The 72,089-nt window shown below is 45.5% G+C and overlaps 1 protein-coding gene across 1 annotated transcript; it reads left to right on the forward strand.

Annotated features, from left to right (window-relative positions):
* Nucleotides 1-3,585: 3,585 nt before the first annotated feature.
* On the forward strand, nucleotides 3,586-56,031 carry GPRIN3 (GPRIN family member 3). Its single transcript, XM_035112473.3, has 2 exons — nucleotides 3,586-4,248; nucleotides 41,021-56,031. Exon 2 carries the CDS (start codon nucleotides 41,129-41,131, stop codon nucleotides 43,457-43,459), a length of 2,331 nt encoding a protein of 776 aa, XP_034968364.3. The 5' UTR covers nucleotides 3,586-4,248; nucleotides 41,021-41,128; the 3' UTR covers nucleotides 43,460-56,031.
* Nucleotides 56,032-72,089: the final 16,058 nt, after the last annotated feature.

Here is a 72,089-nt window from a genome sequence, read left to right on the forward strand (position 1 = left end):
CCAAACCCATATGTGTATACCAATAATAATAATAATAATAGTAATAATAATAATAATAATAAATATTTATTATTACTTTATGTGTAGAGGAGTGTAACAATTTCCAGGATAGAAATGACCAGTGAGTGGGGCTGCTCTCCACCTGTCATCCCCCCCAACCAACCCATCTTTCCAGCTGTTTCACTGCAGCCTGACTTATTTCTGGAATTGGGAGTCAAGGGGATGTGGGCAAAATAGCCAGGCAGGAGGGGTTGTGGGGGGAATGGGAAGAGTCATGGGGAGAGCTGTAGACTCCATCCCATCTGCTGCTTCTCCCCTGAAAATATATCTCACACCCATTGCCCTGCATTTATGGCCCTCGACAAACCCAGTGGCTGGGAACTTGTGTTAACAGATATATATCTACACCCTAAGCCCCGCCGAATCCAGGGCCAAACTAGATGTGGCATGCAGGCATTTGAATCTTTCTTCTAACATATTTGTTTACAAAACTAGAAGGCTCTCTGGAAGGCTTAACCCTTTCCCCTCCACCCATTGTTGTTGACTTGCTTGTGCTCAAAATTGCCACTCCTTGTTGGTTTTCCACCTACGGGAGGAAAGATATGCATGTCTGTATCTCTGCTATAAAGGCAGCTGCTGGGTGATTTTTAGAGGGGAAAGGATTAAACAAACCCTCATACCTCTTCTACTTTGCACCTTAGTGGCACTTTTGAGTTTTGGTTTAGAGTGCAAGTATGCACAAATAGGAGGAACTTTTCTTTTCTTTTCTTTTTTGCGCAGAAAGGCCTTGCAGAGAAAACCATTTTTGGTTGTTAGTAAGTTTCTGAATAAACCTAGGGTAATTATTGCCTTGGATATATCTCTTTGTCAAATTCATCTCTGTTAGCCAAATCCTAGAACAGATCCTACTACATAAACCGAAGCTGGTGTTTATAGATGCTGCTGAGATATAAATAGACTTCTGATGGCAGGCTGTGTAATAGGTTTTCCATTTTCATAATTTGGAGACAGCCAAAGAGCTTGTTAGTGGGGTGGGGTGAGATGGAGAAACTCTGAAGCATACATAGAAGCAACTCAAGGTTATGTCTAAGAAGCTGGAAACAAGTCTCTTACAACAAATATTTCACACACTGCAGATTTTTCTATCCGAAAGTAAATCCTGCAAGTTCACCCCACCCTGAACCAAATTAGGGAAGCGACTCAGATTGGATGTGATTTGTTAAGATTGCGAACATAAACTCACCAGCTGCAGCTGAACTAACACACGCCTTGGTAACCTCTAGATTAGATTAGCTGTTTTTGAAGAGACCTTTGCTGTTCACTACCAGCCTCCACCAGCCCAAAGGTCTCCCGCACCCTCAAACGACTTTCCCTTTGTTCCGTACTGCCTCCCAGAACCCCTGTGTAACGCCACTTCTCATTCTTCTATCAAATACCTCCTTAAAATCCACCTTGCCCATGAAGACTTTGGCTCAACCCTCGAGTTCCCACGCCCTCCTGCAACTCAGCCTATAATTAAGCCTAATGCACTTAAATTAATCCTGAGCAATTAAATATTCCTCCCCTGCTTATCCCTGCCTCCCCTTCCCTCCCTCTGCTGTTTCCTCTGTGTCAAATTTTAGATTGCAACCTCCCCGGCGCAAAGACCAGTCTTGTTGACCTGTGCTCTGCAAGATGCCATCGCACACCGATGACACCACAAGCAGAGGCCTGCTTGGAAATTGCCACTGGTCCAGAATTTAGTGACTGGTACCAGCTGGGGAAATGAGACCAATTGTGAAGGAGCTACGCTAAGTTACTGGTGACTTTGTGGGCTCAGCTCAAAGTTCTGCTGTTGCCCTTTTGATCCCTGTAGCATCTGGGTGCAGGGTGCTTGAAGGGAAAGCCTGTTAAAATGTGCTCCCTGCCCCCCCCTCCTCCTCCTCCTCCTCCTCCTCCTCCTCCTCCTCCTCCTCCTTCTTCTTCTTCTTCTTCTTCTTCTTCTTCTTCTTCTTCTTCTTCTTCTTCTGCCTTGTTCTCTCACCATGGGAATCTCAAGCTTGGTGAATAGATGCAGTGCTTGGGTGTGTTCTGCACATGCAATGGAATGAGGTGGCAGAGCAGACTGTACCACTTGAGATTGTAGGTCGTGATGGGTGGCTACCACATTTTAAAAACTTTCCCACAGATGAAGCTTAGTTCCAGAAGCCAACAGGTGGAGGCCATAGAGCAGGGGTCCCCAAACTACGGCCCCCGGGCCGGATGCGGCCCAATTGGCCTCCCAATCCGGCCCGCGACGACCCCCGCTGCCCGCTGCCGCCGCCCGCTCTTGCGGCGCACGGCGCAGTGACGAAATTCAAAATCGGCAAAAAATCGCCGAAAATCCTTTGTGCGCATGCGTATGGGCCTCTCCCGACCCAGAAGAGGTCATTTCCGATGCACTTCCGGGTCGGGGGAGGCCCATACGCATGCGCACAAGCGATTTTCGGCGATTTTTTTCCGACCGTGTGCGTGTGCGCATGCGCACGGGCGTGCACTCCCCCGCCCTCCGGCCCGAAGCCCGGTAAGTCTGGGGACCCCTGCCATAGAGGAAGGCTCTACCCTGCCCTTGTTCCATGGTCTGACAGTTCTCTACTTGCAAAGAGGAATATTCCCTTTACCACACAGGTGGCTGAAGGGCGACCTTCTTGCAATGGCACAACACCAGATATGCAAGAGGTGTAGGGATGTTGCAGATTTCTGTCAGAAATGGAAACAGGAGTGGAAATTGCCACAATTCACACATTCGCCCAAGGTCAAAAACAGAAATCGCACAAGCAAATTCAAATGGTCATAGCTAGTGTTTCTAGGCCGTTCTTCCACATACCCTTTTGCTTGTTATTCATTATTATCAATAGTGAGTTATTACAAGTTTATCTGTGGTGAAGCACCATGTATATTGATAGCGTCACCTAAATCGTGTTAAGTGTCTATCATTTATGATTTCACATTTGTCTTCACAGAAAGCTGGTCTACTCCACTACAGGACACACCAGCATTTCATCAGTAGAATGCTTGTCTGTTAATCAATATTATAGGAGCCAGCTCCTAGGGGCCATGATCCACACCCCTTCAATAAAATATTTGAGGGGACCACCCCCCACCCCAAGTTGATGGCATTGCCATTCAAATGGTGTGGGTACACTGCATCAGGTGATTTGATTGTGCAGGGCAGTGCTTAACACCCCCCCCCCCCAATATTATATTCAAGCTGGCACCCCTGATCACAGAACAGAGAGACTTCAGCCTTCTGCAATATTTAACACCAAAAAAGAACAGGCCATTAACACCAGGTTTCCTGTCCGCTGGAAACTGCTTGCATTGAGCCATCTACTCTGAACTGGGCGCACTGGCTCTGGGTATGTAGCAAGGTGTGAGTGGGGCGGATAACACTCTGCACATGGGCAGGAGCACTCTCCAAAATGGGAACGAAGAGAAGGGCGAGGCTGGATGGCACTTGGCGGTGAGGAACGAAAACCTGGCCCCAGACGGGCGGAAACTTCAGCTGCTGTGTCCTCCTCTCTCCTGCAGCAGGAAGCTCTTGAGAAATGCGTCGGGCGGAGAGGCAACCCGGGCGAGAGGCTTTGGTCTCGCCGGCGCAGGCGGCCTTCCTGCTCCGCCTCCCGGGGCTGCTCTGAATGCCCCGATTCCTGGCCGGCGCAGCCAGCAACGCGAGCTTGTGACGCGCGGGCACGCGGCTCCCTCTCAGCTCGTCACATCGCGGGCCACCTTGGAGGAGCGGCTGCTCCGAAGGCGGTTGCGGGCGGGCACAACCTCTGCGGGAGCCGCCGGCAGCGGAAGCAGCCGCCTCCCCGTCCGCCCGGCCAAGGCTAGAAACGCCCCCCAGGAGGCACCTGCGCCGCCCTCGGCAACAGCGCCAAATGCGCGCCGGGAGGAGCCGGAGCCGGAGCCATCCAAGCAGCCGCGGCGTTCCCGGCTTTGCCTCCGCTTTCGACTTGTGGCTCCGTCTCCCCACGGTGGGTTTTCCCTCAAAATCCGAGCCTTCGTAGACGAGACTTTCCGGGTTTCGCCCGCGGGGAGATCCATCCTGGCCGCTTGGGCGCCTAGATCCCGACCTGGAGGGCTCTTTCTGTCTGCGTTTTTACGCGCCAGGCTGCGAGCGGGGAAAGGTGCTTGGTTGCTGCTCCGATGAGGAATTTCTCTGCAAGGTCATCTCTCCTGGCTGCCGGTGCTGCGGCGGCCGCTGCTGCTTCCTCCTGGCTGCGGAAGGTAAGCGGAGGCTCGGGGAGTTGCGCTTGCGTTGGGGCAAGGCAGGTTGCTGGCGACGGCCGGTGAGGATTCTGATAGAAATCCTGGCGCGTCTCAAATATTTGTTTACTGTATTACTCCTAGGCGCGCGCGTAGCTGGGGAGTAATTCGTTCTTCCAAGGAAACGTGCCGAAAATGCATGGCCGCGGCCAAAAGCACAGCGGAATTGACATAGGGTTAGGATCGCGCTGCGCCTAATGGAAGAAATGGCATCCAAACCCCTTCCTCGCCAGTCTTGTTTTCATCGTTTCTCTCCCCTTCTAAATATGCAAATAGTATTATTATGGAAGTCCCGGCTTTGATAGGAAGAAACTACTTACTAATATTAGGTGAAATTTGCAGATAAGTTCAGTTGCCCTGGCCGTGGTTGCATTCATTTCAGGCACATTCAACCCTAATATCTTCTTTGCAGATATGTAGTTTTACTGGCCCTTGTAGGGAGAGAGCAAGAAAAAAAAGTTGCATGCGTGTTTTTGGTATGGTGGTGATGGGCAAATACATTTACAGTATTTTAAAAGGAGGTCAGTCCCCTCCTTCAAGTGATCGCCAGTTTGCATGAACCAAAAATTAAATCAGGTCAATGGCCAACTCAAATTATGATGATATTATTAGTTACATCCCATAAAGGCTTTGATGCCTTTAGGATTTCTATTCTCCCCTAGAAAGGAATTGGAAGAGACATCCAATGAGAAGTGCCTTGGGGAAGAGGGAACAAACGATGGGGACTGGATTGAAGCCCAGATGCGTGACATGTGTACTAACTGTTTACGAGCTGCTTTGATGGCTGGATAATTTATTATGAAAATAAAGCACTTGAGGGAACTTTTCCCAGACGCAAGGTCAGGGTGAGAGGCCCTGGTGCTTTCAAGAGGCCAGCTGCTTCCTAGGCTACTTTTGCACAAATGATCATTCCAGGCGACGACGTAAGGATCTCAATCCTTTTTAACTACGATTCTGATCTTGCCAGAAGTCAAGGTAAATTGAGGCCTGCACCAACCCAGGTGTTCTCCAGAGCACATAAACCACTGTTCTGCTTTGCCTGTTTAGAAGTGTGTGTGCAAGAGTCTGTAAGCACAAAACAGGGGAGAGATTCTAACTCATACAGGGGTAGCTGATATCGCCTTGTGTTCAGCTTTACCTTGGAAATACATTTAGTCTCAAGAACAGCAATCGTCTTCCATATACACCCTTTGTAAAATTGGCACTAAAAACCACCACTTTCTAGAGCAAACCTTAGCAATTGCACCACCATAGCAATTTTGATTTAGGAGACCGGAAGAAAAGGGACACCCTCATTTGTCGTTGCTCAGAATGAATGGAGGAGAGGGTTCAGGGAGGGTGCAAAGTTTTGCTTCTTTACCTTTGAACAAACACTGAGTTTCTTCTTCCTGTTTCCAAGTTGTGGCTTGTTGGTAACAAAAGCTGAACAACAGACTAGGCAATATACACGTGTCTCAAGAAGGCATTTTAACTCTTGGTTTATTGACTTAATTATATTTCATTTGACGGAGGGCTTTTACAAGAAAAGGTGGGGAGGAGAATTGCCAACAAACAGATAGATGTAAGTCAGATGTATTAATTTTTTATAATAATAAAAATGGGTTCACAATATGCCTACTACAGAGGTTTTTTGCCGACAAATGGTTAAAAATATCTGGACAGAGTCCAGAAAAATATCTGGACAGAGTCCAGAACAAACTGGCACGCAGTTTGTTGAGATGAATGGGAGCTGCAGAAGAATGTGTGAAGCAGAACTTCCCTCTGGATCCTGCCCTCTATCACACTGCTGCAGTGTGTTCGGATTGTGCAGGTTGCCCCCTCCCGACTCAATCCAGTAGATAGAAGAGTCATTGCCATAGCAACACCACTGTCACAGCACCAAAATACTTCCTCAGTGCAGGTGATGGGGAAAACAAGACAACAACAGAACACAAGCCTTGTGGCATCTTTCGTTAATTCACACGTACGGTTTGGGTGGCTCCTGCTGCTCCTGCTGCCACTGATTGTTGTGGGGGGGAGCGTTGCAGATAGAGAGTGGGGTATCTATATTTGTGCCAAAAAATTGCATCCACCGCATTTTCTGTTTCCCCTGCCAGCCTGCATGTATCCTGGTACACTTTCCCCCACCCCTCCATTTTTCATTCATTGATTTTCAGATGGTTCTGCAATGCTTAGCCATGACTGTCAGTCCCCTTAGCATTGGCCAGGCTGGCTGGGGCTGATGGGAGCTGTAGTCCAGAGACAGCTGGATGGAAGCCATGTTGGCTCCCCCTGAAAGCCCATAGGAATGTGGCTGGGTCGTAGGGAGAAGGCCTAAGCAGGGTGTGAGGGTACAGGACTAGCCTGTGTGAGGTGGCTGCCTTATCGTGCTCACTGTCCCAACAGGGTTGCCAGGAGAACAGACAGGTATTCTTCTGGTGCTTTTGCTGAAGGAAAGGTGAGCACAGGAAGATATACAACACAGTGGTACCTCGGTTTACGAACTTGATCCATTCCTGAAGTCCGTTCTTAAACCGAGGCACACTTTCCCTAATGAGGCCTTTATCCCTTTATCGGGTAGTGATAAAGCGGGATATCAAATCCAAACTCTTCTTCTTCTTGCCCGGCTTTGGGAAGGAGATTGGAGGGCTCCAGAACCCTGCCAGAGCATCGTGGCTTCTTCCCAAAGCCCAGCACTATATTACCAAGGTTTGCCCCTGCCGGGGTCTTCTTTATGCAAAGCAAGTGCTCTGCCAATGAGTGGTTTTTCTATCCCAAGGAAGCCCTGCTATTAGACATAGTGAGCCAGCTGTCTCAGGCAGCAGATGCAGAGGGACAGGTAAGGGACGCAGCTGTATGCGCTCTGTGCTCCCCAGAGCTATCCTGGTGACCTTGGGTGCCATAGAGAACACCATTGTATCTCCAGCGTTGAACCAAACATCAGCTGCCAGTCTGGTTTGCTTCTGTACATGGAGTAGAAGAAGAAGAGAAGAGTTTCAATTTGATATCCCACTTTATCAGTACCCAAAGGAGTCTCAAAGTGGCTAACATTCTCTTTTCCCTTCCTCCCCCACAACAAACACTCTGTGAGGTGAGTGGGCCTGAGAGACTTCAGAGGAGTGTGACTAGCCGAAGGTCACCCAGCAGCTGCATGTGGAGGAGCAGAGACGCGAACCCGGTTCCCCAGATTACGAGTCTACTGCTCTTAACACCACACTGGCAAAGGTCACCTGATTCTGTAAGAATGCTGAAGGGTGTTGGGAGGAGAGAGCAGGGTTCAAACCCCTACTGGGCCTAAAACCCGCTAGGTGACTTCGGCCGATAACTCAATTTCACCTTAACCCTCAATTTCACAGGGAAAAATGGGTGTTAGGGAGAAGGGTTCTAGCCTATTTGTCAATGGAATTTGAGTCACTTCTCCAATTACAACAAAGTGATTTGCGTTCAATGAAAAGCCCAGCCTTTCTTTTGATCTCTTCTTTTGCATGTGTACAGATCCTTCTTCATCCATTTCAGGAAGCATTTGAGCATGTGAAATAATACCAGGGACGGGGGGGGGGGGATTTGTATGTTTTGGTTTCGCTCTGTGTTTTGCATTTTTTCCAATCCTAGGTCATTCCCCACATTTCCAATCAATCTGCACATTAAAGGCCTCATGAAAATTCACCAGCGAATGTCTCCAAACACGTTTCCCCTCATGTAATGCTTTTTTTTTTTGCATGTAATTTTCACGAATATGTGCATTCTAATGCACATTTCACCCTACTATGTGCATTTCTATACATGTTACTCAACTGGAGAACCGCACTGCAACATTCCGGGAAGTGAGAATATTGATGCATGGCTGTATTTCGGTTGGTTTGATGTTTCAGAAGGTGCAAACATGGTATGTTTGCCTTTAAACTTGAACTGGAACAATTTTCCTCCCCATCCTTACATAAACGCACCAGACCTGAACTGATACAATCCAGTTTGCATAGGCTTTCCCAAATTTGGGCCTTCAGCTGTTGTTAGAATACAACTCCCATCATCCCTCATTAGCAGTGGTTAGGGATTATGGGAGTTGTAGTCCAAAAACAGCTGGATACCCAAGTTTGGGAAACTCTGGTATAGAGATGGATTGTTAGTGATTTATACTTGTTTTTTAATCGTTTAGTCGTGTCCGACTCTTCGTGACCCCATGGACCATAGCACGCCAGGCACTCCTGTCTTCCACTGCCTCCCGCAGTTTGGTCAAATTCATGTTCGTAGCTCCGAGAACACTGTCCAACTATCTCGTCCTCTGTCGTCCCCTTCTCCTAGTGCCCTCAATCTTTCCCAATCTTTTCCAGGGAGTCTTCTCATCTCATGAGGTGGCCAAAGTATTTGGAGCCTCAGCTTAACGATCTGTCCTTCCAGAGAGCACTCGGGGCTGATTTCCTTCAGAATGGATAGGTTTGATCTTCTTGCAGTCCATGGGACTCTCAAGAGTCTCCTCCAGCACCATAATCCAAAAGCATCAATTCTTCGGCGATCAGCCTTCTTTATGGTCCAGCTCTCACTTCCATACATCACTACTGGGAAAACCATAGCTTTAACTATACGGACCTTTGTAGGCAAGGTGATGTCTCTGATTTATACAGATGTTCTCAATTGTCCCATCTAGATGATGGGCCCATGCCAAATTGAGGGGGTTGTGCAGAGTACAGACACATTCCTATTGTCCTAGAATAGGAGCAGGGAAGATGGGAGTTGTTATCCAACAACATTTGGAAGGCTACAGATTCCCCAGTGCTGTCCTGGAACATTGTTGCATGTTGGAGCAGAGGCATGCTGCCCCAGAAGGTCCTCAGACAAGGACTAATTCTCCAGGACTGAATTGGCACCTGAGCTGAGCGGATCCTTGCAGATTTTGGCATGCAGTGGGTCCATCTGGAGACCCTGGCCACACGCTTTGCCTGCTTGCAATGCAACTTGCTCTCAGCAGCTCTCTCTAAGTGAGGCTGAATTGCCAGATGGCTGACCAGAGGAAGTGCAGCCACTTTACTGGGTCCTGAGTCTTGCCCAGATTTGCTGAGTCTATGTTGTGAAGGAACGCTGGTTTTGTGGTTGCATTAATTGGCTTGAAACTGGGTGGGAATCTGTTACCAGAGCAGCGACTGGTGGCTGATGGCTAAAGAGCAAATAAACACAAGAGGATTGGGAAAGAAATGATGAGCCATAGCTCACATTTAGACAGAAATGTAGACAACAAGTTGCAATAGTAACACAAGGCAGATGAAAGGGAAAGTTGCCATGACACTGTTGGGTTGTATTAATCATTTTGATGAATGATTTGTGGTGTTTTCTGATGTTTTGAATTACTATGATTTTATTGAATTGCATGAATCGTTTTGATGAATAAAGCATATTGTCATTTGCTTTATTTATGTGCTATTGTGTTTGATAGCAAAGCGATTGCAGTGGACGCAGGTGGCGCTGTGGTCTAAATCAATGAGCCTCTTGGGCTTGCTGATCAGAAGGTCAACAGCTTGAATCCCCAAGATGGGGTGAGCTCCCATTGCTCGGTCCCAGCTCCTGCCAACCTAGCAGTTCGAAAGCACGCCAGTGCAAATAGATAAATAGGTACCGCTGCGGCGGGAAGGTAAATGGTGTTTCCATGCGCTCTGGTTTCTGTCACGGTGTCCCATTGCATCAGAAGTGGTTTAGTCCTGCTGGCCACATGACCCAAAAAGCTGTCTGTGGACAAACGCCAGCTCCCTTGGCCTGAAAGCGAGATGAGCATCACAACCCCATAGTCGCCTTTGACAGGACTTAACCATCCAGGGGTCCTTTACTTTTACCTTTACCTTACCTTTGTTGTTTTTTAATGCTGTTGTGATTATTGTGAGCCGCTTTGAGCTTGGCATTTGTTGTTGGAGAAGCAGAATACAAGTATTAAATAAAATCAAAAGTTGGTCTGTACACATAGCAAAGTCACCAATTCCCTCTTTGCACCAGAGAATGAGATGTGGGAGGTGGAGAACATGTTCAGATATTTTCCAGGTCCCCTGCATGTTGTCACTTCTTTCTCTTCAAACTCCCCTCAAACATAGAAAGCTGTCTTATACCAAGTTAGAGAGTTAGATCACGGATCCATCTAGCTCAGTATTGTGTACACTGACTGGCAGCAGCTCTCCAGGGTTTCAAGTAGGGATCTGATGCTAAGGATAGGACCTGGGACCTTCTGCGTGCAGGACAGCTGCCTCTGTCTCTGAGCTCCCCTTTCAATGATGCCTTTGACATTCCCCTTAACCCCCCCCCCCCATGTTGCCCTGCTGTAAATAACTAACAGTACAATTCACTGCATGTTTACTCAGAAATAAAGTCCCGTTGAGCCCAGTGGGTTTTACTCATAGAGAAGTGGGTATCTGGTTGCCGTCTAACCCTAAGCATGTGTACCTGAAATAATGCAGATTCTTTCCCTGTTTACCACTGAATTCACCTCCCTCCTCTTCTCCCCCCCTTGCAGTGAATAATATAGATTGTAAGTTCCTTGAGGCAGGGACCTGTCCTCTTGTACTTTGTAAAGCATCGCGCCCGTTGATTATACTCTAGAAATTATAATAATAGCTTAGTAATGGTAATTAATTGGCAACTAGAACTTGGACAAATCATGAGCTTCCTAGGCAGATGTCCAGCTTTGACTTGAAGGCCAGTTGACACAGTAGATGTTTCAGGCGTACTCTTAAATATTTGGAGCACTAATGAAACAAACACAGATCTGTCTTCTCCAGAAGAATCTGAATAATTTCATTTTAAGATTGTTTCTTTATTTTTATTATTATTATTATTTTCCTCCCTGCTTTCTCAATAACAGCCAAACATCAACACATTTTGGAATACTGCAGCTTCCTGGAACGGTCTGTGCTTTCTCCGCAGTGTTCCTTGACTTTTATTTTATTTTTAAAATCCTGAGCTGGCAAGAGGCCTCCCAGCCTGCAGAAGTGAGGTGATTATCATTATCATTATTATTAAATTTCTAAACCGGCCTTCCTCCAAGGGTCACAGGGCAGCTTACAATACAAAAGCACAAGAACACATAAGGTAGTAAGAAGGTTGAGCTGCCATAGGTCTGCAGCTCCAGAGTTTTTAAAGATTCCTAGCAAAGGGGGGCGCCACCCCATTCCCCTACATTTTTGAACCATTGTCTAATTAGCCCCGGTTAAAAATGTACCGACTTGGAACATCGCTGCAGCAATTTTCCCCTATTTGATCTTGTTATGCCTTTGTCTGCCAGATAGGAACAGGCCTTTCCTACAGGGCATTTTCTCCCTGCGCACGTACTTCTAAGACCATGATTAAATTGCTTCTGGTTCTGAACCTTCTCTTTGAATCCATCAAGGAGGCAGCCAGTGGGAAATCTGGGGACACGCTATATTATGACACCCCACCGGTTGTCATTTTGAAAGTTCTGTCCCCAAGACAAAGGGCAGAGCAAAGGAAGGGACCTTTCCCTTTTCTTCTTCACAATGGAAGTCCCAACCAGCCAGTTGGTCTCTCTCAGAAATATATCCAATAAACCTCCCGCCCCGTCCCACAAACACATGACATCACTCATCCTGTGTGCACTTACATGAGAGTAAGCCCCATTGAACTCAACACGACATACTTTTGAGTTACAATGGATGACACAAATCTGTTTTCAGCCTGTGTCTATTTTGGTTCTGCTCATTCAATCAGTCTTTGCCGCATCAATCTGCAATCTTGTCTTAAATGCATGCGCGCGCACAAACCACATTTTTGCATGCCTTTTGCCCTAAAACAATGCATTTCAATATGCATTTTTGGTTGAGCCACAAACCGCATTGCAATGTGTGGAGAAGCGTGGACTCTTAAAGATAAGTGCTTATTGATCCAGAACATGCAAATAAGGTCTGTTCCCTGAAAAATGCAGACATTTCTCTTTTCTTACTAGGCACGCATAGGATTGTGTGCAGGTTTATCACTCGGTGACTGTAACTTTAATGATCTCCAGACATGAATAGGCTGTCAATGAGGTAATTCTCTTCCATGGAGGACTCTCACAGCGTTTTAAACACAGTGGTGTTTTTTTGTTTTGTTTTTTGTGAAGTGGGTTTGCGCAACCAGCTGCCCCAAACCAAGGGATGCGTGTACATGTGTGAACCAGCCTTAAGTGTGGCATATCTAAGAGCCAGGGTGTTATAGGTATTTTGTGAAGAAGAACCCAGTACTTCCATAGAAAGCTGGGATGGAATCCTCCTCTGCTTCTCTCCACTGTTGCCTGCTGAGCAGGAGACCAGAGCTCCTGCTTCACATGCAGATGGAATTGGGTTCAATCCCTGGCACCTGCAGTTAAAAAGGTTATGGTGGCAGGTGATGGGTAAGGCTCTCTGCCTGACTCCCTGGAGAGCCACTGCCAATCAGGGCAGACAGCACTGGGCTAGACGTGGATGAATCTTCTCACTTGGCATATGACAGCTTCCCTGTGAAAACCTTTTCCTATCCATGAAGTCAGAGAAAGAATAATACTGTGTTTTTAACGACTGTGTTGCAGGAACAAATTCAAACAGATCCAGCTGTTTCTGCTGCTGTGACAGAACCTGCTCCTGTTGAGCTTTTTGTTAGGCAGCCTATTATACGCATGAGCAGGCTATGTCTACTCTATATATTCCCAATTAGGTATTTCTAAGCTATTGTAGCACCTTCAGAATGGTACATTTCAGTTCCTTGTAAGAACATAACAATTCATAAAAACTGAGTCGTGGAATTGGAAGGGATCCTCTGATTCATCTAGTCCACCCCTCTGCCCAAGGCATCCCTGACTGATTTAGTTTCTGTTCTATGGTGATTTGCTGGAAGAATGCTGCGGCCGTACTGTGTTCTGCTTATTATTATTGTGTGTTGTGTTATTGTGACATCGACTATGTTTTTTGCTGGCTTTAACAGACATCGCAAGCAGTGGCGTAGTGTGGGTTGCCAGAGCCAAGGGTGAAGGAGGGGTTAAATAACTGGAGTACGCATGCGCATTCAACTGCCTAACGGTGTCCGCATCATCCATTGCCTGGGGAGGTCACTTCCTGGTTCACATGGGGAATCTGTTTCAATGGAGCCTAGTGTATTGAGGTAGCACCGGGTACTGAAATTTTGCACCCTTAACAATTTTGCGCCTGGGGCAACCACTGCTATGCCACTGGGTGCAAGCCGCCTTGGGAAAACACAGTTATTTTGAAAGGCAGCTAACAATTTTTACTAAGTAAAATGTCCGTGCAGTCTCTGCTTAAACATCTCCAGTGAAGGAGAGCTCACCATCTTCCAAGCCGCTGTTCAAAGCTCATACTGTGAGGACGTTCCTCCTAATGTTTTGTGATAGTGTCCACCTGCTGCTTCCTCCGTTCCAGAGCAGATGAAAGCTTTGGCCTCTGGTGCCAATGCTCGAGTTGGCCTTGGATAAGCTCATGCTTCCTTTTCATAACAAGAGCTTACCTGCACAGTTTGAGTGTTAAATTAGGCAATACGTTGATGTTTATCTACCCAACCAGATAAGGCTGCTATGAAACTGGAAGCTCTTTCAATGTACTGTAGTTGGAACCCTAAAACACTTGATGCCCTCCGTATCTTGTTGGACCACGGCTCCCTTTAACGCTGACCATTGGTCATGCTGGCTAGGGCTGAGGGGAATTAGAGTTCAAAGCATCAGGTTGGCAGGAAGTTGAAGTAGGCTGCTTTAGACAATAAATATACACACAGATGGTATTTACAAGATAGCTAGATCCCTCCTATATTTGTAATGTAGATTGGCAGAAATGCCTTTATCCACCAGATAGCTCTACCACAGCAGGTGCAGATTCTGCTATAGCCTTGGCCACTTTCAGACATCAGGTTAATCAGGGCTGGTCCAAGACATTTATTTGCCCGAGTCAAAACACAAGATATCACAGACTGGTTGGAATATTAGATAAATTGGAGTTCTTGTTGTTATACACACCAATAAGAGTCAGACTAAGAACTCAGGCCAACAATACCATTCAATAATGAGAATAAGGGGACGCAGGTGGCGCTGTGGGTTAAACCCCAGAGCCTAGGCGCTTGCCAATCAGAAGGTCGGCGATTCGAATCCCCCCCGACGGGGTGAGCTCCCGTTGATCAGTCCCAGCTCCTGCCAACCTAGCAGTTCAAAAGCACGTCAAAGTGCAAGTAGATAAATAGGTACCGCTCCAAGCAGGAAGGTAAACGGCGTTTCCGTGTGCTGCTTTGGTTCGCCAGAGGCGGCTTTGTCATGCTGGCCATATGACCTGGAAGTTGTATGCCGGCTCCCTTGGCCAATAATGTGAGATGAGTGCCGCAACCCCAGAGTCGGTCACAACTGGACCTAATGGTCAGGGGTCCTTTTACCTTTAATGAGAATAATCCCTATTAACAATCCAATTGTGAACATAGAAAACAAAATTACATGCAACCATACAATTTCTGTAATAAACTTAATGTTTACATAATATTCGCAAACTGAAAATTTCTCAGTTCAATAGTATCTAATTGAATAATTCAGGTTCCAGTTCCATTAAAGAGAATTTTGACGCAAATGATCAATACGGCGTTTGGTGTAGAAGTCTTTTAAAGTCAGATAGAGACCACAATCCGAAGTCAGAATATATCGATACCGCGTTTGATGTAAAAACCTTCTAAAGTAAGATAGCGTCTACAATAATCCGAAGTCAGAAGGCAGGACAGGGCCCTGTTTTGGTGTCTTTAATCTTCATCAGCTAAGTTTAAGGAGGTCAACATCCTTTTTCTGACTCTGGATTATTGTGGTCTCTATCTGACTTTAAAAGACTTCTACACCAAACGCCGTATTGATAATTTGCGTCAAAAGACACTTTAATGGGACTGGAACCTGAATTATTCAATTAGATACTATTGAACTGAGAAAATTTCAGTTTGCGAATATTGTTTAAACATTAAGCTTATTACAGAAATTGTATGGTTGCGTGTAATTTTGTTTTCTATGTTCACAATTGGCTTGTTAACAGACTGGTTGGATGCAGAGGAATGGTGAGAGGAATCAGCTGGGGAAGAAGGCTCAGAGCCCAGGGGATTTGGTGGTGGGACAATGATGTGTGGTAAGAGGGAGAAGACTGGGAGGAGGTGTCAGAAGCTGAAAACAGGGCTTCGTGAGCGGGGAGAGTCTGTCACAGAGAGAAGTCCAGAATCAGAAACTGAAGCAGGAGGTAGAGATGAGTCAGGCTGATGAAGAGGCATGGGTATCTTCTCCTGCTGTGGCAAACTTCCATCCCTCGCTGGTCTCCCAGAACCAGGAGAGGCATGAAGAGGGTGGAGAAGTTAGCTTCACACAGGCACAGTCTCATATTGCTTGGGGAAACCCCTGGAGAAGAGGGGACTTAGGCAGCTGTGGGGAAGTGGGGACCTTCAGTCTCAGCAACTGCTTCATGGGGGCAAAACCTATGAAGAATTGCTGTGCTCATTGACACTCCTGTGTTAGATCATCTTCTTGCTAATAAACGTGAACTCCAGCTTGCTCGGTGTGATTTACTGCCGTCTTGCTCCTGTCACAAGGTAATGGGATGGCCCCTTCCAAAGCCAGCAAGATTCTAGTTGACATCATCACAGGTGATGGGGAGCATCCTTCACCAAACTTGAGTGCTAGCTTAGGGAACATGGGGCACTCCATACTACTCACACAACTCTTTCTGCTCCAAGTCCCTCATCAGCTGCTGCCTGAAGCAGCTGCCTCATTCTGCCTGATGATAAGGCTGGCCCTGCAGTAAACCATAGCTAATGGTTTGATGTGCTTAAGCCAACTTGCCTGCTTTGCTTCTTTCCACTCACACTGGGGAGAAACAAACCATGGCCCTCAGATTAACATTACTTTTGAAGCAGGGACTGTGATTTGTTTTGTTCCAAACAATCCACAATGATAAGCCAAGGTTTTCTTGGCTTATTGGTAGCTGTTTGTTTAGAGCGGAAGAAACCATGACTCCTGGTTTGGATGTAACACTGATCCAAGGATTGTGGCTTATTTTCCCCCCAGCACAAGCTCAGATGCAACAAATCATTATCTATGGCAGGGGTCAGCAAACTTTTTCAGCAGGGGGCCGGTCCACTGTCCCTCAGACCTTGTGGGGGGCCGGACTATATTTTGAAAAAACAACAACGAATGAATTCCTATGCCCCACAAATAACCCAGAGATGCATTTTAAATAAAAGGACACATTCTACTCATGTAAAAACATGCTGATTCCCGGGCCGGATTTAGAAGGCAATTGGGCCACATCCGGCCCCCGGGCCTTAGTTTGGGGACCCCTGATCTATGGTGATGTCTGAATGTTGCAAAGAAAGAGAAACATATTTAACCAAAATAAATAATACTTTGTGGCAAGTGAACTTACGTCTGTTTTAACAAAATTGCCTTGTGGAAAATGCTTTATGTAGATCATTTCCTGGTGAAACTTATCCATTGGGTGAAATCATGTGTGTGTGTGTGTGTGTGTGTGTGTGTGTGTAAACTGGTTTGTGGACTTTGAACTCTGCAGCTATTTTGCTGAAACAAAGACCTGTGATAACTGGGATTCTAATCACGGATATTTAGTTACTTATTAAATCTGCAAAACTCTTGCATCAAAGTGAGTAACTTGGTTTACTGCAGGGTGTGAGTGTGAGGTGAGCAGTTTTTAAAGTTAATTTAAAGTTCATTTATCTATATTAAAACGGAGAAGTCCACAGCAAATAATATTTATACCAATAGTCAGTACCATCAAAAACAAAAGCGGATCGCTACAACAGAATACAGGAAGCATCAATAAAACATTTAAACTGATGAAACCTAAAAATAGTAGGGCTGAAACAAATCTACATTGCAGAAAGTGACTTTTTTTTCCAGACAGCAATGGAACACTTGCTAAGTAGGAGGAGATACTGTAATCTCATGGAGCAGAGAGTTCCACATTCCTGAGTGCCACAGCAGAAAAGGCCCTGTCCACCATGTTTACCCACCGTTCAGGGTTGCTGGGAGCTGTAGTCCAACAATATCAGCAGGTAAAACCACATTGCTTACTTTCTGAGATAGGGAGGGAGTCCATTATTTAGGTACTCCGGTCCTAAAACCATTTAGGGTTTTAAAGGCAAAAGCTGTAGAGGGAATATCATCCCTACCATCTCAGATACATTAAGTTGGTAAGATGCCCTAATACCTTGCTGTGGTCTTCAAATCTGAAAGTTCATTGTCTATAGAAACAGTTGCTAGGGTTTTGCACAGTACTGTGTTTATACAGTATAGATGATTTGGACTAAACAGAAGGGCAATCTTCTTCTTTTCCCCTTTCCAAGTATATGGATTCAAAAATAATGTGCATCATTTTTTGTGACTTGCTAATAAAGGGGTTGCTAAAAATGATGGATAGGGCACCAGTTCTCAAACTCTGTGCAGAAGCTGCTCATACATGGAGAAATCATACAGCATTACAGTTGTAAGGTATGTTCAGTATTTCCTCATGTTCATCACCCCTCCAAGGAGGCAGGTACCAGTAGTTCTTTTGTGACAAACACTCCTAATGCCAGGGCACAACTAAATGTTACAGACCTGATACAAAAAGCTATATTTATCAGATTCAGTAGCTTTCTTTTCCTAACCTATCTAGAAGACTTCCTACCTACTGGAAGACACATACATATTCTCTGTGTTGTACTATTCTGTGCGCATAAGATTGCAGTCTTCTTTCCTCTTTGTTTATTTTTTTTTTTAAGCAATTGACTTTTTTTCCCCTAGCTGATCTTTCCCATTTCCCCTCTTCACTTAGGTTCCCCAACATCAGATGCACAACAGATTGGTTTCTGTTAAGTGACATTAAAAATTAAAATAACTGAAAAGCATGCCCTGCCACCTTTGTCTATGGTTAAAAAAAAGAAGTGTCTTTGATTGGCATTCAGAATATTCATTAGCATATCAGCTGCTTTTTGACACAAGTAAGAAAAGAACCCACATATTTATATATCATCATTGTCAACTGATCGTCCTGGTATATACATCTTCTAAGGCACATTACAGAGCCTCACCTTTAGGGATGTACTAGGTCAGGCATCCCTAAACAGCGGCCCTCCAGATGTTTTGGCCTACAACTCCCATGATCCCTAGTTAACAGGACCAGTGGTCGGGGAAGATGGGAATTGTAGTCCAAAACATCTGGAGGGCCGAAGTTTGGGGATGCCTGTACTAGGTGGTTACACTGTGTATGTGTGTGTGTGTCTTTATATTCGATTTTAAAAGACTAATACAGTAGTACCTCGGGTTACGAACACGTTCCGTCCCGAAAAGGTCGCAAACCGAGCGCCGCTTCTGCGCATGCGCGGGACGCGCACGCACTGAAAACACTTCCGGGTTTACGGAGTTCGTAACCCGAAGTGTTCGCAACCCGAGCGGGTCGTAAACCGAGGTACGACTGTAGAGGAACATTTTTTTTTATTTGTAAAAGTAGTTATATACCACCATTTATATACTGCAATATCAGGGGTGGTATACAGCAGTGAAACATAAAATGTCATTTAAGAAAGTACAAAGCAATCATTAAAATAACTGGTTGGTCTGAAGTGTTTTAAGCAGCTGCGTTAAAAAGTCAGCAAGTCTTCCAAGAGATTCCTGAGAGTCAAAGATGCCTTCTGAATCTCTGCTGGAAGAGTGCTCCACAGCCTGGGACCAGCGACACCAAATGCCCAACATCTAGTAGAGGCTAGTCAGGTGCCATGGCACAAGGGACAACTAACAGTGCTCCTCTGAATGATCTCAGTGAACAGGGTTCAGGCAGTCCTTACCACTGGACCTAGAAGAAAACGAAGGGGTTGAAGCATACGATTGCACTGGAAGTCTGATACTTTATGACCATGTGAAGCCGTTCTATACTGAGTTAGGCTATTGGCCCATTTCACCTAGTATTCATTCAGCTTATACTTCTCACTGGGTAGCTCAGTCAGTTGAGCACGAGACTCTCAAACTCAGGGTTGTGGGTTCAAGCCCCACATTGGGCAAAAGATTCCTGCATTGCAGGATTAGGGTGGCCCTCTTGGCCCCTTCCAACTCTACAATTCTGTGATTCTATTTGAAGCTTTTTTGAAAGCAGTGATACCCAGTTATGTGTGTGTTGTTGTTTATATTAACATGGAAGTTTACAAAGAATGAGGGCCCTTTCCTCAAGAGGAAGAGGAGGGTGATGAAGTTGGGGTACATGGGAAGGAATAGACTACAGCTAGAGTGCCATGTGGGACATGGGTGGTGCTGTGGTCTAAACCACAGAGCCTAGGGCTTGCCGATCAGAAGGTCAGTGGTTCGAATCCCAGCGATGGGGTGAGCTTGCGTTGCTCGGTCCCAGCTCCTGCTAACCTAGCAGTTCAAAAGCACGTCAAAGTGCAAGTAGATAAATAGGTACCGCTCCAAGCGGGAAGGTAAATGGCATTTCCGTGTGCTGCTCTAGTTCGCCAGAAGTGGCTTAGTCATGCTGGCCACATGATCCAGAAGCTGTACGCCGGCTCCCTCGGCCAGTAAAGCGAGATGAGTGCCGCAACCCCAGAGTCGTCCACGACTGGACCCAACAGTCAGGGGTACCTTTACCTTTTAGAGCGCCATGTATTTAGACTTGGTAATCCCAGGAAGGGGAACCTCTGGACCTCAGATGTTACTAGACTGCAACTCTTTCATCCCTGACCATTGGCTGAGACTGATGGGATTTGATAGTCCAAAAACATCTGCAGAGCCACAAGTCCCCCTTCATTGGTAGAGCCATTGCTATCAATATAGTTGTGTTGCAGATGTGTTTCACTCGAATCTTGTGGCGGTTTATTTGCCAGATTGCGACTGTATATAATAATGAGGGAGTCAGTTAGCTCCATCTAGCATGAGAACCCCTCTGCTCTCAACCTTTGAACCTGCATGTGATAAGAGGAAGCAATGTAACTCCTGGGAGGTTTTTGATTGTTTTCCCTTCTTGAAGCAGGCTGGGTTGGGAAACATGTGGCGAGGCCAGCAATATCACCTGATTCTCTCCTCTTTGATTCTCCTCAGGCTTGCTGCGCCCTCAAGTTTCACACAGAGCTCTCCTTAAGGCCCTGCCTCTTGCTACTGCTCCTCCTGGCCTGTCAGCTGCTTACAGTCTCGTCCCCCCCTCGTGTGTGGATTTTTGGCGCAGAATGCGGCCCTCCAGGCCTCTCTAGCTGGCCCTCAGGACCAGTGTTAGAAATTCAGGTCCGTAAGCTAGGCTCCAAGCTAGGCTTAAACCAAGGTTACAGTCGCCAAAATGGAATGTCTAGTTGCCATTTTGGAGTCAGATAGCTTTAAAGTCTTGTTTTTTCAAAAGATGGACTGACTGTGATTGATTCTCAGTTAAACATCTGGCTAGTTCAGATGACTACCTTGAGCTAGGTTAAGAACTTTGAGAGCTCAAAGAAGAAAAGTCACTTGATCTAGGGACAGTCCACATATATTTTTGCCTGTTCCTACCTCTTTTTCATAATGGTGACACATTGTGTCACCTTAACGTAATGGTCAACTTGTGAGTAGGGTGGGGTGAGTAAAGACAAGCGACAACAATTAGCTATAACATTGTTCCCTGCTCCTGCTCCGGCTGCACAGAAAAAGCATTTTGGTTCCAGAAATTCATTCCGATTGTGCAGATAAAACATAGCAGATAGAATTCTACAGGGTGGGGTCTTTGCATGTGACAACAGTCCAGATCCAACGATCCCCAGATGGTGGAGACATCAGGCACTATCCTGGTGCCACAGCTTCTTCACTCAGTCACAAGTTTCGAACACAGCCCAGGACTCATCCTAGGACTCATCCCCTTACCCAAAGCACACCCCTCACAGACTCTGCTCCACACCCTCCTCAGGTGCTCTTGCCTGGCTGGAATGTGCCTTTCAACTGTGTTAATGGTCACTGCTTGCCTGCCTGGAGGATGGAGAGGTGTGTGTTTGTACAGTCATACCTTGGTTCTTGAATGCCTTGGTGCTTGTATGTTTTGGCTCCCGAACGCCGAAAACCCGGAAGTAAGTGTTCCAGTTTTCGAACATTTTTCGGAAATCGAACATCCACTGCGGCTTCTGCTTGAGTGCAGGAAGCTCCTGCAGCCAATCGGAAGCCACGCCTTGGTCATTGAACATTTCGGAAGTCGAACGGACTTCTGGAATGGATTACGTTCAAGAACCAAGGTATGACTGTATATATAAACCTCTAACTTTTGCACGGCCGAAAGCCTACTGTACAAATTTTCATCAGTTCATTTTTGCCTCTGGCCAAGATCGCCCTCGGCATGCAGATCCTTGAAGGTTTCCCACAAGGGAATGTGGCCTTCTGTGCCTTCCCCCAAAAAATTACTTTTGGTTTTCTTTCTTTCTTAAAGAAAATGCTTTAAGATACTCAGGGCTTATTTTCAGTTGTGAGAACCGTAAAGTGGAACTTCCTGGTATATATCTCCCCACTGTCTCCCAGAGTCAATATGGGAATCTCACAGGGCCATTGTAATGGATAATTGAATTGGTAATTATTTGCAGCTGAATGGAGAATTGAAGTCTGAAGTATTTCTTGACCACATTTATTTTTAAGTGGGTTGCACCTAATGGATTCATGGTGTGGAACTAATTCTTAAATTTTGTTATTTTTTGTGTCATCTTGTTGCCGGCTGGTACAAATCCTGAAAAGGGTATACAAATTCAAGTTGATTCTTCCCCAGCATCTGCATTTGACTTCTTTCTGGTAAGGTCAGCCAGTGAGGTAGAAACGTCTGAGATCACGCACCAGCAGTTCTCCATCCATCATATTCTAGAAGCTGGACGAACTCAGTGCTGGCAGAAAACAAATTTTCCAATCCATAGACCCTGAAGTCCTTGCTGCTGATGTCTTCCCTTGTTGTACTTTTAACAGAATATTCATGGGAGAAAGTGAATTTGTGTTTTCCATGGAGACAACGAAGAATGACGTGTGCATATAGTTTGGTCACTGGTAGGGAAATTGAATGTTTTTAAAGCATCAGCCCTTCCTAGCTAGGGGCAGGGAAGAGACTGATGGTTTTTCATAATGGTATTTTCCTCGTAGGACATCAGGCATGCACAAATTGTGAGCCACTAAAGCTGAAAGGTTATGGCCAGGTGTTTTTCAGCCCAAAGGAATGCCAACAGCTCATTGATGCCCTGCTTGGCCACCATATAGGCTGTACTTGGGGTGGTGACCTGCTTTAGAATCTCCTTTACTGTTCAGGTGTATTATTATACTTACTAGCTGGTCCTGCCATGCATTGCTGTGGGTTATTTGTGTGTTTAACCCCCACCCTGTGCCGATCCATGACATATCCCTGTGATTCCTCCATTCCTCCCTTCACCCCCCCGGCTTATCCCTGTGATTCCCCCCTCATCCCCCTCCCTCATCCCTGTGAATCCCCCAACTCTGTCCTGATCCATGACCTATTATGCCCCCTCTTTCCCCCACCCCAGCTTATCCCTGTGATTTCCCCCCTCTCCTCCCCCTAACCCCCCCCCACTTACCCCCTTACCCTTGTGATTTCCCTCCTCTCCTCCATCCAAACCCCCCCCCCTGGGTTATCCCTGTGACCCGTTCATTTTGCACACAATCATTCCCCCAATGCGCGTGTTCTGTAAAATTTTGCCCTGTCCCAACCCTGACTCCCCTTCCCACGTGCATTCTACCCAAAGTAACGGCCCTGTAAAAGGCCCATATTCAGTTGATTCTATGCTGCGGCCTATTCGGCCCCCTCCATCCCCCACCCAGGCAGGCCCCTAAATCCACTCATCCTAGTCTGCAAAGCTGAGGCAAGATACTGTGGAGAGGGCAGGTTTCATCCCTGTGTCTCCCCCCACCCTGTTCTGACCCATTACCTATCCCTGCCCCCTATTCAGCCCCCCCCCACCTCCCTCAGGCAGGCCCCTACCTCCACTTGGCAATGTTGGGCCTTGTTGCTGCAAAAGGCCTGTTTTCAGTTGGTTGCTGTGGCACGGCTTTCGAGGCAGCAGTGGGCATCTGCCTTTCTATTGGATGCTGCTAGAGTCTTCAGGGCTTCTGCTGGTAACGTCTAATTTTGGTGCCACCTTTTTGTGTTTAATCATTATTTTAGGTATGAAAGGTTTGCTTTTCTGGGAAAAAATTATGCCAGATCCCTCACTGGTGGGCATGGAACGTTGTGGCCAAATTTGATCCCTGCGCACGCAATGCCTACATTTTTATATACAGTATATAGATTAAGAACATATATGTGCCACTTCGGAGAAGGCTGTTCCATAACGGGTGCCACAACCAAAAAGCCCCTCTCTCCCAGGCTCCCTGTCTTTGTTTAATTTGCATGTCTCAGGGGTGAGGAATTGGAACTGACAGTGGCCCTGATCCCTAATTTCTATCCCCTGTTGTGCGGCCAGATGGGATGGGGTGGGAATGGCTAGAAGCGGAGCAGGAACATTTTGTGTCGCAACTGCACACTTAAAATAACCCTGCCAGAGGTGGGGTGGGGTGGGGGTTGTTCCAGCAAGGACTTGGGAGAGGGACCCTGCACATTGTTATCAGGCGGCACAGAAAGGAAGCCGCCTGAGTCTCCACTCTGCCCCCCTGGGAGCAAAGTTTCCATGGTAGCCAAGTACATGAGTGCAAAGTAGCAGGGGTGGTCCAATCGGAAGTGGAGAGAGAGTTGGAGGGTTGGACTTGGGCAGGGGCGGAGGAAGGGTCTGCCCGGCTGGTCTGCCCGGGGTGTCACCATTGGGGGGGTGGCAAAATGCTGGCCGGCACTCACTGCAGGGCCTGCAGCGCGCCTGTGCCACGCGTCTCCTGGGAGAGTGCCCGCCGCCTGTAGGACGGCCAAGTGGGAGGAGGCAGGCAAACTCCTTGGAGGCCCCACAGAGCACCCTGCCCTGGCTAGCCCCACCTCCGTGGCTGGCTGGCCCCGCTCCTGGGCACAGGGCACGTGCGCCGCCCCAGGCACCCAATCGGCTTGCTCTGCCACTGGACTCGGGTCTATTTGCTAAGGACGGCCCATCACACACACCCTCATAGGAGTGCACACTTGCAAGCACAGTCTTCTCACTTGTGATGAAAACCATTTGATTACCAGTTTCACGCCATATATATAGTGGGGCTGGAGAGGCATGTTGAGTATTGGTGCAACGTCTTGGCTTCTTCCTAGTCCTTTATCTTACAGCTTTGTCAAAGGCTTATGAATTGTGCATCCTGTACTATGGGCTAATGTTTAGACTGTGCACTGAATTGTTGAATAAATCTTTGGGGTTTCTTTGAAATTCTGTGTCCAAGAGCCAGGACACTCCCCTTTGAGTGAACAGTGAGAATCACCTGTCAATCACTTGACACCTATTTAGGCCCACTGCCCGAAGGTTTCCAATTGCTGGTGTATGACTTCAGCGCTATATTACTGTTTTAAAAGGGAGAATACACTTTTTAACATGAGCAGGGGTTCCATGGCATTAAAAGAAATTGATGTCCTGAAGGCGGGTCTTCTTGGATGTCCCCCCCCCCGCTGCATTTTTACCGAAAGTCTTAAGGCAGAAATGGATGGATTCTAATTGAGGCTGCTCCACAGAAACTGGCGCCTGGTACTATCCATCAAATGTAGGGGGGGGGAGGCCAGCAAAGGACATGGTGGCCACCCAAAAAGTTTAAAATGGGATGCTTGCATAACCTGGAAAAGATTTATTTAGGTTTGTTACGGAGTAGCTATCAAAAAACAAACAAACGCACCCACACATGCTTGTCTCCTTTTGATTCCAAACAGCATTAGCTGAAACTTAAATCTGACTCTGCGTCATCCTATACCTTTTGGCAGAAGAACATTTTGAAAAGAAAAGAAAAGCTGTTAAGCCAGCCATTCCTGACCTGGTGTCTTCCAGATGTTTTGAATACAACCCCCATCCGCCACAGGAAGCTGTGCTGGCGGAGACAGTTGGGAGTTACAATCGGAAACATCTGGGCACCAGGTTGGGAAATCAGATTTAAACTATCCCTCCTTTGCCACGGATACTGAAAAAGAGAGTTTGTGTAGTGTGATAAAGAATTTGATTCCCTAGTCCAAAAGCTCACCTTTATTAACATATATATATTCTCTTCCCCCTCCCTTTATGTATGGGGATAAATACTGACTTCCTTACAGGGGAGTCGATTTCAAATAAATGCAGAGGCATTTGTTACTTGTCAAAGGTTTGTCTGTTCACAAAAGTTACCTAACAGGCATTTCTTCTGCTGCTCTGAATCATTTCTGTAGGATGTTTGGTGGGCCACATCCTTAAAACGCTTCTTCTGCTCACCACATCACCTTTGGATGGGGGTGATCATAATTTTTCTCCATTGTTCTGCTTCCTTGTGCTTTGTATGAGAGCCAGAAAAGTGCTAAATACACACCCAATCCTCTTAATTTGGTGGCCTGTTAGGGACTTCAGTTTTGGAGACTGCAAAATCTGTGGTGGGGACAGAAGCCCAAGCACCTGGCAGGTGACAATATATGGCTGGCTGTGTCTGGACCGCAGTCTGCTGCATCACAACTTGTGGAGGCCTGCCATAAAGGTTTTTGCAAGGTATGTGCTATATCCTTGCATGTGGCTAACGGTTGCCACCCTTCATTTTCCTAAATTCTGGTGCCTTGCCTTGCATCAAGTCATTGCAGAGAGGGTGCTTCTTAGCCTGTACAGACTTATGGCGTGTACTGCAGAACCTTTAATTCTACATTGCAGATTGTCATCCTCTTGAGCAAGCGAATATATAGGAACATAGGAAGCCACCTTCTACCGGCCCAGATTGTTTCTTCACCTATTCGAGCCTAGCTATAAGCAGAAAGCCTTTCCTGGTCCAAGCCTGCTGCCTGGCCTTTCTGATGCCAAGGGTTGAACCTCCATTCTGCCTCTGAGCAATGGTCCCTTTCTTAAAGGGTACTGTGTGTCTGAGAGAAGCATGGAATAAATGGCAAGGAAGATGGGCTGCTGCTCAGGGCTAGAGCATCTGCTTCCCAGGCAGATGGCCCCAGAATCAGTCCACAGCATCTCCAGGTATGTCTGGGAGAGGCTCCTGCCACAAACCCCAGAGATCCACTGACAGCTAGTGTAGTCAGTACTGAACTAGATGGTCTAGGGTAGCTTCCTGCATTCCTGTTAATGTTTCTAATGATGGATTCTACCGGGTGGGAGATGCTTGGCATCTATTCTGCACTGGCTGCTTTGCCTGTACAGCATCAGGCAGGCAGACACATGAATGCAGTTCTCTCCAAGTACATGGGACAGTAGCACGTCACACGCTTTCATAGCGCATGCTTTTGAACATTGCATCCATGGACACAGCTACGGGCGCTGCTTCCATGTGATGCCTTGTTGCTCATTCTTGTGCCATGACAGCAAGAGTGGGTTGGGCTGGCATCCTCGCCCCACTACCGGACTGACTTTTAAAACTTCTAGCTCCGACAGCTGGCCGAGAAGGTGCAATTCTAGTTTGTAAAATTATGGCTAAGTGGCAACTCGCAATGGGACGTTCCTTAATATGTTCAAAACAAAGAGAGAAATAACAGGTTGCAAATAGTATGTAGACTCCCACGTTCCACAGTATGCAGGTAGATTTAGGTCTTAAACATGGAATTGAACTTGATCTTCTCCCCATCTATAGTCTCTCTGCCAGACCACACAGGTATTCACGCACAGATACACACACACTCACATTATGTAATTCATGGTAAAGGTCAACGTTGTCCAATGTTAGGATTCTAAATCCTGTATTTAGCCTCCCATACAAAAGGGAGCCAATCTCTTCACTCAACAGCAATTTTATTTACAGTACTTCCCCAGTTCCATTCATTGACATAAAAGAAATGAGCAGCTGAGTGTTTTGCAAACGCTATTGATTTTTATCTTCAAAGCAACTCTGGGAGGTGAAGTGCTGTCATTTATTCTCAGTTTTCAGATGAAAGCCAAGATACCATTTTTGGCCAGGGTGTGGGAGACAAGATGGTGAAATGTGCCTTTTACTTTTGGGGGGGCCTGGGGGGGTTGCAGCAGGCTTCAAATCACTTGACAGCTTACATTCCTGTTGTCTGCAATAAGCAGCACACTGTATGCTTTTGAAATTCAGTCTTGGGATGTATTATTTAGCACCCTCCCCTGCTCTCAGAATAGGAGGTCTCATTTAAAAAAGGTGGTAAAGATCAGTGTAAATGGGTGGTAAAGGCAGGACAGAATCCATTCTTTAAAGATTCCCTTTCTACACCTGCTGTCTTGGTCATTACGCCTTTGAAAAACTTGCTTTTGCAAATGTTATATAATTACATGGTAAGTGATGGTTGCCTTCTGCAAGGAGAAGTGATTCTTCCTAATGTGCTGGCATAGCTGCCCTGTTCAGTGGGCATGCAGTTATTCATAAAAGCACCCAAATTTGCACCATTTGTGGGCTATTAATACATTTCAATTGGCTATGCATGTGCATATATGTGCAATACCATATGCCTCAATATCTGAAAATGGTCACCATGTATTAAATTTGGTGCTTTCATGAAAAGTACACAATTGTTATATGAGCCACTGGGCAGGTTGCAGCCTCCTTCCGTTTCGTTTGTCCTCCTTTTGCATGAATTTGTCAGAGTTAACTATGGTGGACGTGGGCATCAGTGTTAATGCTAGCCATGGTTTTGCAACAGGGATAGAAACATGACTAGCATTGTTGCATGTAGTGTTGCCCTTGAAAAAGGAGAAAAGGTCATGTGGGTGGGTATTCATTCAAGAGACGTAGAGGGATCTCCATGGTTAGGATATCGGGAATGTTGCATCAGCCAGTTTCTGCATTAGTTGTTGTTTTAAACCAGGGGTAGCCAACATGATTCTCTCCCCACCCCACCCCCAAAATGTTGTCGGACTCCAGCTTCCATCAGCCTCAGCCAGCATGGCCAAAGGTGAGGGATTCATTCCTGCATTGCAGGGGGTTGGACTAGATGATTTTCGGGGTCCCTTCCAACTCTGTGATTCTATGAATCTATGATGGAAGTTGGAATCTGACAACTTCCAAAGAGCATCATGTTTGCTACTCCTGTTTTAAGTCTAGCTGCATTGGGAGGGGTGCAGGCAAGACAAATTAAATTACCACCTAACCTTAAACAGTTATTGGTCCTCTCTACTTTCTGTGCCTCTCTTTGAATGCATTGCCAGCACTGGCTCTGTTGCCTCTTTTAATTTTTTCCTTCTCCCGTTGGCAGATGATTCTGAAGCTTTAATATATCTCAAAGTCAAGGAGTGTACTGGAAGGTTGAGAATAAATACACGATTCTCCTCCATCTCTGCCAGCCCATTTTAATCGTTTTGATTAGTAACACACCGAGAGCAGCACAGAAACGCACACGGCACCTTCTCACCCCTTTCAGTTGCAGGGACTTCTTTAAGCACACTCCAGTGCACTAATCAGATACTACCCCAGAATTAAAAAGTGAATTTAGTTTGCATTTGAAGCGCATTGGAAAAGTTTCCAGTTCAACATGGCTCCCGAATCTGGCGATCTAGTTGGTATCAGGAGCAACTGGGAGTCCCAACTGTGGCCCTGTTGATGTGTGTTGGCCTGTGTCCTGTGTGGTAATTTGTTTCAATCATTTAAAGCATTTATATCCCAACTTTCCTTTAAAAGCTCAATGTGGCTAAGAAGAACAAAATTGCTATACTGTAAATACAAAGCAAAATACAAAGCCATTAGGCTGAGCTGTCATCCTCCAGGGATTAAAAATTGTTCAGTGGAGGAAGTTAAAAAGAAAATAAACACTGGCAACTATTACAGCTGCCAGACAATATTTGTTATGTACTTATAAGAAATTAGCCTGTATACTTAGGAAATTCCCTGCTAAATGTTTTTGTTCAGGCAGGTCTGTCCTGACATGTAGATGTCAACGTGTGCTTCAGTTATTGTTAATTTTAATTCTGTTTTGAGTTTTCGGATTTCAGAACTTCGTCTTTTATTGGCAATTTTAATGGTGGTTTTACTTTCTTTCTTTTTCTTTTTTTTTGTAATCCGCTTAGACATTTCATGTACAATCAAGCAGTGTATATATAATTATTGTTGAATCAATCAATAAGTAGCAAAGGGTGTTCCAGTTTAATTTAGGGCTCTTCATCAAATTGCTAGATGCCTTTTACAGCAAAGCACTGGAAAGTATTTGAGCCTGACTGAATACAGAAGGTTCTTTCTACAGGATCTCCAGTGGCAGGGCTTGGAAAACACCGAAGAGTGAACTTAAGTTTGAGATGCCTGTGGTTATGCCTGACTTTGATATATTGCAGTTGCAGTTCCGATTCCCCAGACCCAGTTTAAAATGGTATTTATCAAAGTGCTGGGAAAGTGCTAACCTTGTGAGGAGACGGCATTCATTATCTTTAATTTTAAGGAAGGCCGTAGTTTTTCCCAGTTGATGAATGCTTGCCCATAGGATGATGAATAGGGAGTTGTGATTAATGATTCATGAAATTCTCACATGGGTTCAGTGATGGCTTTGAATGTGGACTGGATAGAGCACACCAAGTCATAAAATTAAGCAATGATCCATCAAAAAGTCTTGTGGTATTGGTAGGATTCAGCCTGCGGATTTGCTAAGGACTTTGATCTTGGCTTCTTAGACCATGGGTGTGCAGACTTCAGGCTTATGAGACCTACTTTGCTTTTTCCAAGTACATCAAGGCCTGTGTGTGTGTGGAGTCAATTGCCTATTATAGATAAAAGGTAAAGGGACCCTTGACCATTAGGTCCCTTCGTGACCGACTCTGGGGTTGCGGCGCTCATCTCGCGTTATTGGCCGAGGGAGCCGGCGTACAGCTTTCAGGTCATGTGGCCAGCATGACAAAGCCGCTTCTGTTGAACCAGAGCAGCGCACACAAACGCCGTTTACCTTCCCGCTTTGGAGCGGTATCTATTTATCTACTTGCACTTTGATGATTAATAATAATAATAATAATAATTTATTATTTATACCCTGCCCATCTGGCTGGGTTTCCCCAGCCACTCTGGGCGGCTTCCAACAGAAAAATAAAGCACAATAATCTATTAAACATTAAAAGCCTCCCTGATGTCTTCTAAAAGTCTGGTAGTTGTTTTCCTCTTTGACATCTGTTGGGAGGGCGTTCCACAGGGCAGGCGCCACCACCGAGAAGGCCCTCTGCCTAGTTCCCTGCAACTTGGCATCTCGCAATGAGGGAACCGTCAGAAGGCCCTCGGTGCTGGACCTCAGTGTCCGGAAAGAATGATGTGCTTTCAAACTGCTAGGTTGGCAGGAGCTTGGACTGAGCAACAGGAGCTCACCCCATCACAGGGATTCGAACCGCCGACCTTCTGATCAGCAAGCCCTAGGCTCTGTGGTTTAACCCACAGCACCACCTGTGTCACCTGCCTATTAGACCCCATGAATAATAGACTCATATCACACTGTATATACAAATCTGTGCCTAAAGTGTAGTTAGCTTTAAAAAAATGGTCTCCAAGAGACCGCTACAGTTTCACAAAGACATAGTCAAAGGCACCCAGTTAATGTGGATATTGTACAAGTTAGAAATACTCAAGCTAAGAGATCAGCCTTAACATAAAGGCAGCTGACAGACCTTTCGGTTTTACTTCCTAATCTTGAACTAAAGAGAGTTGGGAACTCTTACCAGTTTGCAGCAAACCACCCACTCTTAGCTCTTAGAAGATGGGCAGAATACCATCTGACTGTGGCTGAGAGGAGAGTGTTGTGTCCGAGAATCAAGGCAGAAGTAGCTCACCAGTGCTTTACTTGAAAGCAAGATGCTACAACCATAGCAAAACTGAACATGTATGCCTAGGCCTATCTCTTTTTGTGGGCTGACTTCCATTATTCCCTGCTGTCTTAAAAGAAGGCTTAAGTGGAAACTCCTTACTAAATCAACACATAGAGCCCATGTTTTGTATGCAGACCTAGCCAAGTTTAATCCCAGGTAGAGCTAGGGGAATACCTTTGTCTGAAAACCCCAGAGAGCCCCTGCAAGTCAGTGCAGATCCTACTGAGATAAATGGACCAATAGTCTGCAAGGAACATTAACCTTTGAGAATGGCATCTCTTCCCTAATAATTTTTAATTTTGCCCCAATGCCTTTTGATTGCAACATTATTTAGCAAAAATAGAGCAGTAAGTGACTTTTTACTAGTATGTTACTGTGTCTCTTTATTCATTTGTGTTGCTTCTCTCACACGAATCAGAGCAAATGAGTTATAATTTTATTAGAATCGCCAAGGGAAAAGAAAAACAAGAATCAAAATGGAAACTGTAGACAAATATGAATTTGGAAGGTGAGGTTAGCCCACTCCTTGAAAACAGAGACAGGAACACAACTTATCCTGATATATTCGTTCCCACCCTCCATGCACTGAGCAGAATCCCCTAATCTGCAGGGTTCGCGATTGCATGACAGGATCTGTGCAGGTAGGTTTCACACACTGCACATGTCTAGATTTCACATCCACGGGTGCACATGCTTTTCACACTGCTGCACTTGTACAGATTTCCCACACCTCTTTCACATGCTTCCACTGAACACCTGGAGGTCGAGGAGGGTCAAGACCAGCAGGTGCAATCCCGTATCTTCCTTTGGCCATTCATTATGCACATGGAAGAAATGTTTGAAGGATGAGAGAGAGAGAGAGAGAGAGAGAGAGAGAGAGAGAGAGAGAGAGAGAGAGAGAGACTCTGACTTCAGTAAGCCTGATCAGACCAGGATCGGTTATAATAGCACCTGAAGTTTGAAACAAAGATAAGCCACTCTCCAGGAAATCCCTCCTCTCTTCAGCAGCAAACAAGACAAATATCAGAACATTGTGCCTATCTCTGATCATGGCAGTGCAATTACACTTATTTCAGTGCCTATCCAAAGTAGTTCGTGTTTCCTTCTCTCTGGGTTCCATCACCCTCCTTTTGCCCTACTTTTATAAAGAACTGTGATGAAAGGTTTTCCCAGACAGTTTCCTCTGCCCTTCCCCCTCCACCCTCTCCCACCCAATTAAATGGTTCTTAGCTAAGTTTTATACAATCTAGATCTCTTGCCTCAAGGAAGCACTGGCCTGACACAGAAACGGCATCTATTAGCCTACAATTAACAGAAGACAATGTTGTTATCCCAGCTTCCGTTATCAGTGAGCCTCAGGGTTTGCTGTATAGAAGGCCTTCAACGTTCTTTGCTGAAATTTAAAAATTAATCGTGGCTTATTACGAGCGGAAGGGAATGGTGGTTTCATAATTGGGCGGGAGGTGGGAAAGGTGCATAGTAGTTTCAACGTGTGGGAGAAGGAAGCTGCAGGAGGCTGCCCACGGGGTTCATTTTTGTGCAAGGGCAGTTGCACAAAAGGAAGGAGGAAAGCATGGGCATGAGGTGAACATGAAAAACAGGTGCAAGGCGGGGCTTCCGAAATGGGGTTGGGAAGGTGGGAAATGAGCTTAACAGTTGCATGGGGTAGTAAAGGGAAGCTCTAGGGCAGGCATCCCCAAACTGCGGCCCTCCAGATGTTTTGGCCTACAACTCCCATGATCCCTAGCTAACAGGACCAGTGGTCAGGGATGATGGGGATTGTAGTCCAAAACATCTGGAGGGCCGAAGTTTGGGGATGCCTGCTCTAGGGTGATGGAAGGGTAGTTGGTGAGTGGAGCGAACCCTCGTCATTCACATAATTTAGATAGGTTGCCGAATTATGGATTTTTAAAGAAATTGTGGGATTTCTTTCTCCTGTGTTTTGTAGCATGAAATGCACACAGCATGCCAATGAAAATTGTTTATTTTTGTCAGAAATCTTCAGGCAGACAGCTGTAGTACAATCCTGGTCTTGAAATATTTGTTTCAAGTGGGGGGGGGACCACTTTTGTATGGGTATTTCTTGTCTGCTCTGGTCTCTGGCATGCAGGTCCTGTTTTTTTCCCTTTGGTGTTGTGGCCAATTGAGCATGTGGAGGTTGAGCATGGCCCCCAGAGACACAGTGAGTGCAGGTAGCAGAAATCCAGCCAGTCCCCCAAGTGCTGCTGGAGCAGGGCTTTAGAGACCTTGTAGGAGATACTTCATATTAAGTCATTTAAAATATATTAAAACTAATGCATTTTTTGAGCATTTATATGCCACCTTCCATGCCAACTCAAGGTGGTTTACAACCTTAGAAAACAATCCAATTAATCTAAATTTTGAGCCATTTGTTGTTATTGCTTACAAAAAAAAAACCACAACCCAGTAACAGTAAATACAGATTAAAATACAACCACAAATTCAGTAACCACCACAGTTCTGAAGGCTGAGTATCAGTCCCAGTCACGTCAGGGAGAAGAAATGACCAACAAGGAGATAATTTTGACAGTTTAATAGAGATATAGGGTCTGGCTACGGAAATAGTTAGGCATTCTTAGGGGTTTGTCTGGCAGGATAAACCTGTTTAATTTCTTCAGAAAGGGCCTAGAGGTGCTTTTACGGGAAGAGTAAAAGCACATAGCCGTCCCTGGGGGAGATAGCTGTAACACAGGCATCCCCAAAGTGCGGCCCTCCAGATGTTTTGGCCTACAACTCCCATGATCCCTAGCTAACAGGACCAGTGGTCAGGGATGATGGGAATTGTAGTCCAAAACATCTGAAGGGCCAAAGTTTGGGGATGCCTGCTGTAACAGAAACAGTTCTGTGGTGGATAATTCCAGGTAAAGTTCTTGTTTAAACCTGGAACAGTGTTTTGGGCAGAAAACAAGGGCTGTGCCTTTGAGAGTGAAGCTGCCAAGCTGTATCCCTCTTTGAGTGAGTGGTGATAAAATACAGTTTCCGCTTCCATTGTATCTCAACTTTGATTTATACTCTCTTGGCGAATTAGTGGTCATGGGAACCCAAATATCAATATTATATACGCTACCACATAAGGTGAATTCCAGAATTCTCTGTGAGCAAGGTTAAATCTCCTCAGACACCGTCATGTTGCCCTTCTCCCATCTTCACTGAGGGAGCATGACACGAAGGCTATTAATGGCTACTAGCTGCAACAGCTATGCCTGCCTCCGCTATCAGAGGCAATGTGCCTCTGAGGACCATGAATGGAAAATTATTGCCCTCGTGCCCTGCTTGCAGGCTTCCCATAGGCACCTGGTTGGCCACTGTGAGAATGAGCCTTTGGCCCGATCCACCAAGGCTCTTCTTATATTTTTGGTATAATTATTCCCTTTATTTGGTATAATTATTCCCTTTATTTTCCAGCTATTAATTAGTGCAGTCTTGTTTTAACAGGCGTTGCCTTTGATCAACCTCTAAGTCCAGATATTAAACAAGACCGCGCAGATAAGCATACACAAAAGGCCATTATGCAAACATTGGCCCATGGTTTGGCCAATAAATAACGTTCCTGTACGGGTGCCCAGAGCTACAGGACAACTTTTTCCTAAATAACTCTTGTGGCCGTCACTTCGTTGGGTTATTGTTTGATTTAACTACTGTATGTCCTTTACAAGCCATGTCCTCACCTTTCACCTTGGGAAGAGAAATAAATCTCTTTGCAGCGTTGGTCAATAAATAGGCTTGGGTTTTGGCAAGGGAGAGTACATACCTTACAAATGGTGTGTTCTTTTAAACACTTTCTGTAGCCTGAAAAATAGCAATGCACTTCATTTTTTGTTTTTTAAAAAATTGTGTTTTCCTTCGCTCCTTGAGGCAATAGAAACTGGAGTTGGTTGGGAATGAAGGCATTTGCCAGAATTAGGCACAAAGCCACATAAAAAATTCAGCTGAGCTGTTCCACTGTTGTCACCATGAAACGATCATCAAATGGAGGGCTCTTTCTTAAGAAATATCCAGCAATCCTATCTTAGATCTTCCTTGTCTTGAGTAAGCTTTCATTGCCAATCATTTCCCCTCCTGTAATAACGATGAGCTCCTTGTCGCACAAAACTAAAATATGCAGCTCGTGAAATCACACCTGATAGAAAAGGAACATGAGTTGGGCCCCACCATAACATCCTCTCCTCCTGAGTCCAATAGGATTTCCGTATGGCGCTGCAGCAGTAGGGCCCAACGCAGTGAAATGCAGGAGATGCATGATAGGATCCAAATAAATTTGTTACACCCTTTCCCAACATCCTTGTTATTGTACATTCATGATGATCATTTGCGCCCGTGGTGTTACCAGGGCAGTGTAAAGAGTTTCAGGACGAAGAAACTGCTTGGTTTCAAATTTGTGCACGCCCCGTAAATTCCTACTGAAATCCTGTAACCTTTCATACTGTAAATATTCTGGGGAAGTAGGGTGTAGTGCAACAAGAGCACCCCTCCAGATGCCATTAATGCCGTGACATTGCAGAAGCATCACATAACAGGGAAACGATGTGCGGACGGTCCAGTATAAAACCATCACTAATGTGTTACTGTCGTGTCAATGTCATGTCACAGAATACAACCACACAAAAAACCCACAGGTCTAGAGGAGCCTTTCTGTCTTCACTTAAGGGGGGGGCTTGCTGTATATTGCTGCTTTCATCCAATGTGAACCCCCTTGTGGCTGCTCATAAGTAAAAAATAGAAACAGAAATCCTGCCCTGGATCTCCTGCATTTCCTGTTGAGGCAGGAGGTGTTTGCAATAAGCAAACCCAGCACCTACCCCTGGCTCTTTGATTCAGAAAAGCAAACCTGCAGCCCAGATGGCGCATGTCTCAGTGCACAGAGGTCTCAATACATCCATATTTTCTCTTAAGAAATCAAGCTGACAGCCGTATCATAAATAAATGATACTCGTTTTGCAACCAGCCGGCACTGCGAATGCAGCCCTGTCCCCCAGAGGAGGAAGGCTGGCACACCAGCGCTAATAGCTAATAGCTCTCGGACTCCCAAGTATGGAAGGGCAGCAAAGCTTATTTATGCTCCGTGCTCACAGCACACGGCTTTAGCTTTTTGCTTTTAAACATGAAACACCTTTATTTAATTCACAGCAAGCTTTAGTAAAGAATGAAAGACAATGGTCCTTCGTTGACCTGATCTGGCAACAATGAGTTCCACAGCTCAGCAGAAACCTTTCAGGGGACCACCAGGGGTCAGCAGAGAGCCCAGCAAGGAGGCGCAGGGGGTCTCTGATGCTGGGAGCCCTGAACATCGCCACGGCAGTCCGGGAATGTCATGCAGTATTGACACAAGCAGGTACAGAGCCCTGTGGAGGAAGGGCTCTCTGATGCTAGGGAGCCTGGACAGCATCTGAGCAGCTCAGGGACAGAAGGGGAGGTGGCGGCTCCATCGCCTCAACTACACAGGGGACTCAAACATAGGGAAGAAGGGAGGAGACTAGCGGTTCCCAGATTAATGTGTTGGAGGCGTTCCCGCAGAACGCCACTTCCGGGATCTGAAAGTGACTGAATGGACATAAGAACTTTAGCTCTGTTTTGTACATCTGTATAATAAAAAGCTGTAAATATACAGACGTGGAGTCGGGAGTCATTACTTGTGGAAAGCTGGAGCAGCTCCCCAGCAGAAGCCATGATAATCAATGGTAGACGAATGACATTTTTAAAAAAGAAGAAAAGAGGAAGAGGAGCTTAGAAAGATACAAGGATTCCTGTTTCATATAAAACACTCAAGGACCCAGAATAATTCCTTACTCCATGTTCTTCCCAGGAGTTCCTCATCACAGGATCTCTCTCTCTTATTCTGATTGATAGATAGATAGATAGATTAGATAGAGAGATAGAGAGATAGATATCCCTTATAACTTATTTCTGCTTCCCCTGACTTGCCACTGAAATTTATAACCACAGACTCCCCCCCCCTAGCTATCTCTTTAGCCTCATTTTCACTGTACATTTTAAGCAGCATCATACCAGTTTAAACAACTGTGGCCTCCCCAAAAGCATTCTGGCAGCTGCAGGGATCTCATAGAACTCTCAGCAGTTAGTACCCTTAACAAACCACAGTTCCTAGGATTCTTTCGTTGAAGGTGGCAGAGTAGTTCTTTAAATGTGTGGAACAGATAGGGCCTTGTTTTTTGTTTCACCAAAGGGTATGGCCTGAACCAACACTGCTCAAATTACAAGAAAGAGGATTTTTCACTAAACTTTAGGGCACAAGCTGTACAACAGTTGAACAGGCTACCTCAGAGGGTGTTGAAGTCCAGGAACACAAGAAGCTGTCTTTGGTCTATTTAAGTCCGTTCAGTTGTACCTTGGATCCCAAATGCCTTGCGAGTTGGACGGTTTGGCTCCCGAATGCCGCAAACCCGGAAGTGAGTATTCTGGTTTGTAAGTGTTCTTTGGAACCCGAACGCCCAATGCGACTTCCGTGGCCTTGGTTTCCGAATGTTTTGGAAGTCGGACGGACTTCTGGAATGGATTCCATTCGACTTCCAGGATACCACTGTATTGTCTATGATTCCTGTAGTATTATTTACTCTTAGTTATGCAGATATTAGTATGTGAGTTTTGAAGGAGTCAGGGCTATAGTTCCTACCCGGCCTGATCCACTTTTGCAACTCACAAGCAGCTTACCATGTAGAAAATTCTTCTTGCTTTCTCCATGTCTATGAGACAAGTCCGCTTGGATGTTGGTGGGGAGGTTTTTAATACATTGCTTCAATGTGAAATAGCTTTATATAACTGCTTCTATGGCACTTGCAGTTAAGAGTTTAAACCCCAGGCTTTTATATGTTTAGTCCAGCTGAGATTTGGGAACTAAATCATCACAATACTTCTTTTCCACACCCCCGAAGTGTTTAAGTTTAAAGGTAAAGGGACCCCTGACCATTAGGTCCAGTCGTGACCAACTCTGGGGTTGCGGCGCTCATCTCGCATTATTAGCCAAGGGAGCCGGCGTACAGCTTCCAGGCATAGCTGCCAAGTTTTCCCTTTTCTCACGAGGAAGCCTATTCAGCATAAGGGAAAATCCCTTAAAAAAAGGGATAACTTGGCAGCTATGCTTCCAGGTCATGACAAAGCCGCTTCTGGCGAACCAGAGCAGCACACAGAAACGCCGTTTACCTTCCTGCTTTGAGCAGTACCTATTTATCTACTTGCACTTTGACATGCTTTCGAACTGCTAGGTTGGCAGGAGCTGGGACCAAGCAACAGGAGCTCACTCCGTCGCAGGAATTCAAACCACCGACCTTCTGATCAGCAAGCCGTAGGCTCTGTAGTTTAACCCACAGTGCCACCTGCGTCCCTAAGCTTAGCCACCAAAAGAAAAGTGAATTGTCAGAGACTGCAAGGGAAGTTGCTTCAACAAAGGGTTTCCTCTTTTTTGCGCCCATGTATGAGAAATTGTCCATTTATTTGCTGGCAGATGGCCTTGCCTAGCCGTTCTTTTGAATGAAGAGGTCAGTATATGAAGAGTTATGAGAATGGGCTTGGATTTGTATGAAGCTAGGGAGCCTTGGCTGTAACACCTGCACTTTAATTCAGCTATTTGGAAAAGCAGTCTTTAACCATCTTTCTAAAAAAAAACCAAGCCTCTGGTTATTGACTTGGGCTATAAACGCTGCAAATTTTCAGCTTGCAATTCTTCTGAGAGTAGGTGCTTGTATTTCATTGTATTTTTCTCTCTCCTTCTTTATGCCCCTTTGTGACATGTTGCAATTTTGCCCATCAGGCTGCTCCTTCCCACCTACCCTTTTCCGCTTTTCGCAGTATCCTCTTTGAAGATCCAAACACATGGATCTGCATTCAGCATTATGGTTTTGTTTTGTTTTTTTAAAGGAAATAAATCATTATGCTTAGCCAACAGAGGAAAATTAACATTGACCAAGACCGTCTAGCACTGAGGCACTGGAATTAATTGTAGCAGGTTTCCTACAGCTCTGCAGATGTTGTAGGCCTACAACTCCCATCATTCCTGGCCATTGGCTGAGGCTGATGGGAGTTGGAGTCCAACAGTTTGCCCTAAGGCAAACAATATAGTATGAAAGAACATTAATGTGGCATCTCTCAGCCTTGTTCTAGAGCAGAATTTCCCAAACTTGGGTATCCAGCTGTTGTTGGACTACAACTCCCATCATCCCTAGCTAGCAGGACCAGTGATGGACCAGTGGTCAGGAAAGATGGGAATTGTAGCCCCCAAACAGCTAGAGACTTAAATTTGGGGGAGCCTGTTCTAGAGCAATTCATTACTTCTGGGAGGAGGGGTGAATGCTCAGGCATTTGTTTTTCTGGAGTGCAATGAACTCCACCCTTAACCGGGGCAGCCTTCCCACAGTTTGAACGTTACAAGGGTAAGAGATGAGAAGCAATGTTACGTACCTAGAAAGATCTTGTAATTGTCGGGAACTTCAGCAAAAGGAAGCAATATTCAGCGATAACCAAGAAGCAAGTTGGTTTAATTCAAGCTCTTGCAGTTATATTTGATGTAGGCATTCTAACTAGGTGTGCTTTATAGCATCTTAAAACATGTTAGCGGGATCTGCTATATTGGCTTGGATGTCCAACCACCTCCTGGCTCATTTCTGTACTGGCATAATATGGCTCTGTGCCTTTTATCACAATCAATCTTAGCAGAGCTGGTGGATTGCTGACAGCGGATAACACAATAGGCTAAAGTTTACCCTCCAACCCTGAATGTGAGATGTGTTAATATCACAATGCCAAGAATCTCTTCCCAGAGGCATTAATTACCTAGTAAAAACCCTAGAGGAAAAATGTTGGGCAAGCGCTCTTGTAAATGTGGTCTCCAACCTGAGAACCAGATTTTATGTTATGGATGGGCTCTAAAGGCTTGTTCAGCCCAGTGGAGATTTGGGCTTCTTTTTCTGGAACACCCAAGCTTTGTGGCAAACTGCTTTCAAGATTGAGGGGTCTTTTGAAAGCAAGTGATGATTGGCCATGGGGTCTCCTGATCAAAATACGAACAGTCCATTGGGCATGCCAGGCTTTTGAGTATCCCAAAGCCAGGTGGTAGCTCTTTGGAGCCTATCCTGTATTTTTCCCCAGATGGGGATAATTTCCACATAAAAAGGATGTCCTGCTTAAAGTTGCTTTCAATATTTTCTCAGCATGGAAAGGGGGAAACACCTGGTGATAGCCCAGCTGCATGTTATGTGTCATTGTGTGAAAGGAAAGCCCAATGGACACATTCCCTGTCTCCTCCCCTCGCCCCCTCCAAAACCAACTTTGTAAGGGGACAGTTTTGTGTGGAGAAGCAGCAAGGGGGAGGGTGTGCTTTATCCTTTTCTCTCCATCCGTTTTTGCATTTGTGCTTCCAGTCTTCCCACCCTCCAAGCTGCTTTCTCTCCTTGCAGAGTTTCCACACGTGCTTACCCTTGCAAACATGTATTAAGAACTTCATGGAGGGGAAAGCAACCTGGAGGGGATAATTAATTTGAAGTGTGGAAAAGGTTAAGCACACACCTCCACCCGCTGCTTATTTATGTAAAGCCCTGCCCCAGGAATGGCTCTTCCGGGTAGTAAATAAAAAGGGGCACCTGAGTTTGCTCACATGAATCTCTGTGTAAAAAGAATTTGCAGCCTTGGCACTCTCTGTGCTGACTAGAACTTATGGGAGTTGTACTCCATCTGGAGGAATACCCCTTGTGCAGTGGCAGCTGGAAGAGCCAACTATTTCTACCTTCGCCACCATCCTCCTCCCTTGAAGAAAAGGAATCTAGCAGTCAGTGGCACTCCCTGAACTGGATGTATGTGGGAAGGCAGGCGGGGTGAGTGGGTGGAGCAGCACCCTGCTTGGCTTAATGGTCCAGCCTTCACTGCCTCCATCTTGAACCTGCCTATTTTTCATTGCTTTTTATCTGAATTTGTAAATATTTCTTTGTCTCTTTAACAGACCAGCTGCGAGGAAGAGTCGCCTGTGGCCGCACCTCTCTCCGCCTAGGCCCTTCTCAGCAAGAAGCTGGGCGAAGCTGACGGGAGCCTTGCAACGCATTGCGTTCCCATGGGGACTGTACCAGATCCTCTGAGGTCTGCCAAGCGTCCGCTGGTCACCACTTCCGAGGAGGAAAATGACCTGAAAAGGTTGCAGTCCTCTAAACACCAGCACAAGCAAGCGAGCATAGAGAGGAACAGTAATGGATTTCCTTTCAATGCCAAGGTGCAACCTGCTGGAGATCGCCTGCTTGAAGGGAACTGCGGGGCGGAAGCTGATGCTGCAGCGGGCGAACGGCATTGTGGGTATGACACTGGGAAACCAAGAATGTTTTCTCCTGGGTCCTCCAGCCCATCCAAAGAAGACTGCCTAGCAGTTCTGGAGCCGGGGAATAACTCTGAGCAGGAAAGCAGCAGTGATGCCGGAGCTCAAGGCCAGGACCCAGCAAAAGAACATGCTGCAGTCAAGGCACCTGCTACCCAGGAAGCCAAAGAAATTGTGCCAAGTGGTGCTGGAGGGCAACTTTGCTGTGCAGCAGATAAGGCAAGCTCTCTGCCTGGAGGTGGTGGCAGAGTCACAGAGAGCAGAGCTCATGGCAGGTCTCCTCCTCCTTCAGATGCCCAGCAAGCTGCTCCAACCACAAAGGAAATTGTGGGTGAAAGGATTGGTCCCGAAGTGACGCAGGTGCCAGACTCAGCAAAGGAACTGGAGCCTGTCTCTGATCTTGTGCTGAAGGCCCACAGTTGTTCAGATGCAGAGCCAAAGGGCTCAAAGGAGGCAGGCTCTGATCCTGGCTCAAGAACTGCACCAGAGATGGTCCCCAAACCCAGCCTTGGGAGCACACCACAGCCTTCGTGTGGTGACAAGGCTGCGGAGAAGGTAGGGCCTGAGCCCTCCGAGTTCAAGGACACAGGGACCATGATGGTGCAACCTGAGGGTAGGGTTGCAGGTGAGGAGGTGGCAAGCAGGACCCATCAGGATGCCGGAGTGCAGGCTGTAGCCACCATGGAAAGCAGATCAGCGTCTACCAGCCCAAGCATCTTTGCTGCATTCTTACGGGAAAACATGCCTCCCCAGGCAACACGGAAGCAAGACCAGTTGCACATTATTTACACGGTAGCCGGCGGGAAGGAGCAATCGGAAATTGTTGACGACTTTGCGGCGCTTGTCCAGACAGCCGTGTCTGCTGCCACTGTGACCGAAGCCCATATCCAGGCAGCAGCTGCAGTAGACGGGGGGTTGGCAGTTCAGGCTGTCAAACTTCAAGAGAGCACAGCAGGCACTCATGATACAGCCCACTCGACTTTGTCAGGCAACGCGACGTATCCCTGCCCACCAGCCTCTGGCAGTGTGCAAGAAACGTCGTCCAAGGTGACAGAAGCACAAACAGCAAATGCAGCCAGCCATCGCAGCGATGCTTGCCAGCAGCCGCCGGACACTTCAGTCTTGCTGAAGACAGCACCGATTTACCAGATTACTGTCAATGGCAGCGCTTCCCCACACCCTGCGAGCAGCGAAACCAAGCTACCTCCACCTTCTGCTCTCCCAGGAATCAATAGCAAACCTCAGCACCTTGGACCCTCCTCTGCTGCGGAAAGCCAACAGGCACCACCAGCCTCTTGCGGCATATCTGAACAAGACAAGGCTCACGGTACCGCTGGGGGCACTCCCGATAGCGGTTGCAGAGAGCAGCTGCGTACTGAGACGGTTAGGAGTCTTGAGACGGTTCCGGCCAGCCTCCATGTGGACGTCAAACCAAAGGGGGAAGGGAAACCCGTCCCTCTCAGCCCGAAGGAACAGGGGACGACTAATGCTGCAGGAGCAGCTACTGCGCCCCCGACCGTGTGTGCCCCAGCCACGGCAAAAATTGCACAGGATAAACTTCCAGGCAAAGAGGCAGGGGGATTTGGCAGTCGGAATCTGGAAGCTGAGTCTGGGTTGAGTAGAAATTCTGGCCCTGGCCTAGGAACCAAAAGCAACAGAACTAAGAAGGGAGAGAAGGGCAATCTTTCAGCCTCTCCTGCTTTGCCCTTGCCAAAGCTCGGGGAGAAGAAGAAAGAAGGCAAATCTGCCACGGAGGGCAGAGGGCACCTGAAGCAGTCTAAGCGTGTCCGGGATGTCGTGTGGGATGAGCAGGGCATGACTTGGGAGGTTTACGGGGCCTCCCTTGACCCTGAGTCGTTGGGGGTCGCCATCCAGAATCACTTGCAGAGGCAGATTAGAGAACACGAAAAACTGATTAAGGCCCAAAACAGCCAGACCCGGAAATCTGTTTCTTCGGATACGTCTTCAAATAGAAAACTTAAAGGGAGGCAGCACAGTGTTTTCCAATCCATGATGCAGAATTTCAGGCGCCCCAATTGCTGCGTTCGCCCTGCTGCTTCCTCTGTGTTAGACTGAAACAGTCGGGAAGGTGACGAGTGTCCATTTGTAGCCATTTGTTTCTGTGTGTGCACAGAAATCTGTAGAAAATAAGCCCAGGAGCTTGGCTTTGATGCTTGAGATTCTGATATAATGATTGGGGGGGGGGCAGAGTAACGGCTGTGTATTGTATGCCCAGTAAGTCATCACATCTGAGCTGTCTTGTTTTCTGCAAACAACATGTGCAGCTTTTACGTTTACTTAGAAGCCACTCCGGTCTATTGCCAAACGACAACATAAGCACTTAAAAACGAAGCACAATGTGAGATTGCCAATTTACTGCACCAACGCGAGGCAGCTTTTTGCAGACGGAAGAGAGGGGAGGCATCAAAACCCTTTGCAAACGCCTTTCACATACGACTAGGTCTTAACAATGTCAATAATGAAAACTTCAACAACTGTGTGTTAATGTAGCAAATATTCCCAAGTACCTGGATCAGGTTGCGTTGGTGCTGAGAGTCAAATGAACTGGCTTTCTTAAAATGATAGACACTTTGAGAGCTCTTTGAGGAGGAGGTAAAAAGATATCAGCTTGCAATTAGGGTGGTATTCCAAGTACGCCTGCACCCCTTTTGCCTCACACGCTAAGGAGCCCTGAGGGATCCTGTACCAATCACATGCCAGCCTTTGCCAACCTGGGGCCATCCAGATGTTTTGTACTACATCTTCCATCAGCCCCAGCTGTGCTGATGGGAGTTGTAGTCCAAAATACCTTGAGGGTAAGCCAGCTGGAGAAGGTTACTGTCATCTGTACATATACAGTTACAGTGTGACGAAACGCCTGCTGGTGGCGTTCTTCTTGAAGGCTCTGGAAACCTCTGGCACCCCAGACGCAATAAAGGTCCTTCAGACTGGAGTATAAGGGCCTTCAGAAAGACTCGAGAAATTTCAACGGGTGCGAGAATTTCTGTTAAGTGTGAGATTTTGACTGTTATTTGGTCCTTAATAGGTCTCTTCCTGTCCCCTGCAACCCCCTGGTTGCAATTTGGTATTCTGCAATGTTTTATCTTAGAGGTGATACTTCCATGTCATATAGAAGTGGAGAAATGGTTTGGATTTTCAGCAGCAACGTAGAGAGGGCACGAAAGATTAGTGTGCAGCCTTGTTAGAAATATATATATATTAGTTTTCCACTATACCCCCAAAATAGCCAATTTATAACAATAACAATTAATTCCCAAATGATACAATTATCAAAATGCCAATCAACTTCCAAATAATACATTTTAGTTAAAGTGGCTCCCCATATGGTGGTCTGGGTGCATTTCTGATTTTATAACCCTGCGTTCCATGATCTTAATTTATGTCAGTTACATTTCAGTTATAATACCGTAATAATCCCTTAGTCAATGGCTATATAATTAATGATCTCCATTTGTGATGTTATAAGATATAAATTTATAAAGCTTCAAGTGAGGAACTCAAACTATTATCTTTATTCTGACCTGCGTGTGAAAACTGTTAGGTCCATAGAGATTCTTGCTGTCCATATATGACGTTGTCTCTTTCACTTCCCAACTGTTGTTTTCTCCCATTGCGACTTTGGGCAGAACTGAATCTCGAAGTTTCTCAGAGGTCTCATCTCTCTCCATCCCTTGCTTCAATGTCTTGGAACAGGCGACAGTTTGCTAGAAACCATTCCGTCTCACTAGTAAAACATGTCACAGATCTTCGCCATTTCCCCCTCAGCCTAGGAAAAGGTGGGCAGTTTTCAAATGCACTGAATGTTTAATACTCCTTTCCAACTCCCAAAATCTCTGCAGCGTTCTTATCACAGCCCCCAGATTCTTTTCCTTTCAGCTAGAGATTTATGGTGCAATTCATGGTGCCAGGAGCGTCTGCTCGCTGCCATGCTAGATTGAAGCTATGCCTCTTGGTCCTGAATGCTAGCAACCGACAGGACAATGGGATAGGTTTCTCAGACATTGTGTTTCCCTGCAGATTTTCCCCAAGAAACCTGTTTGGGAGGGTGAAATAACTGCTAGCTCTTTACTCTGTCTTGTTAACATGGAGAACCAGTGTGGCGTAATGGTTAGGGTGTTAGACCAGGACCTGGGAGAGCCCGGTTCGAAGCCCCACTCGGCCATGAAGCTCACTGGGTGACCTTGGGTCACTCACCATCTCTTAGCCTAACCTACCTCACAGGGCTGTTGTGAGGATGAAATGGGGAGGAGGAGAACCACGTACACCACCTTGAGGATAAAGGTGGTATATAACTGTTATAATTTCTAGCTCAGAGGCAAATGTGAGTGCCTCTTTATTTCAGAGCAGGTGGGAAGAGCCCATGAAGAGGCTTCAGCGTGGATGATATCATTGTGGGGGAAATCTGCATTGCTAGCTCCTCCTGAATGATCTCAGAGCAACGCAGGAAGGATATGCATTTTAGAGGCTTCCCATGCTGTTAAGATACCATTCGTTCCATCAGCTTCACTCAGTAAGGCTTAAACAAGTTTTCATCCCATATAGGCTTCCCAGTTCTGAGAACCACTGCACTCTTACTGAACTTAACTATTAAAAAAAGAAAGAAAGAAAATCAATTCCAAATTATTCCCCTCTCTGCAAATTGGCGGTGGCCGCTCAGCCAGAAGAGCTTAGTAGATTGTTAATTGATTTTTGTCACTCCAGTTGTGTAACTGGTGCTTTATAGATCTGGGGGCTAGATTAAGAAAGAAAATCTGGGGGAAGGGAAATCACAGCATCCAGATAATTGCCCAACCTTTGCGGGCTTTCCATGTCAAAAAAGCAAAAGCCACAAGCCTAGCGAGCTGAAAGTGGAAAGGTCTGGGGTATATCTGTTCCCTTGCTTGAGGTTGGATGGGTAAAAAGGCTTAGGCATCCCAACAGAATCTGCTTGAGCAGAGTAGGATGGATTCCCAGGAGTGAAATTCAAATTTTGCAGTCATATACATGTTTATTCCAGATAAATTTCAGGGCGGAACCACCAATTGCACAAAATAAAAGTAGTCTCCTACCAAAAGTGGAACCCCTATGTTAAATATTCCCCTTCCCCCTCCACAGTGTGCAGTAAAACATGTGGCCTATTTCTGATGCCACTGTTTTGTGCATTTTCCGTCTTTCCGTAACTGGTTGTTGAGATTGCAGGCATGCATGACATGATGACATCAAGCTGCAAGGGGAGTTTTATTGCACGTTTTGGCAGCAACCCTGGGTTCCTTATGACATGTAGTTCCACTGTCCCATTCGAAGATTTGCCTTCACACTAGAGTTTACTTAAGATGTCAGCTTCAACATCAACATATTCCAGTACTGACCATCCGATTCAAATCTCCCATGCCCGCCACTCTGTCCTTTGTTCATAGTCAGAAAACAGGCCCAATAACTAGCACAGTTGGAGTATGTGGTGTTCAAAAAGAAAATACTTGCACTTTTCCCCATCAGAGAAACTAAAAAATAAAACCACAGTGCCATACTGGGATAATAGAAATTCATGTGGAATCCAGTAAAACAGAGGCTTACTTTTAAAAGTTTCCTAAGAACCTAAATCCTTGGATTTGAATTAGCTGAGTCCCAGAAAAATTCAGAGAGACTAAGCTGGCATAAATCCAAATTTCCCTGCCTAGGATTTCATGACTTCGCTGGTAGGTCGTTCCCATTGCCTAATACAGGCATTCCCAAACTTCGGCCCTCCAGATGTTTTGGACTACAATTCCCATCATCCCTGACCACTGGTCCTGTTAGCTAGGGATCATGGGAGTTGTAGGCCAAAACATCTGGAGGGCTGCAGTTTGGGGATGCCTGGCCTAATAGGTGTCTTTAAGACTACACTAGTCAATCCTTCGTGGGATGCAGCTATGAGAGAAATCACAATGAAGACCATAGACCACAATCCTGGCAAGATTAAGCACTTGTATATCTCACTAATTTCAACAGGAAATTAAGCAAGTGGCCTGGTTCATGTTGCAACAAACCATGGTTTAGAGTTGGGAGTGATTAACCTGCAATCCTCCAGATATTGGACTACAGCTTCTATGATCCCTGACCATGGGATGGGGACGTTGGGATTTGGAGTGCACAACATCTGGAGGGTGACAGGGTAGTCGCCTGTAGTTTATGGCTTACCCTTCAAAAAGCAAATACCTCCCACTTTGTTCTTCCCTAAGCAGGACTTCAGGAAGCCTGAAGTTTGGCTTCCTGAGATAAGCAAATGCAGGATGTGGTTCACATTCACAGATCACAGCAAGCCTTCATAGTTTGTTTTCATTCACACTAAAGTGAGGAGCCAAGTACGAGCAATGTGCTCATTCACAGTATAGCACAAACCATGGTTTACTGTGACATGCAAACAAGGCCTGCACAGAACTCTTTTGAAATACGCCTCCACATGCTTAACTTTGTCTGAAATGTATTCCACAGTTGTTGTTGTTGTTTTGAAAGGCATGAAATCATTTAGTTCCCTTATTGCCATGTATTGTGCAAAACCATGTTTCCTTCTGTTTTGTTTTTGTAAGGGGAAAAAATGTTCAAAAGCTCTGTTTTACGTATTGGCTTGAAGCTATCGGCACTGGTGTTTTTTGGAATGTACTTAGATGTACATCTTACTGAGCCTTGCTTCCTTGTTTCTCTGGCGGCAAAACAGGCTGTTCTGGTGGGCATGCAACACACATAATAATGAGAGGAGATAACTTACTGTAAGGAGCACCAGTTCAGCAAATCCTTCCTTGAAAAGTTGTCCTTAAAAGAGAACACTCTTAAAAGAATTAATTCAGTTGCATTTTACAAAAAGAAAAGAAAAAACAGCAACAGCTTTTTCACCATTGTGTTTTACACAGATATTATCAGCATATTTTTAAGAAAAATTTGGATGGTCTAGTTTTTTACTTTACCCATTGTGCTTCCTTAGGGCTCATATCCATCTGTAATTAGGTGCCTGTAGAAAGGGCTGCGAACAAAATTAGCAGCTAAGGGAACGAGGTATTGTGTGGAGCAGGGTTTCCCAAATGTGGGTCTCCAGCTTTTTTTGGACTATAGTTCCCACCATCCCCGACCACTGGTCCTACTAGCTAGGGACGATGGGATTTGTAGTTTATTTATTTTTTATTTATATTTCTTAATGCTTTATTGGTTTTCAAAACAAAACAACACTCAACGATCAACAAAAGGCAAACCAAGATCAACACTCATTACAAAAGAAAATAAAAGATTGAATTCACATGTCACAAATTCCAACACGACTTCCAATCCCCCCATTGTGATTCCTAATTTACATTACGACTGCACACTTAACTTTATCTCTCCTAGGTTATTCGGTTGTGTTAATTTTGTAAAGTTCTCTTATTTCATGCAGAAATCAATCCAGGCTGGCCAAAGAACTTAGATTATTACAATGTTCTTTTAAGTATTCTCTGTAAACATTGCACTCTCTATTAAATATTTGATCTGTATGGTTTCAGAATATTGCTGTCAATCGTGCTAGCTCTGCATATTCTAACATTTTATTCTGCCAATCTAATTTTGAGGGAGCAGAATCTCCTTTGCAGTTCAACAGCAGCTGGAGACCCAAGTTTGGGGAACCCTAGTTCTGAGAAAAGGAGACTTGAGGCACAATCCCTTCTACCAGCAGGCAGAGCTCCCTCCCACTCTGCCCCCAAATGGGATCAGCACAGGGCTTAGTGCAGTCCTGATCATCCCTATAGAATCATACGGTAGTTAGAAGGGACCTTGAATGACCTTGGGTGCCAATCTGTAATGGGGAGCCGACATGGTGCCCTCCAGATATTTTTGGACTCCTCAGCCGTTGGCCATGCTGCCTGGGGCCGATGAGAATTGAAGTCCACAACAGCTGAAGAGCACCACATTGGCTACCCCTGATCAAAATGCCCCCCTACAGCAGGCTTTCCCAAACTTGGGTCTGCACCTATTTTTGGGACTATATCTCCCATCATCCCTAGCTAGCAAGACCAGTGGTCAGGGGTGATGGGAACTGCAGTCCAAAAACAGCTGGAGATCCAAGTTTAGGAAACCCTGCTCTGACAGAACCAAAGTTCCACTGTAGTAGTAGTAGTAATAATAATAATAATAATAATAATAATAATAATAATAATAATAATTTATTTATACCCCAGCCACTCTGGGCGGCTTCCAACAGAAAAATAAAACACAATAATCTATTAAACATTAAAAGCCTCCCTGAACAGGGCTGCCTTCAGATGTCTTCTAAAAGTCTGGTAGTTGTTTTCCTCTTTGACATCTGTTGGGAGGGCGTTCCACAGGGCAGGCGCCACCACCGAGAAGGCCCTCTGCCTAGTTCCCTGCAACTTGGCTTCTCACAACGAGGGAACCGCCAGAAGGCCCTCGGTGCTGGACCTCAGTGTCCGGGCAGAATGATGGAGGTGGAGACGCTCCTTCAGGTATACTGGACTGAGGCCATTTAGGGCTTTAAAGGTCAGCACCAACACTTTGAATTGTGCTCGGAAACTGTAAATCTTGTGAAATAAATCTAAAAATTCATTTTTTTTTTAATTATTGGAAAATTCATTTTTTAAACTTTTTGATTTCCACATACCACAAAGCTGGGTCTTTTGTTTGTTTGTTTTTTACAATGCAATCCTAAATGTATCTGCTCAGAAGCTAATCCCATGGGGTCCAAACAGGCTTACTACTGGGCAGGTGAGTGTGGAGTTGCTGCTTAAATGACTAAGTTGGTTGTTTTTTTTTTTGAAAAAAATTACCCTAGAATACCTGCCTGGGCTTATTTCTGCTTTCTGCAAAGTCCATCCTACCCAACACTAATCTTCTCATCATTTACAAAGCATTCTTTACAGGATGAAGGATGCAATTCCTATTAATAGGAATTACTTCCTTATGGAGAGAGAAAGGCAGGCTGGGGGCAAGTATATATGATACTGTGCAGGTGGTAAATAGAACATGCTGGTAGGACCTTCATGGCAAGTATTTTACAAAATATGGGATGTTTCCAATGTGTAAATCTTCCTTTTGCATAACTGAACAACATGTTTCTGGATGGAGTACCAAAATCAAATGGATTAGAAATTTAAGTTCATTAAATCTTCATCATAATTGCCATGCTGCCATTTCAGCTTTATATTCCATGCATTGCAATTCTGTGACAGATGCTTTTCATGTTCTCCAGTACCAACAGTAAATTATTATTATTATTATTATTATTATCATCATCATCATTATCATCATCAAAATTGCCTCCTAGCTATCAACAGCAGTTTATTCAGTGTTCATACTGACACCCTAATCTTAAAAAACAATTGCATACTTGGCCATTGACACTATAATACAGTATCTTTTTAAAAAAAAAATTTTTTTATTAATTTTCCAATTAAAACCAATTATATCACATTCAATATTTCAAATTATACACATATATATATCAATCAAACCGAATGTTATGCCAAATCATCTAAAGAATTTTTTATTTGGGTTCCCATGCTTCAAGAAATTGGGAATTCCTCGCAACTGTCCACTGCCGTCTTTTTTCTAAAGTTCAAATCGTCCTCCAAGTTCATAATAATCCAGATCTTCCCCTTACAGTCACATAGATGTTTTCCACTTTCATCCGATTGTTTCCCAGCTGCTGAGATAAATATCAAACAAAGTTTCACAGATGTTCTTTCTCCTGTGTGAGTTAATCAGTCCAGCCTCCCCATAAATCTTCTTAATGGAGCTCCCTGTTGCGTCGAAGCAGCACGAAGCAGCGCCATCTTATAAAACTCAAATCACTTTCGTTTCCTCTCATAGCCATGAAGATTTACGATCATTATAGAATTTACAGCTTTTCCAGGCAGGAGACCCAAACATCAAACCATAAACTCTTGGTAAATTAATGGATCTCCTTGCCCTATAGCTGAACTTAGCTTCAGGTCGCTGCTCCAATTTAAAGTGCGTCACAGCTCATAAATCCTCCGAACGCGTCCAGAACTCCTTCCGTCCGACTAGGGGGGGGCTTTTCTCATCGGCAACTCCACATCTTTAAAAAATATGCTCAGTAACAACAGTTATAAAGTTCAACTCACACAGTCTTTTGCTTCTCTTTCACTCCAAACAAGCCAGGACATCGCGTCCGGGAAGGTACGAGGCAACAATATGGAGAAAAAAAAAATAAAAACTCACTTCCCTTATCGCTCCGTCCCCATCAATCCTTCTTCCAGATGCTGTACAATCTTTGACTCCTCTCCTTCAGCAGCATAAATTTCTCAGCAGTAAACAGCGCTTCTTCCCCTCCTTCTGAAGTATGTCCATAGATTTAAGCCTAATTATCTTCTTTAACCATGGAAATCCCCGCCATGCAGATTAGCGTCCGGGAGTCCTGGCCCTCGTAAGTGCTCAGCCCAAGCTCCCCCCACTCCAAAAACAGTCGGAGTGGGTCTGGGGGCATCGCGGGCCAGCGGCCCCTCTCCGTAACCCCCGGAGAGGGTAGGGGGTTGCCATTTACTCCCCTAGCAACCGCCAAATTCCTTACGAAGGTCAGAGAGATGGAAAACAGGTCCGCCATTCCTGCAGGCGGAAACCGGAACCGACACTATAATACAGTATCGATGTAAATTGTCTGTGTTTTTTAAAAAATTGGATTGGTGCTGGTGAAAATTGTGCTAGAGACAGACAGATGTAAACTAGCATTAACCAAACAATGCAAATCCCAGGCAATGCCCCAACCTTTCCCTATGTTCGCTGTGCACTTAATTAAATGAACATTAATTGATGTGGCCTTCAGTACTTTAACTATTGATTTGCTAAAGAAGCAGAGTTTAGGAAGAGATCACAAGGAGATATTAAGACCCTTCAGCATTTCTTTTAAGTATAGTCCGATAGATGATAGTGGCAGATAACAGGCAATGTGCACCAGATCAGGTTCTCAGACTTTGGCTGCTAAATTTACATTTTACATGAAATGAGCGCATAGGTACATGAAATCCATTAGTTCTAGGCCAGGCATGGGCAAACTTGGCCCTCCAGCTGTTTTGGGACTACAACTCCCATCATCCCTAGCTAACAGGACCAGTGGTCAGGGATGATGGGAATTGTAGTCCCAAAACAGACGGAGGGCCAAGTTTGGCCATGCCTGCTCTAGGCAATGCCCTTAAGACCTGGCCTCAACCTTGTGTTTCCTGTTACTGTTTTTCCTTCCAGGTTTCAGCCTCAGCCAATTTTAAGTAAGGGCCCTGGATTGATCTGTCTAGCTGTCAGTCACTGGAACAAACTCTTAAATAACAAAGAGTTATTCTCCCATATTTCACCTTTTGATTCACTCGCAGCTGTTATTTGAAGTGCCATATTTGAGGGATGGGGAGTGTTGTTGTTTTGTATATGCCTGTGAAAGAGGTCTGTAATATTAATTTTCCTGCCTCCCTTATCATCGTCCAAAATGTGAATGTTGGGTTTGTTATTTGAACGGTAGTATCCCATGACTGGTATTGTTCGGTAAGAGTCATTGATGTTTGGGGATCTCTTGCCATCTTTCGTCTCTCAGCTGGGCACCAAAGTGTGTTTTCCCTCTTGGCGTACTGCTGCCTTGTTTGTGGCTGTCTCACATTCAGATGATCTAAAGTTTCTTGATGTTTATTCTCGTGCCTTCAAATCCGTTGTCCCCCCCAAAAAAATTGTTCTCGCGGATTGTGAAAGTGATGTCCGTTAAGGAACCTTCTGTCATTTTCTTCCATGTTTTTCTCTCTTTATGGTAAACTCTGGGTCCGGACTCTTCTGACAAGATTTTCTTGAGTTGATATTATTTTTTTTCCAAACAAAACTGTGACTGGACTATTCTTAATGTGTCGGGAGAACTGAGGGAATAAGCAAATACCTGTATTTAAACGAACTTGACTCTCATGAGGAAAAATCGGGATGCAGCTTCCTCCCCTCTTCATTTACAGCAAACGTTCTTACTGGCCTTTCAATAGCGGAGGAAGTCAGTCCTAAATGTGGTCAAAAACAATGGAAGTTTTCTGCTCCATGACAAAACTGTGAGATCTGTCTTCACGCTCTGCAGCAGCTTATCAGCTGAAGAATTCAACCCACCTCACCTTCCAGCTGAAAAAACGCCTCTAATTATAGTGTTTCCAATACAAATATATATGTATGTATGTATATAGCTAGCTAGATATTTTGAAAACTGAGAATAATTGGCTTCCAGGGGACTTGAGTGCACATGAGCAGGGAGAGTAAGTTGTAGAATACAGCTTTGGTACACTGCTTTAAAATAAATGGAACAATTGTGGAAACATGAGGGGAAATTAGGACTGTTAGCGAATACAATACAATGGGCAAAGAGGCCTGCTAAAATGCATTTGCAGTCAAGCAATAGTGTGTCCTCTGTTCTCCCTTTCTTTTCCCTCCCCCCTCAAAATAATAAAAAAGGACCACAACACCAGCACATCCCGTGGTATAAAATATTTATTTTAAAGACTTGGCTCTAATAGGACGGAATGCAAGCAGCATTAAGTGCCTGATGTGTGGGTGAGGGTGTTTTAACTGTCATGTACAAACGCGTTTATAGAGTGATCCCAAGCAAACAATCGCGTTCTGCTAATACATCCCCATGTTGGCCTGGAAGAGAGACGCGATCTGGCTTAGAATCACCAAAATTGCAAGTATAAAGTGTGCCAAACAACTTGTGGGGGAGGGCGACCCTGAAATGCATAAAATGCTTGTGATGATTTGTAGCAACTGATAATATTGCAAAGCATGTTAGAGCTACAGGGAGATGTTTTAGCAGTATCTTATCTCTAAGGCTGTGTTCACATTCCCTTTCACTGCGATTGCAGAGCCGCTTTGTCAAATCTGTGCTCACACAATGTTGGCCCAGACACATACCGGTATGTATCCTGAACTTTGTTACGAAATACTGTTGTTTGATGCGCCGTTTCTCAAACCAGCTTCACACCCATTGGAGTCCTCGAGCGGTTCCTAATTTGTCTCTAGCCCACCTGGCGTTTTCAGAAACGAATTGAAGCTGTGCTGAGGTGAGCAGCTGTGGGGAGGAGAGAGAGCTGTGAAACACACAGCGGGGGTACACAACTTCGCTGCGCTCTTAATGGAGTAATGTGAACACACCCTTAATGCGGGGTTGGTTCTGCCAGTGGTGCTTCATGTGGCAGCAAGAAGGGTAACCAATCCAGAAGGATCATCCATAAGTGAAAATGTGCCTCCACTATCAGAAGCTACCCAGTGCCCAGCAGCGTAGCTACATAGCTGCCAAGTCTCCCGTATTCCCTGGGAAACCCCCGTTTTTCCAGCTGTCCCCAGCCGAAAAACAGATTTTTTTTGTTTCCCCCCGGGTTATTCTGGCGCGGCGGCCATTTTGGAACTGGGCGGAGCATGCTCAGAAGCAACTTTTGATGCTGCTTTGCCCAGTTCCAAAATAGCTGCAGCGTGACTTCTGGTGTGGCGGCCATTTTGGAACAGGGCAGAGCAGCATCAAAAGTAGCTTCTGAGCATGCTCCGCCCAGTTCCAAAATGGCGGCAGCGCTACATCCGGCCTGCTACTTCCGGTCCAGTCCCTTATTTCTCAGGCCAGAATTTGGCAGCTATGCGTAGCTAGCCCCTCGGGTGCCAGGGGCGCGCACCCTGCAATCGGGGACAAAGCGAGCCACCCATGGGGGCAGGGCAAGCTGCCCATGGGGACGGGGCGAGCCAAGGCAGGGCATGCTGCATGGAGCCTTTCTGCAACCCCCCCCCAACTGTAGGGCGGCTGAGGCGGTGGGCAAATGCAAGCCCCAAGCTGCTCGAAAAAGCAGCGCAGAGCTTGCAGGCAGTCCACCCACCGCCTCCCCCTCAAGAGAGATGCATGGCTCAGGCACACTGCAGGTCCTGAGGTGTGACGCCCAGTGCCCCCTACCTCACCTACCTACGCCTCTGGATTAGGTAGATTCATGGAGGTGAGGGCTGTCGAAGACTACTAGCCATAAAGGCTGTGCTCTGCCTGCAAAGTTGGAGGCAGAAATGCTTCTGGTTTCTGGAAACCACTCAAGGGGAGAGTGCTCCTGCAGTGGCAGTAAGAAGGGGCGTGTGGTGGGTGCAGGAGTTTTTTTTTTTCCAAAAACACATATTTTTGCCATTTTGTCACCCCCCTCAGTGATGAAACTCGGGGTGGACCGTACCCACCACACCCCCTTCCTACACCAGTTGCCAGCGCCAACACAGACCTAAGAGTTGGTTAAAGGACGGGTGGCATCCAAACTCAGTGTTGGACTTACACAGGGACTTGACCTTAACATTCCAGACGGTTGCAAAAGATCGCTCTAAAATGGCCACAAATCTGTCTACCGAAAATCAGAAGATTGATGGGCTCCTAAAGCTGTCTTGCATTCTTGCGGCTGTATTCTTTTTCTACGACTGAAATGTGATCCACTGTACAAAACAGAGCTGGTTTTAGCCTTCCAAGCTATATCATAGCATTTATTTTGGTACATTACCTTTAGAAACTTGCATGTGGAAAACAGTTCTGTATAATACACTGAAGTTACATTTTATTGATTCGGTCGACTCCCTTTAGGAAATTCCATGTTTTGCTGTTTTACATCTCTGGATTTTCACAATAAAATATATATATATAACACAATAAACAATGTCTTTATTAACTTGCTTGTTTGTGAAGGCGGAGAAGGCCCAAATTTATAAGATTGTTTGGAACATGCAAGCGAGGGAAGATGGGCTTCTGAAATAATGCATGGGGAAAGCCGTGACCCTCCAGATATTGTTGGACTTTAATTCTCCTCAGTCTCCACCAGCATGCCCAGTGCTCACAGATGGTGGTAGTTGTGGTCTAATAACATTTCATGTGATTGTAAAGCTGTAGCGTTCGGATGGATCCCCAGTGGTCATCTAGTCCAACCCACTGCAATGCAGGAATCATAGGAATCTCTGGTGTCATGGTTTTCCCACTGCCTGGGCAAGGAACTCAGGGGGCACTTGATACAAGAGATTTATCATCACATCTGGCTCCCTCCACTTTTAGTTAAAGACCACTGTGGAGAGAAATCTAGTTGATGCAGGGGAGCAGCACTAGGGGAAGGGGTATTTTAACTCTTTCCCCATGCCATTTTCCCATAGGAAATTCCTCCTTGCTCCATTATCAGGCTGCCAAGGCTTCCATCAATGCAGACCTTCCAAATGTCACTATTTTTCAAGGACAGTCCCGGATTTACAGAAGCTGTCCCATTTTCAGATTTGATCCTGGAATGTCCCGCTTTCCCTTGGGACATCCCTTTTTTTTAACAGAGAAGTGTTAGAGGGTATGGAGTTATCCGACCCCTGAGCCGTCTGAAGGCAGCCCTGTATAGGGAAGTGGGGAATGTTTTAATTTTATATATATATATGTTGGAAGCTGCTCAGAGTGCCTGGGGCAACCCAGTCAGATGGGTGGGGTATAGATAGTAAAACTGTTGTTGTTTTTGTTGTGGAATAGGACATCCCTTTTTGCATCAGAGAAAAATTGTAGGGTATGCCACTGCAGGAGACACACACAGCTCACGCCTGGCATCTCTTGGCTTTGCTGCTCTTCCTCCTGGCTATCGCTTCTTGCTCACTTGGCCTCCCTGAGCACTGATGCAGTGACCAAGACACATCCTTCACTCAGCACCCTTCACTCAGCACACATTCTTCCTCTGGGCGGTTTGGGAGATTGGGCTCAGGAGGTGGGGGGAAGCAAATGGATGGAAGCGGGCCCAGGGAGAGACCATATCTGCACTATATATATATATATATATATATATATATATATATATATATATATATATATATATCTGTACCACTTTAAAGAGTCACGGCTTCTCCCAAATAATCCAGGGAGCTGTAGTTTTTTGTTGTTGTTTTATTTATTTTTAATTGGGGGCGGGGGGTTTACAAGTTAAAATTTGCACTCATCATAATCAAAAAAAAGAAAAAGATTCCCATGAATCTTTGGGCTTCCCTCCACCCCCTGTGGGTTCCGTTATTAATCATTTTCTACTTCTTCTTTTATGGTAGTTCAATTTTTAAATCTCCGTTGTATCTATATAAAACAACTACCAGGTTTTTAGAAGACATCTGAAGGCAGCCCTGTTTAGGGACGCTTTTAATGTTTGATGGACTACTGTATTTTAATATTTTGTTGGAAGCCGCCCAGAGTGGCTGGGGAAACCCAGCCAGATGGACAGGGTAAAAATAAGTAGTAAATTTCCTCCACTCCTTATTGAAGTTTTGGTCTTCCTGATTTCTGATCTTTCCGGTCATTTTTGCCATTTCAGCATCATCTTAAGTCTGCCATTCTTCTCTGGTACAGACTTTATCTCCTTTCCATCTCTGGGCTAAAGGGAGCTATAGTTTATTAAGGGTTCTGAGAGCGTTCTGAGAGTGTGTTAGGCAATCCCTACTTCCCTCACACAGCTACAGTTCCCAGAGTTTCCTGGGAAGAGGGATTGGTTGTCAAACCACTCCAAGGATTATAGCTCTGTGAGGGAAAGCGAGATCCCCAAACTACTCAGCACCCTTAAACTATAGTTCCCAGAATTCCTGGGGGGCAGCATGAATCTTGAGAGTGGTATGATGCTGCTTTAAATGCACAGTGCGGGTGGGGCCTGAGTGATAACATAGCACTGGCCATCCCACAAATCACATCAGCTGCAAGGAGACATTTGTGCCGCTTCATCTGAGGAGCGATTGCCATCTCTGGTGCCAAGTAATATTTTGAGCATGAAATGTGCTGAAGGATCATCAGGGAGGCATTCCTTCTATGCTGGACTGGTGAGGCAATTGGATGCAGTGATGCGAGGGGCTGCTTCCTCGGGTTACTTTTAGAAAATGTGAAAAGAAGAGACAACGGCGCGATGTTCTGGGTTCAATCCCTGGCACATCTAGCAAAAAAGAAAGAAAAAAGGGATTGGGTAGGTATATAAAGAACAGAAGAAACAGCCTTCTACTGTCAGGCCATTGGTCCATTTAGGTCAATATTGCCTACACTGATTGGCAGAAGTTCCTGAAGTTTGCAGGACAGGATTTCCCAAACCATGCCTGGAGATGCCAGGGATTGAATTGGAAGCCTGCATATAAGGAATGCTCTCCACTGAGTCTGTTCAGCACAGGGCTTTTTGTTCAGCTGGAACTCATCGGAACTCGGTTCCGGCACCTCTCAAGTGTGCGCCATTGCCATTATAAGAGAACAAGGCAGGCGTTTGTGGTGAGTTCCAACACATCTTTCTCTGCAAAAACAGCACTCGGTCCAGTTCCACACAATGTCAGAACAGGACGCATAGTGTGGTGGGACTCTTTCCCATCAGTGGCATGCAGTGGAATTTTTCGTAGTGGGAACAGTTGGAGCCAGAGGTGCCAGCTTGCGAGGGCGATGGGGGGACAGACATTGTGCATGTGAGCATCATGCCTCCCTAAGCTGGGCAGAAGCTTCCTGAGCATTGGAAGGAGGCACTGGGGAAACATTTAGGGCACTGGTTTTCAACCTTTTTGAGTCCACGGTGCCCTTGACCAACCACATTCTTTCTGCAGCTCCCCCTGTGGGAGCCTCTTGCGCTGGGATTCCATTGCAGGACATGTTAGTGGGGACTCCCCTGTTCTGCCCCAGCCATGTTCTGCCCCTGCCCCTTTTGGCACAGCTTTTGGCCTGCGTGTATGTGGGAAGCACATGTGTCAACAGCACACAAGAGAGAACCACATACTCCACATTGAGTGCCCTGCAGAACAGATGGGATATCTTTAGTAGGATGATGGACCCTCAGTAGCCCTACATGCATGAGACACAACCAAGCAGGAAGTTCTCCTGCACAAGCCCCTTTCAAATCAATGGGAAGCCAAGCAATGCCACTGCTCTGCAGGGCCGAGCTGAGACATTCAACATGGCAGCCCCCCTATTAAATTCCTCCTTGCAGAAGACCCACACACCAAGCTGCCGCTTGCATGCACTGTTGGGATTTATTTGTGAGAGTAGAAAGCAGGAATCAGAGCAGCCCTCCCTCGCTGGAGAGATCTCAGCCTCCTTCCCTCCCCACATACTAGTTATACTGGGCATTATAGCCAGGAGAGGCGATTGCTGGGAATGTGCATGGTCTCTGTCCTCCATCCTGCTCCCTCCCTCCACACCACATCGCTGGGAAGGATATGCAAGGAGGCAGGACAAGGAATGCACAGAGTCTTCCCATGACATGTCACATGGGTTCTCTCTCTAAAGACATTTCTTTGCTGAATGGAGATATTTATCTCAGTTTGTACAGTGGTACCTCGGTTTATGAACACAATTGGTTCCGGAAGTCTGTTCATAAACTGAAGCGTTCATAAACTGAAGCGAACTTTCCCATTGAAAGTAATGGAAAGTGGATTAATCCGTTCCAGACGGGTCCGCGGAGTACTTAACCTGAAGCGTACTTAACTTGAAGCATGGGTGTAATTGGTTCCGGAAGTCTGTTCATAAACTGAAGCGTTCATAAACTGAAGCAAACTTTCCCATTGAAAGTAATGGAAAGTGAATTAATCCGTTCCAGATGGGTCTGCTGCGTTCGTAAACTGAAAATTCGTAAACCGAGGTGTTCATAAACCGAGGTTCCACTGTATCTGAATTCGGTTTGACTTGATTTCACATAATGCGGTGGTGTTCTAAATTGTGTACGTCCACACACAGAGAGAGACGACAGCATGGCCAATGGCAAGAGATCGTGGGAGTTATAGTTGAGCAGTGTATTAGAATATCACAGCTTAGCTATGCCTGGAGTAGAGCATGCATCTATCCAGGGGGGAAAAACACACACAAAGGGCTGTAATCCTTTGCAGAGTAAACTGCCAGGCCAGAAGAAGCAGGACTTGCTTCTGAGTAAGGAGCTTGCCTAGGATTGTTCTGCGAAGGAAAGGAACAAGAGCCTGGCTATCTCCCGAGCAGCAAGCGATGGATGTCCATTGGCTCCGCTTCCTTGTGGCATATCAGAAGCTGCCAGAAAGCTAGGCTCCATGGCCCATTGGTCTGATGCACTCCAGCTGTTTCTGAAGGGGGCCACACTGTGCTACATCCCTAAGCCAATATTTCTCTTTGCGGCGTTTTAACAACGGACGAGCCAGATGGGAAGATGTTTGCCAAAGAGACCTCGGAAGTCAGGTTGTTTTTCAGAATGAATTACAGCATTTCTGCCTTGTCCAGAACTCTCAGGTTAGGCGAGTCCCTGCCTCAGCAGACAAGCCTCTCAAGCAAAGTGTTTTGAAAGTTGAGCATGTTTTCATCACGTTTACCCCCTGTTGCTTGAGTGGCAGCAGGCCTGGGCCCAAATAGGCCATTGATGCCAAACCCCTCTCACCCTCCCCACAGATTGCTTCCAGATTGTCACTATGTTGCAGGAGGAATTCAGGTGCATATTTTAGGTTTGCAGTTAAACTAAGGGACTCTGTCACTCTGGAGCAACAAATCCACATTAAACTAAGAAATGGACTTTACTGTTACTTTCCAAACTGCAAAAGTAAGGAATCCAAGAAAAGCTGGTGGTAGAGAACTGTGTATGTTTGCTTGGAAGTAAGCCCACTTGTATTTGTTCATTAAAAAACTCCATGTTGTGAGTTGCAGGATCAGTTCAGGGTTTCCCAGACTTGGGTCTCCAGCTGTTTGGGGACTAACAGCACCCATCATCCCTAGCTAGCAAGATGGGCGCCATCAAGAATGATGGGAATTGTAGTCCAAAAACAGTCAGGAGACCAAAGTTTGGGGAACCCTGGTCTAGATGATACCCTGTGCCCCTTCCAAACCTGTGATTGTGTGTGTGCATGTACATGTGTGTGTGTGAGAATCAGCCAAGCCACTTCCTTTCCTGAGATAATTACTTTGGCTGGCTCGTTAACTACCACAATTAGCATGACCAAAGAAGTTGCCCTGTGCCAGTGGGTGGGTCTTCCAACCACTTAGCTGCTATGTAGGAGAACAATAGCCAGAGGGGGTGTGAGCAAGGGGTAAAATACAGGGGGGGGCTGGAGAGGGAGAGATGGGTGAAGTTGTTTTTGTAGCTCTGCACTGAACTTTGGAACTCCCCTGGGAACCGAATGGGAAAGCAAGCTCTGTTGGGTTGTTAATGCTGTGAGCCCCTCCATCCTATGCTCAGGTTGTGCCATATCTGTAAATAAAAGCATATATCCTAAAGACACCACCTTCCCGGCTGACCCTCCTTCCAAGGAAACCCAACACAGAGTCTCTCGCCACTCATGAGGTGGCACAGGGCTGCCTGACCTTGAGGCAAGGGGAGACGACTGCCTTGGGAAACATGATCCACAGGGGCAGCAGATCCGGGCTCCAAGGCATGCATTTGTGCTGAGCAATATCTGGTTTTCAACATTGTGATATATACCACCAGTTAAACTTCACAATATACCAAGATATCACAACATCTGGAATAAGGATGGAACCACAGTATGTAGAGGCGAACGCGGTAATGTCCTGGTAACTGCTACTACTTAGGGGGTCTAAAACGGATGCATTTTTTACTTACAGTACCTTTAATGTTTGGTTACAACTGTTATTTTATATTACAGAGCAACAGCAGCGGCAGCAAGAGAGGCAATGACCGGCTCCACGGTTTTTACCACAACACGATTTTTACATAGCGCGCGCACACACACACACACACACACGGTGATTCGCAATATATTGCCATATCAGATATTATGGAACCGTTACCACGATGTGGACTTCCAGCAGACCAAAAAAAAGGAGCTCCCGTTCCCTTTACTACCAGTATTCTGGAGCCTTTTATTTGCAAAATATCTTGCCAGCTTGCCCCTATGCCACAGTCTGAGCAAGCAGACAAAACCAGCCTCTCAACTGCTCCACAGGACGGTTTGTTGCCGAATTTGTCACAACATCCTCTGGTTGTTTTCCCTTGCTCTTTCCTCGGCATGATAGCCAGTCAGAGGAGCTTTCACCTTGTATGGTTTTGTTCCCGGGGGAATTCTGGCTCGCTCCAACTGGCTCCCCTGGCCAAGGGAGTTGAATCCACTTCAAAAATGCAACTGAAGTACATCAGCGCTGATCTGTTTTATTGCCCTGAGAGCCGTGACTCATTGCAAGCACCTGACCTCATGTTCAAAATCTAACACTAAAATAAAATTTTGTTTCAAATAGGCGTTGAAGGACAGAGAAGCTTCCCCTCCCACTCCCCTTGTCAGGGCCTGCATGCCTGCATTGGACAAGGCCAGTGATAAGCTGGGCTTAGGCAGTGGAGGCGGGTCCATTAGGGCAGTGTTTCCCAACCAGTGTGCCTCCAGATGTTTTGGGACTACAACTCCCATCATCCCTAGCTAGCAAGACCAGTGGTCAGGAATGATGGGAGTTGTAGTCCCAAAACATCTGGAGGCACACTGGTTGGGAAACACTGCATTAGGGCAAATAAGAAACTGCTCCACTCACCTCAGTCTGCTTTCGGCCAATCCCTGCCTGCCTGCTTTCTTACTGTTCGACCAGTCAAGTGGGTGGCTCTGCCTGTCCTTGGCTCTGGCGCCACCTGCTGTTCGTCTCCCAACCTTCTGTCCTACCAATCCCAATGGGCACCAGTTGTCACTGGCTCAGTAGGAAACCAATGGGTGCCGGAAACCATAGCTGCCAAGTTTACCCTTTTCTCACGAGGAAGCCTATTCAGCATAAGGGAACTTCCCTTAAAAAAAGGGAGAACTTGGCAGCTATGCCGGAAACAGAATTTAAAAAGTGGATGGGCCACCCTTATCCGCTTGCTTTCTTCTTCTGTCGCCCCTTTCTCCCCCCCCCTCTCTGCCACCTTCATGAAATACAGCTGAGAGCCACATGCACCCATCATATCACAAGTTGCCCGCCCCTGCATGGGTGATGCACCCCAAGGAGTTTAGAGAAACAAACACAGTCAGCAGTGGAAGAGGTCGAGATACATGCATGCATCCTTTTATTTGCATGCTGCCTTTCCATAGTTTAAACCATGCTCAGTTTGCATGGATTTTGTTTGTTTGTTTGTTTGTTTGCAAACATAGCAAAATTAACAATGAATAAAACATGAAAAAGTACACAGCCAAACTGAACAATTTTCACATAAATCAAAGTAAGATAAAGATCCAACAACAACAACCCCCACCTGCAACAAAGCTGCCTAAACAATATCCCAGAGCAAGAGACTGTTTTTTGTAGCTGGAGTCAGTCCGGGCCCTGCACTCCCAGGCCAGTTGAAAAAAAGGCAAGGAGCAGTCCTTCCAGGACTCACAGTCAAGATAGATTTTCAACTGCTCGGAACAATGCAAGTTGTATTATTCAAGCAAGTCCTACTCAGAGTAGTCCCATTGAAATTAATTAAGTTGCATCGATTAACTTTGTCAATTAAAAAAAAACTTCAGTGGGTTTACTCTTGAGGAGAACTTGCATTGAATGCCACCCAATGTCCCTAAAGTCTTGAGAGCAACTCAACGGCTTTGATCTGTAGAACTGTTACTGTTACAGGTGATGCACATTGAAGAAATCAATCTTTTAGTGTGACAGCACCTACACTTTGGAACTCCCTGCCCAGTTGGACTTCCCATGGATATGATATTGCACTCTTTTGGACAGCTGCTTAAAACATTCTTGTTTAGTTTACCTAGACATGTAAAAATAGGCATGCATTTTGATTTCTTCCTAGCTTCCTGTTGATTCTAATGATCTTTTGAATATTTTTAAACCCTGTTTTTAACGGCCTGACCATTTTAACATTTATTAATTTATTTTGCAACCCGCTTAGAGGCTTTTATTAGCATCAAACAGTAAATAAAAATAAATTTTAACTGGAGTTCATGTTGATGGATACAATTAAAATTAAAATAATAATAATCACACAAACAAGTTTAATATCCAAATGATCAATATTGCCTGCACTGTTCAGTGAAGACAGGAGAAAAAAGAGGGAGAAAAAAGACTAGGCTCCTCCCTGCGTTGGTTTTATGGCTGATGCCAAATGACTCCCAGGATAACAGCTAGAAAGATATCAAAATGGTCTAAACGTTCTCTCAGCTCATTTGGCCTATATCCTGCCTTCCAACTGACATGGCTAACCTTTACCCGTGAGAGCGACCAAAGGATAAAATCCATAAACTGCTTAGGCCTAAGAAGAAAAGAAATTCAGCTTTGATTTGATGGAAGCTAATCATGAGGATTCCAAAATGGCAATTAAATAAAAAGACCGCTGGCAGAAGTCAAACGTTTCTTGGTCTCTGCATGTCCTGAGCAGGGCCTCAGTCTGCTCTCTTTCCCTCTCCCCTAAATGGCTACGCTCACAAGCAACACTAAAGCAGGCTTCCCCGACCTGGCGCTCTCCAAATGTAGTTCAAAGCCCCTCGAGGGCGCCAGGAAACTGGGGAAAGCAGCTCTAAACCCAGTTTCCTCGTTTCTAATGTTCTTGGGTCAGCTGGCGTCGGATAAAAGGACTGTGGCAATTTGTATTGTTGTTGTTGTTTAGTCGTTTAGTCGTGTCCGACTCTTCGTGACCCCATGGACCATAGCACGCCAGGCACTCCTGTCTTGCACTGCCTCCCGTAGTTTGGTCAAACTCATGTTCGTAGCTTCGAGAACACTGTCCAACCATCTTGTCCTCTGTCGTCCCCTTCTCCTTGTGCCCTCAATCTTTCCCAACATCAGGGTCTTTTCCAAGGATTCTTCTCTTCTCATGAGGTGGCCAAAGTATTGGAGCCTCAGCTTCACGATCTGTCCTTCCAGGGAGCACTCAGGGCTGATTTCCTTCAGAATGGATAGGTTTGATCTTCTAGCAGTCCATGGGACTCTCAAGAGTCTCCTCCAGCACCATAATTCAAAAGCATCAATTCTTCGGCGATCAGCCTTCTTTATGGTCCAGCTCTCACTTCCATACATCACTACTGGGAAAACCATAGCTTTAACTATACGGACCTTTGTCGGCAAGGTGATGTCTCTGCTTTTTAAGATGCTGTCTAGGTTTGTCATTGCTTTTCTCCCAAGAAGCAGGCGTCTTTTAATTTCGTGACTGCTGTCACCATCTGCAGTGATCAAGGAGCCCAAGAAAATAAAATCTCTCACTGCCTCCATTTCTTCCCCTTCTATTTGCCAGGAGGTGATGGGACCAGTGGCCATGATCTTGGTTTTTTTGATGTTGAGCTTCAGACCATATTTTGCGCTCTCCTCTTTCACCCTCATTAAAAGGTTCTTTAATTCCTCCTCACTTTCTGCCATCAAGGTTGTGTCATCTGCATATCTGAGGTTGTTGATATTTCTTCCGGCAATCTTAATTCCTGCTTGGGATTCATCTAGTCCAGCCTTTCGCATGATGAATTCTGCATATAAGTTAAATAAGCAGGGAGACAATATACAACCTTGTCGTACTCCTTTCCCAATTTTGAACCAATCAGTTGTTCCATATCCAGTTCTAACTGTAGCTTCTTGTCCCACATAGAGATTTCTCAGGAGACAGATGAGGTGATCAGGCACTCCCATTTCTTTAAGAACTTGCCATAGTTTGTTGTGGTCGACACAGTCAAAGGCTTTTGCATAGTCAATGAAGCAGAAGTAGACGTTTTTCTGGAACTCTCTAGCTTTCTCCATAATCCAGCGCATGTTTGCTATCTGGTCTCTGGTTCCTCTGCCCTTTCGAAATCCAGCTTGCACTTCTGGGAGTTCTCGGTCCACATACTGCCTAAGCCTGCCTTGTAGAATTTTAAGCATAACCTTGCTAGCGTGTGAAATGAGTGCAATTGTGTGGTAGTTGGAGCATTCTTTGGCACTGCCCTTCTTTGGAATTGGGATGTAGACTGATCTTCTCCAATCCTCTGGCCATTGCTGAGTTTTCCAAACTTGCTGGCATATTGGGTGTAGCACCTTAACAGCATCATCTTTTAAAATTTTAAATAGTTCAGCTGGAATATCATCACTTCCACTGGCTTTGTTATTAGCAGTGCTTTCTAAGGCCCATTTGACTTCACTCTCCAAGATGTCTGGCTCAAGGTCAGCAACCACACTACCTGGGGTGTACGAGACCTCCATATCTTTCTGGTATAATTCCTCTGTGTATTCTTGCCACCTCTTCTTGATGTCTTCTGCTTCTGTTAGGTCCTTACCACTTTTGTCCTTGATTATGGTAATCTTTGTACGAAATGTTCCTTTCATATCTCCAATTTTCTTGAACAGATCTCTGGTTTTCCCCATTCTATTGTTTTCCTCTATTTCTTTGCATTGCTCATTTAAGAAGACCCTCTTATCTCTCCTTGCTATTTTTTGGAAATCTGCATTCAGTTTCCTGTATCTTTCCCTATCTCCCTTGCATTTTGCTTGCCTCCTCTCCTCCGCTATTCGTAAGGCCTCGTTGGACAGCCATTTTGCCTTCTTGCATTTCCTTTTCCTTGGGATGGTTTTCGTTGCTGCCTCCTGTATAATGTTACGAGCCTCCATCCATAGTTCTTCAGGCACTCTGTCCACCAAATCTAAATCCTTAAACCTGTTCCTCACTTCCACTGTGTATTCATAAGGGATTTGATTCAGATTGTATCTTACTGGCCCAGTGGTTTTTCCTACTTTCTTCAGTTTAAGCTGGAATTTTGCTATAAGAAGCTGATGATCTGAGTTACAGTCAGCTCCAGGTCTTGTTTTTGCTGACTGTATAGAGCTTCTCCATCTTTGGCTGCAGAGAATATAATCAATCTGAATTTGTATGGAATTTGTATGGAAGCACTTATTTGCAGGAAAACACCATGCAAGCAGAGCTGGATGAAGGCTGAAGGGAGGGTCTCCCCTGCTCACGCAGTTTTTCCCGAATATAGCCCTGATCCCCAGCTCTGGCGGTGCATGCTGATGTAGTTAGGAACAACCTGATCAGGCAAAGAGGTAATCAGCACTTGCATTAGAAAGAAATACTGCCATCTTCTGTTGTCTGTGAGACAAATGAGCTATGGGTTAAAAATACTGCCCTGTCTGCAGTCTAGATTTTGCCTGCAACAGAGACAAAACAGCCTTTTAAAAAATGACACACACCCCCATCCTGTCAGTGGCCATGCCTTTTCTCTCTTTGGGGTGGGAATGGCAATAATAATAATAATAATAATAATAATAATAATAATAATAATAATACATTTTATTATTTAGACCCTGCCCATCTGGCTGGGTTTCCCCAGCCACTCGGGGCGGCTTCCAACAAAAGATTAAAAATACATTAAAACAGGCATCCCCAAACTTCGGCCCTCCAGATGTTTTGGACTACAATCCCCATCATCCCTGACCACTGGTCCTGTTAGCTAGGGATCATGGGAGTTGTAGGCCAAAACACCTGGAGGGCCGCAGTTTGGGGGTGCCTGCATTAAAACATCAGTCAGGATGGATACAATATCATCAAATAAATGATGTTCTTAGGGAAGATAGGAAAATTGGATTTGAGGATAAAAGGTCCAAATTTCAAATAGAAGTGCTAGAAGGCAAAACAAAGCTTCTGTCAAAAATGTACAATATGTTATTAGAATGGTTTACGAAAGATGAGTTGACAAAAGAAGCGATGATTAGGTGGGCAAAAGACTTTGGGCATAATATTGACTATGATGCGTGGTTGAAATTATGGACTCAAACTTTAAGATTTACAGCATGTACCGCTCTGAAAGAAAATGTGTATAAGATGATGTATAGATGGTATTTAACACCAGTTAAATTAGCTAAAATGTATAGAATGAGTAACAAAACTTGCTGGAAATGTAAAGAGAGAGATGGTGAATTTTATCATATGTGGTGGACATGCGATAAGGTAAAAATATTTTGGGAGATGTTATATAATGAGTTGAAAAAGATGTTTAAATATACTTTCCCAAAAAAAACCTGAAGCATTTTTATTAGGAATAATGGGAGGAGAGATTAGAAAAGAAGATCAAATATTGTTTATGTATGCGACAACCGCGGCCAGGACTTTGTTAGCCCAAAAATGGAAATTACAAGAACTTCCAACGATTGAGGAGTGGCAGATTAAAATGATGGACTATGCTGAACTCGCAAGGATGACTTGCAAGATCCGCGACCAGGGGGAGACAAAGTTTCAAAAAGACTGGAGTAAATATGTGGAGTATATGGAGAAAAACTGTAGATCTTTAAAAACACTTGCAGGATTGAAATAAATCCTACGAATTGACCAAATAGTCAAAAAGGAACTGCAAAAATGTAGTCAACAAGAAACCCGTATGAAGGGAGGGGGGGAAGTCGTTGCTCGGCAGAGTAAAATGTTAGATGAAAATTTATAATGTTTTGTATAAAGAAATGTTTTTTCTTTTATTGGTTAAATTGGAAATTGAATAAAAATTTATTTTTTTAAAAAAAAAACATCAGTCAGATGTCTTCTAAACGTCAGATGGTTGTTTATTTCTTTGACATCTGAAGGGAGGGCGTTCCACAGGGTGGGTGCCACTACCGAGAAGGCCCTCTACCTGGTTCCCTGCAACCTCACTTCTCACAGTGAGGGAACCGCCAAAAGACCCTAGGAGCCAGACCTCAGTGTCCGGGCTGAACGATGGAGATGGAGGTATACTGCAGGTAAAGCGCTTCAGATATACTGGGCCTAGGCCGTTTAGGGCTTTAAAGGTCAGCACCAAAACTTTGAATTGTGCTTGGAAACGTACTGGGAGCCAGTGTAGGTCTTTCAAGACCGGTGTTATGTGGTCTTGGCAGCCTCTCCCAGTCACCAGTCTAGCTGCAGGATTGGGGGGTGGGGGGAGAGACTTTATTTCTGAAGCTGGATGGTGGTTATCCACACAGAATAGGGCCAGTCTATGGGTAACCCACCTCCCTGTCCCTATTGCAAGGATACCTAACCAAATTCAATACCCATACAGCCTGGATCCAGAGTCTCTAATAGTGAGTCTCTAGTGGCATAGAGCCACTAAAAAGAAAAGATACACATAAGCAGCCCTAGACTAGGGATGGCGTAGAAATAAAGTTTTGTTTGCATTTTATGGGAGACCTATGCTATTTGCACTTCCAGAGGAGGAGGAGGGGGGAGGGGGAGGGGGAGGAGGAAGAGAAGGGGGAGGAGGAAGAGAAGGGGGAGGAGGAGGGGGAGGGGGAGGGGGAGGAGGAGGAGGAGGATTTGATCACTACCCAAAGGAGTCTCAAAGTGGCTAACATTCTCCTTTCCCTTCCTCTCCCACAACAAACACTCTGTGAGGTGAGTGAGGCTAAGAGACTTCAGAGAAGTGTGACTAGCCCAAGGTCACCCAGCGGCTGCATGTGAAGGAGCAGAGACTCGAAACTGGTTCACCAGATTATGAGTCTACCACTCTTAATCACTACACCACACTGGCTCTCCATAAACAATACAAGAGCCAAAGCACAACAATTCATCCAATTCACCTTTCTCCAAATTTTGCAATGAAGTTCTCCAGCCGAATAGTGTGTACAAACATGCATATATGAAGAAGCATGCATTAGACTGTATGTATTAGTGAAAATGTGGTTCTCATGAAATACTATAGACAAAACTGTCATTAAATATATCGTCTATTCTCTTTCCCCCAGCATTTGACGGTGCTTTGTTCCTCCAGCAGCCTTTCATTAATAGGTAGCAGTGCTGTCAGCCCTTCGCACCAATCTCTGCTCATAATATAGTTCCTCTTCAGTCATTTAATAATAATGAAAGTCAGGCTCAGCTGAGATGAACACTTGTGTCTGACTATTTGTACAGCTCATAATTATTCCCACCGGGAGTTTGCCATGGCTGAAGTATTTCACAGGATATTTGTTTAAAGCTTTTTATATTCTTTTAATTCATCCTGTCACCGTTTCTATACTTGCGCCTGCCAAATGTCACAATCCCATACCACTTCTTAGCCTGGTTACTGTCACCATGCCCAACCATCTTGGAGCCTATTCACACATTCAGAAGTAACATGTCATACAGGCCTGCTTGGGCTGCATCAGTTCAGAGAACAGACCCCCCTAAAGCAAAACAAAAAAGTCCCTGCAGGTAGAAGGGTGGCTCACAGCAGGGAGGTGGCTAGGTTCAAATCCAGCTCCCTGAATTGCTAGCAGTCAGTGTGCAGGGAGATGGCTGGTTTATCAAAAACCAGGATGGGGCCACATTTTTCCTGATTTATTATATTAATACTAGATAGCTCAGTTGCTTAGAGTAGAGTGGTGCTGATAGTGCCAAGGTTGCTGACCTGATCACGGTATGGGACAGCTGCATATTCCTGCATTGCAAGGGGTTAGATATCCTCAGGTTCCCATTCGACTAGCTCTACACTAGCTCTTAACGTATATGCAGAACTTCACATGTCTTGAATTTCCACTACCCTGCTTCTTCTTCCAAATTTTGCAAACAAAAAAACAAAAAACCCAAAAACCATTAGCAGTAGCTTGGAAGCTCAGAGCAACATTTCTCCCTCCAGCCTCTTTTAAGTTATTACTTTATAGGACCCAGGGCTGAGTCCCTGGAAGCGAAAACAAATCCCGGTTCTGAGCTCTGTCTCATAGTAAGCTATGTGATCGAAAGGTAAGCCTTAGAACAGGCATCCCCAAACTTCGGCCCTCCAGATGTTTTGGACTACAATTCCCATCTTCCCCGACCACTGGTCCTGTTAGCTAAGGATCATGGGAGTTGTAGGCCAAAACATCTGAAGGGCTGCAGTTTGGGGATGCCTGCCTTAGAACATTCCAATCCCATTAAAGTAAATGGCAGCGTTCCAGAGCAGGTTGCTTTCAGTATGAAGCTTCTGCTTGCTAGAGTAGCTATAGCGCGTTACTGATCCTTTCTTCTGACTTCACAAAGCCATCCAAGAAGCTGGGTGCTCTTGTAGGCTACTCCCTGCTGTCTACTGCATGTGCATGCTAATGCACAAACTGAGGCAGGAAGGTGTGTGCATGGGCATCGAGTCCCTCTGTTCCCCCTACACATACTCTGCACTGTTTCAGCAATTGTTGGGCCTCATAGAGGCTAAATGGGTCGTTGTGCTGGCAGGCTTGGTCCGTAGAATGGAAAATGGCATTCTTTGCTCTACAGGGAGCTGGCTTCGAGCACCAAGCCCACTGGCAGACCAACTCTGAGCTGCAAAGATGTCTGCAAACATGACATGAAGGCTGGCAACATTAGCCTCACCATATGGGAATCGCTTGCAGATGACCGCAGTGCTTGGAGACAGATAGGTCTTGTATCTGTAGCAATGGCCAGAGGAGGAATGACCGCTCGAGGGAACACACAGAGAGAGAACTCCATGGTGCATCTGCAGCAGCACAAATGGATGACTTCAACTGCCCTGGCTGAAACAAAATAGGCCTCTCAGCTGCATCGCTTTCTGTAGTCACAGCAGGCACTGTAACTCTCCCATGGTTTGACTTCACACACACAAACACCCAAAGGTGCACTCCTCCATTGTCTCCTGAAAAAGACGGATGCCACAAGCAAACAAAACGTTTAAAGTGTGCTGTGAAACACATTATACAAATGTGACACTAGATGGCGATGGTGAGCTATGGCAAATTCAATATATTTTTCAAAAAAAATTTGAAAAAAGCATTTGCAGAATTTTTTTTATATGTGTCTAGATTCCACCTGAGATGCTACAGAGATAAACCCATTTACAGGTCCTGCTCCCTGTGATGCTAACAGCAGCATATTATATTATATTATTATATCATATCATATCATATCATATCATATCATATCATATCATATCATATTATAATTAA

This window comes from Zootoca vivipara, chromosome Z1 (genome assembly GCF_965207765.1).
Source record: "Zootoca vivipara chromosome Z1, rZooViv2.hap1.1, whole genome shotgun sequence".
Lineage (NCBI taxonomy): Eukaryota > Metazoa > Chordata > Lepidosauria > Squamata > Lacertidae > Zootoca > Zootoca vivipara.

Coding starts and splice junctions, on each gene's coding strand:
- GPRIN3 (XM_035112473.3), top strand. CDS start 41,129: ATGGGGACTGTACCAGATCCTCTGAGGTCTGCCAAGCGTCCGCTGGTC.